This window comes from Trifolium pratense, linkage group LG6 (assembly GCF_020283565.1).
Source record: "Trifolium pratense cultivar HEN17-A07 linkage group LG6, ARS_RC_1.1, whole genome shotgun sequence".
Taxonomy (NCBI): domain Eukaryota; kingdom Viridiplantae; phylum Streptophyta; class Magnoliopsida; order Fabales; family Fabaceae; genus Trifolium; species Trifolium pratense.
Genome location: NC_060064.1, coordinates 38,218,008 through 38,278,955, shown reverse-complemented (window position 1 = coordinate 38,278,955; position 60,948 = coordinate 38,218,008). Strand labels below are relative to the sequence as shown.

The 60,948-nt window shown below is 32.6% G+C and overlaps 5 protein-coding genes across 8 annotated transcripts; 2 read left to right on the top strand and 3 right to left on the bottom strand.

Moving 5' to 3' along the window:
* Window positions 1–6,591: 6,591 nt before the first annotated feature.
* On the bottom strand, window positions 6,592–9,675 carry LOC123889473. 2 transcript variants are annotated; one of them, XM_045938821.1, is made up of 8 exons: window positions 8,423–8,445; window positions 8,200–8,375; window positions 8,013–8,109; window positions 7,755–7,876; window positions 7,556–7,640; window positions 7,158–7,445; window positions 6,840–7,029; window positions 6,592–6,709 (listed from the first exon to the last, which is right to left on the bottom strand). In XM_045938821.1, the coding sequence occupies exons 2-7, from the start codon at window positions 8,309–8,311 to the stop codon at window positions 6,855–6,857; spliced, it is 879 nt and encodes a 292-aa protein (XP_045794777.1). In that variant the 5' UTR covers window positions 8,312–8,375; window positions 8,423–8,445; the 3' UTR covers window positions 6,592–6,709; window positions 6,840–6,854. The 2 variants fall into 2 exon arrangements, with proteins under 2 accessions (XP_045794777.1, XP_045794776.1); XM_045938820.1 differs by lacking the exon at window positions 6,592–6,709 and adding an exon at window positions 8,609–9,675 and having other exon boundaries at window positions 8,200–8,467.
* Window positions 9,676–16,972: 7,297 nt separating this feature from the next.
* On the top strand, window positions 16,973–24,455 carry LOC123889469 (protein NETWORKED 1D-like). Of its 3 annotated transcripts, none has more exons than XM_045938812.1 (5): window positions 16,973–17,302; window positions 17,635–17,702; window positions 17,882–18,133; window positions 18,773–22,716; window positions 23,054–24,455. In XM_045938812.1, the coding sequence occupies exons 3-5, from the start codon at window positions 18,031–18,033 to the stop codon at window positions 24,242–24,244; spliced, it is 5,238 nt and encodes a 1,745-aa protein (XP_045794768.1). In that variant the 5' UTR covers window positions 16,973–17,302; window positions 17,635–17,702; window positions 17,882–18,030; the 3' UTR covers window positions 24,245–24,455. The 3 variants fall into 3 exon arrangements, with proteins under 3 accessions (XP_045794768.1, XP_045794769.1, XP_045794770.1); XM_045938813.1 differs by having other exon boundaries at window positions 17,034–17,302; window positions 17,968–18,133; XM_045938814.1 differs by having other exon boundaries at window positions 17,038–17,302; window positions 17,953–18,133.
* A 184-nt stretch (window positions 24,456–24,639) lies between these two features.
* Window positions 24,640–26,685, bottom strand: LOC123889472 (protein ANTAGONIST OF LIKE HETEROCHROMATIN PROTEIN 1). The gene is made up of 2 exons (XM_045938819.1): window positions 26,400–26,685; window positions 24,640–25,874 (listed from the first exon to the last, which is right to left on the bottom strand). Exons 1-2 carry the CDS (start codon window positions 26,539–26,541, stop codon window positions 24,796–24,798), a joined length of 1,221 nt encoding a protein of 406 aa, XP_045794775.1. The 5' UTR covers window positions 26,542–26,685; the 3' UTR covers window positions 24,640–24,795.
* Window positions 26,686–28,439: 1,754 nt separating this feature from the next.
* LOC123889470 (sulfate transporter 3.1-like) lies at window positions 28,440–36,324 on the bottom strand. Its single transcript, XM_045938815.1, has 12 exons — window positions 35,500–36,324; window positions 34,579–34,786; window positions 33,655–33,826; window positions 32,982–33,047; window positions 31,742–31,855; window positions 30,666–30,782; window positions 30,425–30,551; window positions 29,886–30,172; window positions 29,586–29,776; window positions 29,339–29,424; window positions 28,993–29,069; window positions 28,440–28,872 (listed from the first exon to the last, which is right to left on the bottom strand). The coding sequence occupies exons 1-12, from the start codon at window positions 35,837–35,839 to the stop codon at window positions 28,687–28,689; spliced, it is 1,971 nt and encodes a 656-aa protein (XP_045794771.1). The 5' UTR covers window positions 35,840–36,324; the 3' UTR covers window positions 28,440–28,686.
* Window positions 36,325–45,450: 9,126 nt separating this feature from the next.
* Window positions 45,451–47,801, top strand: LOC123892236. Its single transcript, XM_045942043.1, has 2 exons — window positions 45,451–47,728; window positions 47,797–47,801. Exons 1-2 carry the CDS (start codon window positions 45,451–45,453, stop codon window positions 47,799–47,801), a joined length of 2,283 nt encoding a protein of 760 aa, XP_045797999.1.
* The last annotated feature ends 13,147 nt before the right edge of the window (window positions 47,802–60,948 follow it).

Sequence of the window (60,948 nt, the reverse complement as noted above, 5' to 3'; positions counted from 1 at the left end):
CAGCAGAACTCTTTCATGTACATAACCATAGAGAAAAAACAAAGAGAAACAGGGTAAATCAATTTGTTTTGTTGGAAACAATAAATGAACTCAAGAAAGAAACAAAGACTAATAACAAAAGAGATAAAAGTATTAGTTTGTTTTAGAATTTGCGAAAAAGATGAAAGAAGTTGATAATTATATAAACGAAAAGCAATAAATAGCACAAGGCCAAAATGTAAGTGTAAGACAGCAATACAAAAGTAAACCTGTGCAACTGACACACAGATGAAACTCTTGCACGCAAAAACCTGGCGCAAAAGCATGCCGAGGCCAGCAATACAAAAAACAAAAAGGGAATGGGGTAAAGCTTACAAGCTTTCAATGTAAAAGGAAAGGAAGGAGGACAGAGCCTTAAGGCCACAGAGCGCTTTCAAGGCAGAATTCCGCGTGAAGGCCACGTATATATATATAAAAAAGATATTATCACCAATTAGAAAAAGGAAAGCTTTGTCTTGATAAGAAGCAAGAAAGGTTGAGAAGAGTATAATGTTCATTGGTGGATCAGAAAAGTATAATTGTATGAATTTGATTAAGAAAAGATCAAAATACACGAGAGAGGAGAGTGGTTAAAGATTTAAACGCTCAATCGAAAAGAAAGGAGAAAAAGAAGCATGTCACCTGCATGCCCTATTATCACGTTTGTACAGGAAAGTAAAATGCTAGCAAGTACACAGCTCATCTATAATGTATAAACTAAAATTAAAGTTGTCAAAGCGCCACATTATAATTAAAAGGTGAACAAATCCAACACCACAACACACAAACATAAGGAAAAGATATAACAAACCTTAAGGGCAAGTTCAATTCTTCTGGAAAACCTCTTGATAAACCACATTTTTAATGATATTACAAACTCCACCACTATCATCCAAAGCCAAAATTTTGAGCCCACAATTGCTTTTAACACGTGAAATAGCAACATAAAGTTGTCCATGAGTAAAAACAGGTTTTGGGAGATAAAGACCAACATTAGTTAAAGTCTGACCTTGGCTTTTATTAATGGTCATAGCATAACAAACACTAAAGGGAAACTGCCTTCTTTCAAAAGTAATTGAAACATTTGCATCAGAAGGAACCAAGGTCATACGAGTAATAAACACTCTTTCACCAGCATGCGAACCATTAATAATCGAAGCACCGATAATATCGTTACCTAATTCAGAAACAATCAACCGTGTGCCGTTACACAAACCAGAAGAAACATCAATGTTTCGCAACAACATAATAGGCACACCAACTTTTAAAACCAATTTATGATTAGGCATTCCCGAACACCTAATATCATTTAAAAATTCGGTCGTAACACAATATTGATTTCAATAAACACATAAAACCATTTTATAATACAAATGGTTTCACTTTTTAACTCTCTGAAACCATTTAACCAGCACAATGGTTTCCAGAAAAATTGTAACGAAAATTCACTGTTCATCTTCTCTTACGCGAAACAGTGAAAACGTGATCACTGTTCATCCGCAATCACTGTTCATCTTCTTCACCTTCTCTCACGAACTCCGATTCCAATTCATCTCAGAAATTGCAAAACTCCGATTCCGATTTCGATTCATCTCAGAAATTGCATTTCATTCTCGTTTTCGTTCGATTCAAGAGAATCGATTTGTAAGATTCCGATTGGAAAACGAAGATAGCGAGAGCGAAGAAGATTGAAGAGCTTGCAGCGGTTACAGCGATGATGGTTTGGCATGATTTTAGTTTAAAACTAACTACTAAAATAATTAACCATACATAATACTCTGAAATTTATCCCTAATCAATAAAATAAAATAAAATTCAATCAATCAAAATTAAAAGCGTGATAAAAAAAAATCTGAGGGGTGCGCTAGAAATCTAAAAAAAAAAAAAAAAAAACCTGGGGGGGTGCGCTAGAAATTGGGGGGCTAGAAATTAGGGGGGGGCGCGTAGCAATTTGGGGGCGCGCGTAGCAATATGGGGAGCGCGCTAGAAATTGGGGGCTAGAAAATGGGGGGGGGGGCGCGTAGCAGTTTGGAGGCGCGCGTAGCAATATGGGGGGCGCGCATAGCAATTATGCATGGTGCATAAGCTTGGGCTTATGCACCTTAACCGGACCCGGTCCACACTAGTGTTAGGGTGAGTTGCAAACAATTATATTAAATCACAATACGTATAAGAAATACACATAGTGACACCACAAGGGGCTTAGAAATACACATAGTGTTACTATTAGGGTGAGTGTTGGACATGTAATTGTGTTGTTGGAGTTTGTTTGAAGTCATACATTGCTTAAATTCTCGACTGTTGAGTGTATAAATATTGATGGCAACCTCACGCCATAGGCTAGCTTTTGGGATTGAGATCCAATATTTTTTTTTGTCAGGTAGTCTAGTTGTTAGAAATTACACTCTTAAGATGAATTAATGTGGTGTCCGGGATACGAACCTCGATGTCTACATATAAAATAAGATGTCTCTATCAACTGAGCTAAGCTCACCGGACAAATCCAAGCATATTTAACAAATATTAAGATGAATGTCTTTGTCGAGTAAGGATCCTCTCCATTTCCAAAAGAAATGAAAACTACAGTTACTAAAGTTTTGATATATAAATATTAAAATAATGTCCATAATTTTTGAAAAAAATGTACATTTATATCATTGTTTTATTTCAAAACTACTTCCTCCGGTCTCAAATATAAGCAACAAAACAAAAAAATTGAAAGTATTAAATATAAGCAAAAGTGTATTACAATTATTATATTTTATGACATTATTCCAATTTGAACCAATAAATACAATGGTTTACACTTTCCAAGGTATTTTTTCTCCTCAACCAATGCATTTACTTACTTTCTTAAAGGGTGTGCTTTTTTGAAAATTTGCTTATATATATATGAGACTAGAGGGAGTATAATACTCCCTCCGGTCCTTATTATAAGAAACACTTTGACAAAATCACACAAACCAAGGAAGGTAAATTTTCTCATTAATGATTCTAACATTTTATGTTATATTCCAAAACTAACATTTGACTAGCATGGGAAATAGACTTCTCTAATTAATGCACTAGCATTATAATGAATTATTTGATTGTATTTAATAAGGGTACAAATGAAATTGTGTCAAAGTGTTTCTTATAAAAAGGACCAAATAAAAATTCCAAAGTGTTTCTTATAAAAAGGACCGGAGGGAGTAATAGACAACACACAGTTTCTTTTAGGAAATGAAGATGATCCATAGTGTCTTTGTCAAAAAGAATATCCTTCACACACATGGGTCGGCAAGGCATCAGATAATGAAATGAGGGGCCAGCGTTCCATTTGAATTACCACCAAGTGTTGGATTGGGTTTCATCAATTATCACGGTGGAGTATAAAAATTGCAAACATATTTCTTTTATTAGTAATTTTGTAGGTTAAATTAACCAATAAAATATATATTCAAGAAATAAATAACTATCTAAAAATTATGTTTCATCATTAAAATGACTAATAAAAAAATATTTATAAATATATTTATAATTTTGATATATTTATAGACCGATATGAAAGTGAGTTGCACTTTTAAATTCAAAATGGTATTTTATCCCATAACAAAAGTACAACCCTCTTGCATCTTTCCTTTAGCATTTCAGTTAAAGAGAATAAGGGAAAATTGGATGAATATCAGTTAACATATTTCATGGTATTTAGACAATAAATAACAGGTATGCATAAATCTAGTATCATATCATAATATTGCTTTTTTAAATATCTATATAAAGGTTTATATGATGAAATATAATTAGAATATATTCCAATGTAAAAGCTTCCAGTAAGTTGTTGAGGGTGTTACCGTGCTTCGCACGGGTTGACATAAATCTATAATTAATAAACTTATATAAAGATAAGCAGGGTTAAAATAGGCTAACCCAAATATTTTCCTGCGTGAGGTAGATAGAGCTGTTAAAATAGGCTAACCCATTTGAAACTTAAAATATTAGTCAAATTTTTTTAAAATAAAAAAACTAAATTAAGTATCATATAGTAGGGATGACAATGGGTAGGGTACTATAGTACTCATCCCCATACCCGCAGTTTTAAAAAATACTCGTACTCATTCTCATACCCGCGCGGATAACAACTTTTGTACCCGTGTTCATACCTTATAGGTACCTAAATCCCCATACCCGTACCCGTTACCCGCATTATATAACTTAAAGTGATTAAAAAGACATTGAAAACATTGTATTTTCCCAAGTGGGACACAAGTAGCCCGTTATCAGTTTACTTATGGAAATTAAGACGACAAGACCAAACACTAATAGGAAAAATCAAATTACTTTGCTACATATTTTGAACCCAATTCATGAAGACAAGACCAACAAGTTCAATTTCTCACAAAATGTCTTATCAATCCAACTAAAACTTTTTAATCCAACAAAAACTTTTTCCTATATAGTTAACAATATACTCATATGCCTCTTTCTCATCGGCAACAGATCTGGAAACACTCTTCCTCTCCTTGCATATCTTTGCCCAAAAAATCAACTTATCACAATGCATAGTCCATCTTAAATTCAAAATACTTTATAAGAAGACTTACTTGCAAGACATTATTTGAAGATCTATTTTTTAAAAACTAAATAGTCTTTTCCTTTTATTTACTTTTTTCATCAATTTGACTTATCAATAAAGTAGAAGGGTAATACTCTAACAATAAATGCAACAATTCTTTTATAAGCATTTGGCATATAAACATATACATATAACTATTAATAGAAGTCCAAAAATTCCTACTATAGACTTGTGTTTAGTTTAAAGACTATTCATGTAAATAATTGAACCAAACTCAATAAATAGTGCTGCTACTACATAATCCATTTATAAAATTTAACTGTCATAAAGGGTTTATAGCATAATTCACTTCTTTCTAAAAAAGAAAAAAGAAAAATTGTAACATAAAATCAAGGCTTCCAAACATGATGCATGTTGCTCAGGGACTAATAATAATGGATATAATAACTACAGGACACCTCCTGCAGTCAATACACATCCTTACACGCTCATGTGGCCGTTAAATTAATAAAAATGGTTACTCCACCAGTAGTAGTATCAGTACTTCCTAGTTTACAATCAGATAGACACAATCATATGGTATAACTTATAACTGAAATCCCTCATACTAACTTATTTGCTACAAATACATTCTATATAGCACAACAATTTCATGGATGGCTTGCAAATGTAATCCAGTAAAATTTAATGAATCATGTGAACCAATTGATACACATGAACAGCATATTTGTGGTCATGTAAAAATTAGTGTAAAAAAATAAGACTTCGACAATGCTGTGTTTCTGAAGAAGCTATCCTCTGTGTTTTCTGTTCTGTTTTATCGTCTTTCCCGACTGGTCTCAAAGCAACCTCGTATGTCGAAAGTGAACATAGCAATAGCAATATCAATCATTTGCATGTTGCTCTTAAATGATGGAGTTAAAAAAACAGCAATGATAGATATCAAGCACACTGATTTTTCTTAAAATCTTCTGCTGATAATAAACCATTGATAAGGCGTTTGAGCCTTTCTGCACCAGGGCCAGGTCTAAGTTCAGTGATATTTCTTATGTAAGAATAAGGTTTGGTGATGTTTGAATTTGCTCGACTGAACCACGTGCCAGGCACATAACCATGGACATTTCGTCCCAAGAGTTCGGTATCAATTTTATCTAAGAGAGGCTCGTTCCTGCCAAATTTTCGACCAAAAGGAGCATTGCTTTCCACCATACTCTGGTAGTGTTCAGCTGTAAGGAAGTGCGGATGTTGTTTCGGAGGGTTGTCCCATGATATGAAATGGAGGTCATGGTTCACGGTAGTGTTACGAAATTCCTCGGCGTTGCAGATGACCGTGTGGAAATATCCTTCAGGGGAAGATAGAAAATTGGCATAATACATTAACACTATTCTAGGCAAGTTATCCCATCCCCATAATATATATTCAACAAATTGATGAGAGAGCATCATCCACACAGAACCTGAGCAAATTCAAATAGCAAATCATAAATCATATAGCACAGATGTAGTATACTATAGGACTAACTATTCAAGTTAGTTTCTCCAAACTCTAAGACTTCTAGCCATGTAGCACCGACACTTCACATTGAGGTCGTGTCTGACACATGTCAGTGTCCAACACCGACACACGATTGATGATTAGCTAATGAAAAAGCTTGATTGGTGCGTAGGTTCCGAATCTCACAGATTCAAGTAAAAAGCTAATGAACAGGTGGAAAGATTACTTCTGAGTAATCATACTCAAAGTCAAAGTCACTAACTACTCAACTTATTTTCAAACTACTATCGTTGTTGTCTCTAATTTTTTTCCTTTTCATTATGACTGTTTGACTATAATCCAATTTGTTTTCTTTTACTGCCCTTCCCATATTTCTAATATCATCAACTTATGAATGGGTTAAATGTCTCATACTACCAAAACATTCTACAAATTTGAGATAACAAATAACTTAAGCAGGAATGAAGAAAATAACAAAATATAGACTGAATCAAAATGAGAGGCGTCAGAAACCAGGTTTCTCACCTGTAAACAGCTTATAAGCAGTGGGAACACTTCTTCTCTCTGTCACCCAAAACACATCAGATTTATTGACGCTATAAAGTGCTGGGTCAATTATAACAGGCTTGGCTCTCTGATCTCTATCGAAAAACAAAAACAGTAAAGAAAATATAAATTCGACATTTCACAAAATTGCACATTACATTCATTCGACAAAGAAAATCAAGTAAATCAGATTAAAATAAAGGAGCAAAAGGATTAGCAACATACTCCTTCCAGCCAATATCACTTGTGTGCTCTATCAAAACAAAGACACAACAAAAACAAAGGAGTAAAAATTACAGCTGCACGGGCGACCAAAGTAGCACACTGATCCCCAAGAAGATACTGCATATCACCATCAAACACAACAAAAACGCCATCTCCACCACCATCAGTAACACGGAGCTTAACCCTAAAACTGAAAGATAGCAAACCATAAACAATACCATAGAAGGGATATAGGACGAGAAAACTATCAATAGATAATAAGGAAAGAACCAAAGTGACAGCAACACAAATAACCTAGACCAACAAGAAAGTACAAACCGAGGTATCATCTGGAAGACATGCTTAACACAACGACCACAATAGTAGGCACTAGAGTCAGGGGACACACTCTTGTGACACTTGCAAGCAGGATACCACCAATCCTCATCAGCAACCACACCAATTATAGTGGCAGAAACGACAAAAACCCCATCAGAAGTTAATGAATTCAACCCAGAAATAGTTATAATAGGATAACTATGAAGGAAATCCTCCTCCATAGAAGGCCTAACACGAGGACCAAGAACAACAATGGAAGTAGCAGCATTGATGCCATGAGAAGCAAGCCTATACACAAAGTATAATAAGCTAAAACAAGCAACCTAAAACCACAATAATAAACAAAACAAAAAAACAATAAATTAACCAAACAACACAAAAGTAGAGCGAAAACAAACCTATCCTTAAAACCAACAGCCTCAGCAATGGGAGGGTCAACCAACAACCTAGTGGTATTAATAACATTCTGAATAGACACCTCGTCTATCCATACCAAATAGGGACAAAGAATCACAAAAGAGTAAATAACAAATACAACAAGGCAAATAGAGTGAAAAGAACACAAATGAACAAACCAATAGACACCCAATGACCAACCTCTGAAGAGTTTAACTTTGGCAAACTGAACAATAACAACAGGCATGTAATCAGTTTTCTTCCCAACCATCTCGAGAAACTGGCCAACATAATCACCAAACAAGGCACACTCACACTTTCCACTGAAATAATAACAGGAAAAATAACTCATCAACATACCAGGGATCATCAACAAAAAATTAGAGAAACAAATAACAAATTACTTGACAACCCAAAAATAAAACAATAAGTAGTATTGAACCAACAGAGCAAACTAACGTGTGATCAGTAAGTTCAATAACAATCATCTTGGTAACTCTGCTATCCCTTAAATACTCGCGTTCACGAGATACTCCAGTAAGAAGTCCAACAACATCTGAAACACGGAAAGCAACAAACACAACAAAACTATAAACTAAGAACAAAACAAAAACAATACAAAACAGTGAAAAAAACAAATACATACCAACCAAATGATCATATTCAGCAGGAAGAGCACGGATTTCAGCAATGGTACTCAAAGAGAGACCAAAGCGAGATATTTCAGGACACTCGGACAACTCAACCCTAGTTTTCATCTGAAACACAAGTTTGTAAGGATGCAAAGTAGTCCGATACGCACCAGCGCTGCAAGCAACGGTAAAGAAGGACATGGTATAAACCAACCCCTCGTCCAACTTCCGCTGGAACAAATAGAGCAATTGTTTTCTTACAGTGGCATGGATCTTGGTACCCTAGAAAAAAATCAAGCCAGAACCAATAAGGCGAGGAAACCGCTTACGATCAAAATTCAGATAAAGTACAACCAAACAGGTGCAAAAAACATGAGCTAAAAAACAGTCCATATGAATAAAAAAAGATCCAAGACAACTAACCTTTGAATCAACAAGCACCATTTCAACGGAGTTAACCTGGTTATTTTTGAGATAAGTGGAAACCTCCCAAATTCTGGCAACCCTAACCGTAAACCTCCAAGCTGTTCTTCCGGGAACCACCTCGGACAAGTAATCAATCCTAGGAGCCATTGAAGTGAGCAACAAAAGCAAAAATAAGTAAACAAAGAAATTAAGCAAATAACAAGAAGAAGAATCAAGCGAAAGGAATGAAGAATACAACCCACACCATCAGACTATATATAATCAAAAGCAATAAGGAAGTAAACAAATAAACTAAGTAATACTCGGGACGCGAGGCAAGGAAAGCCTGCGAGAATTTGTCAGAATACAAAAGGCATTAAATGTATCAAAACAAAACAGGAAAAGGAATGAGAAACGCAACAGAACAAAGAAGAAAAAGGGAATCGACAGAACAAAGAAGAAAAAGGGAATCGCAACAGAACAAAGAAGAAAAAGGGAATCGACAGAACAAAGAAGAAAAAGGGAATCGACATGGAAGGGGATTTGGAATGGTGAACAGGAGCAGGGCAACCGAAATTTTGCAATCAACAGTAGCACTTTGGGCGAATCCTATTGTAAGGTTTATTGATATATAGCCCCTCTCCCCTTTGTAAAAGGCATCAATTTAAGCTTGTAACACTTGCATTCATCCAATAAAGTTCTCTTTTTTATTTTCTGTTTTGTTCATAGTTTAGTTTTGTTCATGATGTCAAGGTGTGAGTAGTTCAGCCACGACACCTTGAGGTTATGGAGAGTAACCCATAGTATAGGTTCTTGATCCTTTCCTTATGTATAACTGCTTATTGTGATTACTAGCAACTATATCAAAAGTGTAGATGTTTCCATTGTTTATCTCAAGGTGTCAGGGAAGTACTGATTGGTGAAGTCGGTATCTCGATCCTCTACAATTTATGGCCGGTGTATTGTGATCACCATGCGTTAGGGGGTGTGTGGGTGGTTGATTCCATGGTCACCTAGAGCAATTGACGACTACTGCGAGAAGGGGTGGTTGTGGCAGAGAGACTAACACAACCTATAAGTTGCTTTTAATGAAAAAGGTTTTCACATGTATGTTTGGAAAGGGTTGTGGATTTAAGTTGATTTTGGATTTATTTGAAATTTTACACAAATGATCTATATGATGTAAACTTTCAATCCAACGGTGGATTTTATAAAATTTATATCGGTTAAAACGTTATTGAGAGGTGTAACATTTGGTGTCAAACTAGTTGGTGTCAACGGATCCTGACTCTATATATATATATATATATATATATATATATATATATACTAGTATAACTTATCCGTACTATCGCCCGGGTTAATGTTCTATGAAAAATATAGATCATTTTTTTTCACACATGAAAAATATGGATTATTAAAATTTTAATATTGTGATTTTTTAAATTATTTGTAAAATTAATTTTATATTTAATGTAGTAGTTTATTTAAATATGATAAAAGATCCAAATTTTGGAGATTTTAAGGAGAAATGGCATAATGGAGAGTGATATTCCACTCTTCGTTCCCAACTCACATTTCATATATTTGTTCTTTTATTTTCATAAAAAAAATGTCATTATGCAAAAACTAATCTAACGGTTAATATATTTGTTCTTAATCGTCAGCTCTCTCCTTTAGACATTTGTTTTCTTCAGGAGTATTTTATCTCATGTCCCCGTGTGAAAAAATTTCACATTTGAGAAGCAAAATGAGGCGATTTTAATTTTAATATATCTCATTTGTTAATGTGCAAATTTTAAAAAATGTATCTATTTGTTTTTATTTTTATTTGTTTATTTTACAGTGATGTATGGAAAATAAAAATAAAGTAATACATGATATTATTGCTTTTAATTCTTTTTTTTATATATAAAATCATTGTTATTTTCACTGCTTTCAATTGATATCGTATTTTTTATGTAATAAAATCTACAAATGTATGTTTCACCTTGTGTAAGTTATTTTTTGCTTAATACCTCCATGTAGGTTTTTTTTTTTATCAATACCCCCGTATTTTAATATTTTGTTTGGTACAAATCACTATGTATTTTTTTTATTAGAAAAACCATGTTAAGGTAAACCATAATTAATAGAATAATAAAATGAAATAGAAAAATAATCTATGAAGTCAATTACTTCATTCCTTTTATATTTCAGACAATGACACATTTTTCTCTACTTGATAAGTACGAAGTTTAAGAATAACTTTTTTTAAGCATATCAATTTCTCAATTCCACATTTTTCCAATTCATTCTATAGTATAGTCATTCGAGGAGTTTCTATTATTTTATCAGTGTATTTGTTAAATATCACATGAAAAAATAGACAAATAAAAAAATAATGAGTAAAAAAATAGAGTACAACATTTATTTATAAATAATAGTAAAAAAAACATTTATAAGCATGATTTAAATCCAATAAAAAATAATATGAACAACAATTCTTTTTTAATAAGTAAACATATGATTAAAAAAAATGACAATAAAATATAAAAAATATAAATAAATACTTAAAACTCTAACATCAATTGATAATACTTAATCCTAATTTGAATAACAAACAATGTTGTTCTTCCGTATATGGACCTGCAAATAAATAATTATAACTCAAAATTAGTACAATTTTCTGATTGTAGAATTAAACTTGAATATTTTATCCACTCCTCTGTTCCCAATCCACATGTTATTTATCCCTCGTAGTCATCTTCATCAGTCTTTGCAAGAATCCAAATAGTAAATAAAAGTTACAAAGATATATGAATAATATTTTGGCTTCTTAAAAAGAAGTTTACAATTTCTACCAAAAAAAAAAGTTTACAAAATATTATTGACTTTAGAGAAAAAAATGATTTCTCTTTTTTATGTTGAATCCTCTTATTGTAGCCTAACGCAAGTAAACAAAATACCTGCAAAGAAAAACAAATAAAATTTAGATTTTATTCCACTTGAGAGCAACAAAAATTATATTGAACAAATAAATAAGAAATAACCAACAATAGCAATAGATTTTTTATTTTAAAAAAAAAAACCAACAATAGCAATAGATAGAAAAAAAAGTAGTGATTCTGTCAAAAAAAAAAAAAGTAGTGAAGGTGAGAAGAGAAAATAGATAAGGGGCGCTGAGACACTCAATGACCCTCACTCTTACATGTTGACCCGTATATATAGAAACTATAGTAGATTTTTTGTACTTAATTTTTGAAATTTCCATATATTTCAGCATTGATTTAATTTAATAAATATATATTCCAAAAATAAGTTGTCAATAATCAAAAGTTTCCAGATGTAAAATTTCAATTGTATCAAAATATTAATATATAGACAATTGTTCATAAAACCTGATTGAACAATTTCTATATTTATAATTGAGCAAAATAAATACTATGAGTTGGTTGTATATGAGTAGTCAGTCTCTAATAGGTTGACACATAGGAAACCTATAAACAAAGAGAATTAAAAAAAACTTAAATAGGAGTTTTAAGGAGTTTTAAATGTGATAAGAAGATCAAAAACTACTAAAATTGTGAACATAAAACTCAAAAAGTTGTAAACAAATGACACATATGCAACTGATGCTTGAGAATATGTCATGTAGGATGAAAACAAAGTTGGCTAAGCAAGAGAATGCCACATAGGAAAGTTTTCATGAGAAAAAACTCCTAAACATATAAATAATAGATGGCTTAATTAGTAAAATGGTCTCTTAAAGACATTTTTGGTTTCATATTGATCCTTTAAAGAAAAAAATGATTGAATAGGTCCCTTAAAGAAAAAAAATGTACGAATATGTCCCTTAAAGACATATTCGTTAATCAGTTTGGTCCCTTAAAGACATCTCCGTTAATCAGTTTGGTCCTCGAAAAAATAGACGGAAAGGACCAAATTGATTAACAGAGATGTCTTTAAGGGACATATTCGAACCTTTTTTTCTTCCTTAAGGGACTTATTCGGACCTTTTTTTTCTTTAAGGGACCAATGTGAAACCAAAAATATCTTTAAGAGACTATTTTACTAATTAAACCTATATATATTTAGACCGTGGCTAATCAGCAAATTTGTTGTAGTGTAGGGACATTGCATATATCATGAGCCGAGGTTTACAATAAACTGGGGATTGATCCCAGGATCTATAGCGTACTATACAAACCTCTCACCACTAGACCAAATCTAGTGGTTTGCCAAAGTTCGAACTCTGAACACTTTACTTATTTACCTTTTAAATGAAAAAAAATGGAAGGAAAGAAAATTACAAAAATCAATGAATGAATTTGGACTAAAGTTACTCTAAATTCATTCATTAATTTGCGTAATTTATAACTATTAACCTACTATAAAAATAAAAAATAAAAACTTAATTAATAAATAATTTAAAACACTTATCAGCGTTCTCCTTTTTCTTTTGGTGTTCAAATTATAACCGTTACTTTTTTTAGTGTTGCTTTTCACTTTTCAGTGTTCAAAGCACGACACAAACACCATACTGATACACCATTATTCAGCAACAAGAGTTATCATTGCATGGAAATGGAATAATCAACCCGAAAATCACGACATATATTTCTTGTGTGCAAAATATTAATCACGAGTATATCTTATCCTTTTTTTTTTTTGACTACGTGTATATCTTATACGTAGTAGTAGTACTAATTTTTACTTTTATGAAAGACATATCTTCATAAATCATAATTATTTTCTTGTAATACAAGTTCTCTTATTCAGGGACGAGGGGTGCCTCAGTCCAATCACAAATTTTCTTCATATAATACACGCAACTATATTTCCAAATAAAATAGAAAATGCATGAAATAAGTAAAAAAAAATAATTATTATATTTTGGATTCCGTAAACTCACAAAGATATTTTGAATCGAGTTGTGTGTTATGATAGATTGATGATTTTTTAGTGGATGAGTGTATTTTTTTTTTTAACAAAATTCTCAATTTATTCTACATTAAACAGACCCACAATATCATAGTAGTCCAACTCTGATTTTTGTTAGTCTTCGCTAGAGCTATTAAAATGGACTATCCTGTATAGACCGACTTGCTAAACTCGAATAAATGTAGGATTTGAGCCTTATAATATTAGCCTGGGTTTTTTGGGGCTTCTTAGCCTGGCCCAAAAATCCCGTTTAAAATGTGGGCTAGCCCGCATGGGCCACTGGTAGCCCGTTACTCGTATAAAGCAAAATAAATCTCGAAAAAAATTAAAGTAAAAACTAAACTAATCAAGTATCGTGCAATGACTTAATATAATGGTTTAATTAGTTAACACATTAATTCCCACACTAAAATTATATATGATTGTATTTGATTTTTAAAATATAAATTTTAATCGTTTCATAATTCTTCGTAGAACTTTTACAATTTCTTTTAATTCACATTTAAAATTTTATTCTAAAGTTGTACGTAATATCATCCATTTGCATTTTTCACAATTTATTTTTTTAGTTTTTTCACAATTTATTTTAATCATCCTTCCTCGTGCATTTCTTCTTTCATAGTCTTATAAACCAATTTTAAATTTTATTTTGGTAAACTATCTAACATTTTTTAAAAATGTCAAAAAAAAATTAAAAATTAATATTATTGGTTAGTCAAGCCAGTGGCCCGCCCGTATAGGACCGGGTTCGGAGTAGTGTTTTTAAAGCCCATATTTAAATAGATTTTTTTGTCCGGACTGATAAAACTCAGTCCGTCTAAGCCGGCCCGCTTAAAGTCGAGTAGGCCATTTTGACATATCTATTATCCGTTACCTGTTGCTGACACTTATTATAAAATAAAACTAAAAAATATTACCAATCGTTAATTGGTTCAGTGGTGATTGACGCTGAACTTGGTAGGGAGGACCGCGGTTCGATCCCCGCAACTACAATCGGGAGGGAGCTGGAACCACTTAATGTCAGAACTGACCTCCGAACCAGATTTAATTGGTGGTGAAAACCCCAAAAAAAAAAACCTAAAAAAACACTTGCTAACGTTTACCTATTCCATTTTTTTATTTTTATTTTTTTGGGTCAAGTAGTCTAGTGGCTATAAAATCTACTTTAAAGGTGGATAAGTGAAGTGTCCAAATTCGAATCCCGACTCTGCACATACAATGCAATGTCCCTGCCAATTGAGCTAAGCTCACGGGGACGTTTACCTATTTCATTATTCATAAAGAAAAATAATAAAGTTTATCTTTTTCATAATAATAATTATTGGTCAAAAATTGTTGTCAAAAAAGAAATTATTGGTCAAAAATTAAAATAAGTATTATTATTTGGTTTGACAAAAAGTGCAATGAACCTAAAAAAAAAATAATACATTGAGAATCAAAACTACTATCCTAATTTGATATTTATTTCCATTTACAAACTTACATACACATAACGAAATCTCATCCACGTTCAAAATGAACATAAAGAATGTGATTATATCCAACTCTAAATTATTTTGCTAATATAATAATAAGGTGACTACTTCTCTACCCTCACATAAATTGAGGGTAGTTGCCCTATGCTGATGTGACACCAATAAAATTCATCCACGTGTATTTAAGTCAAACATAATTAATTTTTTACCATAAATTATTTTGACTACTTTTATTTTCAATTAATTATATTTTATGTTACTAGTTTTCTTTAATTATATTTTAGACAATGTGTAAATATAATTAGAATTAATTTGATCATTGAATGTTTGTTTCTAAATATTATATATTGATTCTAAAATATCAATGTTATTAGTAAAAAAAAAAAATCAATGTTATAGGCTCGAAAAAATAAATATATATCAATGTTAGTTTAAATAAAAATAATAAGAGAACAAAAACAACAAAGAAAAAAAAACTAATATCTCTAATTTAAATACACAATTCCACTTGTACATTTATTAAATGAAATCAAATAATGCTTCAAAAAAAATCAAAACAAATAATTTATGCTATTCCGGTGTAAATACTCCCTCCGTTTCAAATTACATGTCGTTTTAGAAAAAAATTTTGTTAACTATCTAAGTCACTCATGTAAATTCCAAATATTTAGTTGTAGCCGAAACCGTAAAAGATTTATATATTTGGAAAATTAAAGTTTGTTTTTTTAAGTTTTCAGAAAAAAAAAATGTTTGTTTTTTTAAAAAAATTGGTACATAACATATTAAATTTATTGGAAAGATAAAATGCATGGAAAAAAACAAATTAAGCTTATTGGTGAATTAAAATAAGGTATAATAAGAAATTAAGTGCAAAATACACTTTCTTAATTTTATTTTTTTTCTAAAACGACAAGTAATTTGAAACAGAGGGAGTATATAGTATTTATTTTTTCAATCTCTTTAAATCATTGCATAGATTAACGTTGGTTGACATGATGTCGATCTTAGAAAAAAGAGGGGAAAAAAATTAGGTTAAGTAATTAGGTTTAGGTTTGCGACAATGGTCCGACCTTTCTTTTAGTTCAGATGAACTATTTATATTTTTACTTGTGATCAATAGTTAAACCCTAAACCCTAAACAAGTTCAAGAGTTAGTTCGTCTTCTTATAATAGTCGAACCTTTTCATTTTTATAGGATAAATTTCAGGTAGACCGCACTTGTGATCGGGCGAGCTCCCGTGTGTATGTTTTCCGAAAATGGTCCGACCTTTCTTTTAGTTCAGATGAACTATTTATATTTTTACTTTTAAACAAGTTCAAGAATTAGTTTGTCTTCCTAATTTTCTCCTAATTTCGTTTTGTCTTCTCTAAACTATTTTGTTTTCAATTTTTTCCCGATATGGACAACCAAAGAAAACAAAAACAAAATGACGATGAATAGGAATCACATTCTATGACATAACAGGAAAAAAAAAAAGGAAAAAAAAAGGAAAAAATACGCTAAAAAACATAACATCTAAGAAATTGAAAATCACAAGTTTTAGAATCTTGAAGAAATCCAGTAGATCGGTGGCGAAGGCTGCAGTAAAGATTGACATCGGATAACACAAAAGCGGAGGAGCCGTAGAATGCTAACATGACGGTGGTGGAGGCTGCGGCAGAGATTGAAAGCATTAAGAAGAATAAGAAAGTTTTTTGACGATAAGAAAAAAGTTTTTTTTTTACGCGAAGAAGAAAGTTGTTTGAGACGTAATACAATTTGAAGAAGAAGCAAACAAATCAAAAGTAATTAGGTCCAAAATATAAATTCATAGAATATAATACATAAAATATAATTAATTGAAAATAAAAGTATTCAAAATAATTTATGGTAAAGAATTAATTATGTTTGACTTAAATAAATGTGGATGAATTTCATTGGTGCCACATCATCATAGGGCACCTACCCTCAATTTATGTGAGGGTTAATTAGAAAAAACCTAATATAATTCCTTTTTACTTTCCTTTTGTTCTATCATCATTCCTTTTTGGTTGGTCTTGTTTCCTTTTTTGCACACTCTGCCAACTTTTTTTATTTTTTGTATTTGTTTTTGCTTTCACTTTACTAAGTTCTGAGATTCCTAGGGACAATACCACCAACCTATACTGTGTTAAAAGCAAAGCATCACAACAAAAGAGAAAAAGAGAGAGAGAGAAAGAAACAAACACAAAGAAACAACATTGTTCACATAACACAGAGAGAGATCTAAAATCAACATGGGATGAACTTTGTTTATAGCTGCTTGTGTTATTTGGAACATAATGGCTTGATCAGGTTTTTATTTTATTTTTTTATTTGAGTAATTGTTTTTATCTGAATTGTGTGTTTTTTTGTTGCTGTAGTTAATTATAACTATTGATCTTAATTTTCAAAAATAAAATAAAATTAAGAGTACTGATCTTGATTGTAAATGGCTGAAATATTTTATTGATTGAATTATATGTTTGGCCATCTCATGATATTCATATAAAAAAGAATGATCACAATAATTTTTTTTTCTTTCTATTTTACATTTTTAAGTTTTTTTTTCTGACAAATGAAAATTTATGTTTTTTTATTATTGGCAAAATCCTGATAACTTTGTTTGGAATTTTGTGTTTGAGCAGACTAATTCCTGTGTCAGTGTCAGATATTTGTTCCTTCATTCTTGGAATTTGAGAGTTTAACTGATCAGGTATTTATTTTATTTTATTATTGTTTTTTATTATTTTATTTTTTTGAGGTATTTGTTTTTTATTATTTACTTTTGATTTGATGAGAAGAGAAAGCTGAAAAAATGCTATGGCTGTGATATGAATGAAACTAAACTTTTTTTTTTGTTTTGGTTTATTTCAAATGACAATGACAATACAGAAGCACCAAGGGACATTGATTGTGTGATTGTGTTGACTGGTTCTGGTTTAATTTTACTGATTTTTTCTCGGATCGAGCTACATCAGAATTCTCGGATCGAGTTACTTTGACATCAGAAGAGACAGTGTTGGTGTTCTAGGCTGGTGGTAATGGCTACTCTGACCCATAGTGATTCTAATAAGAAGTATTCATGGTGGTGGGACAGTCACAATAGTCCCAAGAACTCAAAATGGCTCCAAGAAAACCTCACAGGTAATGCTTACTCTATTTCTGATCTTAGTAGATAGCAATTCTGTTGTTTATGATGTTAACTTGATCACTTACAATTCATGATGCACTCAATTTGGTACTTTATGAAGAGGATGTAAGGAATCATGTAACAAAATTATTTTTTATATATATGTTTCTGAATCTTCTTTGTTGCTGTATGTCTTCTGAATGAAATTATTTGATTTTTCTACAAGTGTTTTATACTATTAGTTATGTCCTGTATGTAGTCTAAACATGATATAATAAACCATATGTACTTTATGTCTATGAAGCACCGACACAGATACCGAACATGACACTGATACGTTGATAACGGTAATAATTTTTTGAGAAAATGAAACATTTGAATGTATTGTAACTACATGTGTCAGTATCGTGTCGGACATTGATACATGTTGAACACCAGACACGCCTTTGATGTGAAGTGTCAGTGCTATATAGTTTTTTGTAGTACATCTTTGATCTTTCCGATCTTTCCTTTCACTTTGTAGCATCTATTTCCATAATCACTCAGAAGAGATGTGGCAATAATTCTTATTGTAAATTTAAAATCTTCTGTTTGCATCTATCTGGCGTTCTTGAACACATTAATTTATCATAATGGTGTCTGATTATGAACAGATATGGATGTCAAGGTGAAGCAAATGATCAAGCTTATCGAAGAAGACGCAGATTCCTTTGCCAGAAGAGCAGAAATGTATTACAAGAAGCGTCCAGAGCTTATGAAATTGGTTGAAGAGTTTTACCGGGCATACCGAGCACTGGCTGAGAGATATGATCATGCAAATGGAGTAATACGACAGGCACATCGTACCATGGCTGAAGCATTTCCTAATCAAGTCCCACCAGTACCAGCAGATGATTTACACACCGTTCCATCCATGGAGAATGAGCAGCCGCATACGCCATATAGTACTCGCCATTCACATGCATTTTCTGACTCCGATGAATTGCAAAAGGGTTTGAAACAGCTCAATGATCTCTTTATGACAGGAGAATCAGCAAGTCATGTAAATTTTGGAGAAGGGCGTGCTAGAAGGGGGCTCAATTTTCTTGACACAGAGGAGACTACAGGACTAAAAAATGTAAGCCATGATACTGAGAATCGTGTCTTATCTGATTCCGAGCGGATGACCAAAACGGAGACAGAAATTTTGGCATTAAAGATAGCCCTTGCTAGATTGGAAAGTGAAAAGGAAGATGGCTTGATTCAGTATCAACAGAGTCTGGAGAGATTATCTAATCTGGAATCAGAAATGTCTCGTGCAAGAGAGAATTCTCAAGGACTTGATGACCGAGCGAGCAAAGCTGAAGCTGAAGTTCAAACCTTGAAGGAAACCCTTGCTGAATTGCACGCTGAAAGAGAAAATAATATTCTTCAGTACCAGCAGTGCTTAGAGAAAATATGTGATCTGGAGAAAAATATTTCTTCTGCTCAAAAGGATATAGGAGAACTTAACGAACGAGCTACCGGAGCTGAAACTGAAGCCGAGTTCTTAAAGGCAGACCTTGTTAGCTTAGATGCTCAAAAGGAAGCTGTCCTTTTTCAGTACAACCAATCCTTGGAGACATTGTCAAAACTGGAGGAGGAATTAGTACAAGCCGAGGAGAATGCAAAGAAAACTAGCGAGCAAGCTAATATAGCTAAAAATGAAATTGAGGACATGAAGTTAAAAATTGTTAAACTTACCAAAGAGAATGAAGATGCGGCTCTTCGTTTTCAGCAATGTTTGGAGATAATTTCTAGTTTGGAGCATAAACTCTCTTGTGCTGAAGAGGAGGTGCGTGAGCTAAATTGCAAGATAAATGATGGGGCTGAAAAGTTAAATATTTCTGAACAAAAGTGTCTTCTCTTGGAAACATCAAATCAGACTCTAGAATCTGAATTGCAGTCTTTGGTACAGAAGATGGGGTCTCAAAGTGAAGAACTTAGCGAGAAGCAGAAGGAATTGGGTAGACTTTGGACTAGCATACAAGAGGAGAGGTTGCGATTCATTGAGGCCGAAACTGCTTTCCAAACTCTTCAGAATTTGCATGCTCAATCTCAGGAAGAACTTAGATCTCTTGCTTCCGAGCATCACAATAAGCTTGAAATTTTGGAGACAATGGAATCACATAAGCAAGCTTTAGAGGATGAAGTACACAAGGCCAAGGAGGAAAACAAAATTCTAAATGATCTCAAACTGTCTTCATCTGTGTCTATAAATAATTTGCAGAGTGAGATGTTAAACCTGAGGGAAACGATAAAGAAACTTGAACTGGAGGTTGGACTGCGAGTAGACGAAAGAAATGCTCTTCAGCAGGAAATTTACTGTCTTAAAGCGGAGCTTCATGATGTCAACAAAAGACACGAATCCACAATAGAGGAGGTCAGATCAACCGGCTTAGACCCACAATGCTTTTCCTTATCTGTGAAGACATTGCAAGATGAAAACTCAAAGCTGAAGGAAACATGCGAAGCTGACAAAGGTGAGAACACGGCTCTCAAGAAAAAACTGGAGATCATGGAGAAGCTTCTAGAGAAAAATGCTGCTTTGGAGAATTCACTTTCAGTTTTGAATGCTGAGCTGGAGAGTGTCAGAGGAAGGGTAAAGGTGTTGGAAGAAACTTGTGAATCCTTGCTTGAGGAGAAATCAACTCTTGCTGCTGAGAAGGCAACCTTGTTTTTTCAGTTGCAAACCACAGCTGAAAAGTTAGAGAAGATCTCAGAAAAAAACCTCCTTTTAGAAAATTCACTATTTGATGTGAATGCCGAGCTAGAAGCATTAAGGGTAAAGTCAAACATTTCTGAAGAGACTTGCCTTTTGCTTGGCCATGAAAAATCTAGTCTCACATCTGAGAATGAAACGTTAGATTCACAATTGAACATGACTCGTCAAACACTGAAAAATCTTGAGAAACAACATAGTGAATTGGAACTGCAACATTTGGAACTAAAAGCAGAAAAGGAGTCTGCACTTCAAAAGGTGGAAGATCTACTGGTTTCATTATACGCTGAGAGGGAAGAGCGTTCCAGAACTGTGCAATTGAATGACGGTCACTTGGTTGAGAAGGAATTTCAAATTCATATTCTACAAGAAGATGCAAGTTACCAGAAAAAGGAATACGAAGAGGAACTAGACAGAGCTGTACATGCTCAAATGCAAATTTTCATCTTGCAGAAATGTATTCGGGATATGGAGCAAAGTAACCTCTCCCTTCTAGTTGAGAGTCAGAGACTCTTGGAGGCATCCAAAACGTCTGATAGAGTGATGTCGAAATTGGAGAATGACAATGTTCAAAAGCAAGTTGATGCAAATTTGTTGTCTGAGAAAATTAACATACTAAGGATTGGGCTGCTTCAGGTGTTAAAAACTCTTGACATTAACAGCAACCATTTGTCTAAAGATAATGTTGAAGAAGACCAGGAGCTTCTGAACCATATACCTGACAAACTTCAAGAAACACAGAATTCTTTTGTCACAGTTTTTCATGAAAACCAGCAAGCAGCCATTGAGAATTCAGTTCTTGTTTCATTCCTTGACCAGTTGAAATTAAAGGCAGAAAATCTTGTAACAGAAAGAGAAGCTCTTGATATGGAATTGAGGACCATGTCTAATCAATACTTGGCACTGCAAGAAGAGGTCCGTATGATGGCAGAGAAGAATCAAGAATTGAAGTTGACAATCAGCAAGGGAGAAGAGAAAATGGAAGCAATGACAACTGAAAAATTGATGGCACTGAATGCGCTAAGCAAAGAAATGGATAAACTTGTTTCAGTAAATGTCGACCTTGAAGAGAGATTGAAAATAGTGATAGGAAAATTAGAAGATGTGCAGATGGAAAACATATATCTTAAGGAGTCATTTGTAGTGTCTAACACTGAACAAAAATTAATTGAATCTGTCAATGACCAATTAAATAGTCAGATTAGGAATGGAAAGGAATTGTTGTCTCAAAAGGAAAGCGAGATCCTGGGAGCAGCAGAGATGTATAGTGCTTTACAGGATGAGAAAAAAGCATTACAAAAATTGGTGGAAGATCTGAAGAGTAAGTATGAAGCGGCGAAGGTGATAATTGAAGACCGAGCTAGTCAAATTTTAGAATTATCATCAAACAATGATCATCAAAATGAGGAGCTTGGATGCCTTCATGAAGTGAATAAGAACTTGGAGGCAGAAATGAGGCACCTGCATCAAGAACTTGGAGAAACTAAACTGAGGGAGAAAAAGCTAAGTTTTGCATTACTCAAGGGAGCGGATGATCTTGAACAATGGGAATCTCAGGCTGCCACATTCTATACTGCAATGCAGATTTCTACTGTCAATGAGACATTCTTTGAAGGAAAGGTCCGTGAGCTAGCCGATGCATGTGAGAATCTTGAATACATAAACAGCTCCAAAGTTATGGAAAGTGAAAAGCTGGAAGAAAGAGTTAACAAGTTGGAAGCTGAAAACAGGAGATTACAGAGTCAGATGGCTTCTTATGTACCAGCCATCAGTGTTTTGAATGATTGTATTACATCCTTGGAGATGCAGACGCATGTTCATGCAAAACCTCATAGTCACGACTACAAAGAATCAAAGGTATTGCTATTTACTACTATTAACATATTATCTCTGGTATGCCACTACCACTACGATTCTTTTTTTGTCGATGTTTAGAGGGATTGGAAGGAAACAAACGTAGTGTTTTGGATCAAATAAACTAGTTGTGTTTTATTTTTTGGGTACCATATTTGAGTATGACAAGTTTTCTTAAGATATCACACAAGAAACTAACTCTCGATATTTCAATACATGAACTTTGTATAAATTAAGATCACTGCTTACTTGTGTGCTAATGGCAGGTCATTTGTAATAGAGTGAAATTGAATTTGGGATCCAGATATATAATGTAATTTGCGCAAATCTTTGTTTCCAGATTAAAAATTTGGCAAATGTCAAATACGCTGATGGTGATCCACGAAAAAGTGAAGACCGAAATGCTACAGAAACAGATGCACTTCCAGACTTCCAAGACATGCAGAAAAGGGTTAATGCAATTGAAATGGCTGTTAAACAGATGAATGAAAATTTCAAACCTAAGGATGAAATGAGAGAGATTCGAGTATTGAAATCTGGAATCAGCTGGCGCCAAGGAAACGCTCAAACAAGCAAGCATTATACTCAAATGGATGAAGTAAAGGAGCATCAATTTGGAGCTGTTTATGGACATAGGACAGGAAAATCATTGCAAGATGTTCCTGTGGCGGAAATTGAAGTTCTGCCAAAAGACATCATGCTTGATCATACACATGGGAGAAGTAGGAGAGGAGCTCGCGGGGGGTCCGATGATCAGATGCTTGAATTGTGGGAAACTGCTGATAAGGATGGCGTTATTGGCCTGAGAGTTGGCAAGGCACAGAAGGACGCTGCACCTACTGGGTACCACCAAAGGAGACATAGCAAGGATTCCAAAAATAAATATCCTTCGATAGATTCCTTGATCGAAAAGGAATTGAGTGTGGACAAATTAGAGATCTCAAGAAGACAGTCGCAAGACTCACAACCACTGCTGAATGAAGGGAATAAGAGGAAGGTTTTAGAAAGACTTGATTCAGATGCTCAAAAGTTGATGAACCTCGAAATCACCGTACAAGATTTGATAAACAAGATGGAAATTATTGAGAAGAACACAATGGGAAAAGGTATTGAGTATAATGCTGTGAAAGGGCAGCTTGAATCTGCTCAGGAAGCCATCACAAAGTTGTTTGATGCCAACCGCAAGTTGATGACGAATGTAGAAGAGGGCACACCATCCTTTTCTGGGAAGTCTGTAACAGTGTCAGATGAGAGTGGAAGTGTCAACAGAAGGAAAGTTTCAGAACAGGCTCGGAGAGGATCTGAAAAAATAGGACGGCTGCAGTTGGAGGTGCAAAGGCTGCAATTTTTACTTCTAAAATTGAATGATGACAAAGACGGAAAAGGAAAAGGAAAAGCAATGATTGATGATCAAAATCCAAGAGTCCTTTTACGAGATTATCTCTATGGTGAGACAAGGACAAGCTACCACAAGAGGAAGAAGAAAACATCCTTTTGTGGATGCATGCAGCCACCCACTAAGGGAGATTAAATCGGCAAAGATTTTTAACATAGCTTAAAATACATGGGACAAATGATGCATTAGCTTTCTCTTTGTAAATTTGCCTCTCTAATCTAGACATGTTTCAAGACCCTGCATTTAGATTCTGTTATACATGTAGTGTACTCTTCACTTGGTAGACGAGGCTAGGATGGAATTTTCACCATCATTTTCTTAAAATTTCCTCCAGCTTATTTCCTTACTGGTTAGATGTGCAGTTATTGTTTATCTAGTAACGTTTTAACTATCGTGGTGCATTGCAATTATCTATTCTATTTGTTTTCGTTCGTCTCTTAGAAGTCATTTGTTAAGCATAACATGCAAAATAAACATGAAGACAGATTCATTTTTGCTCGAATGTTATTGCTCATTGATAACTAAGTCTATATGCACAACAACATTTCTTCCAATAATAACAATAATTAACATTCACTAAAAACAAGCGGATAAGAGAAGCTTTACTTAATCGCAACTCTCAACCAAAAAAAAAAAGAAACTCTCCAAGTTCAACAACAGAATGCCGAGGCCAAAAGTCATATATTCTAAATAAGATGAACAGAGGTAGCAGAAGTACCAAGAGCATCTAATTGCATACCATGTTGTAAATGCTTGGCCAAATTTTCTCGCATGGTCCTTCCTGAAGGATCAACTTGCTTGCAATACAGTTCTCGATATCCTGAATCATGATGATCAGACAATGCAACCTCCGGATCTAAGGTGTCTCCACAGTCAATAATTATATTATGAAGCAAACAACAAGTCAAGATAATGCTGGGCAATTTACTCTTATCAGGTCTCCACATAACCTTACTAAGGATTCTCCAACTCCCCTTCAACAGCGAAAATGCCTTCACTGCAAGTAGTCTTGCAGCTTCATGTTTGTGATTAAAAGTGGACTGTGAATCTGATACGCCGTTAATTTCATAGGGCGTCATAAGCCACGGAAGAAGAGGATAACTGCACCCGCCAACAACATATTCTCTTATCACGTCTCCGCCTAAATTTCTTACATTTCCATTCAAACGCTCCCCATTCTGCGAGAGTTTGAAAAAAGCCGAACATTTCAATAATCTTGAAAATGTCATGCCACCAGGCAAACCTGTGACAATATCAATGAACCTCATTTCATGATCAACAATTCCTTGTATCAACATGCTGTAATTCTTTTCTTGATCACACCAATCATCCGAAGTTTGAACAGCCGGAAGTGTCATCATGACGTGTGTTGCATCAATGGCACCACAACAATTAGGCAAACCATACGCCGCTTCAAAACCAACCTTGATTTCCTGCATTCTATTGGAATCCGGCCAACTGAGATGACACTTGGCACGTTCCTCGAGTGCTTCAATGAATCTCCAAGTCACCTGAGAAACCGTCGACTGACCAACACCAAAAGAAGCTCCAACCGAGACTTGAGATTCACCCGATGCTAACCTTCTAAGAGCAATAGCAACCTGTTTCTCAACACTAAGAAGCCTTCCCTCAATATTGATAAGCCCTGATGGAGGCCTTGAAATGAGATCCTCCCTCACAAGTGAACATATGTATTCAAATGTTGTCTCTGACACCCTAAAGAAATACTTAAACCCTTGTGACTCATCATTAGGTACTGAGTATCCTACACATTTTTGCATCAATCATATCCATATATCAGTAACATATCTCAAAAAAATAAATTTTTTTTAAGAGCTCTCAAAAAATTACTCCCTCAATCTTATTTTAAGTGGCCCAATTTCACCGGGTGCACTATTTACATATTTGGTTTTGACCCTTTTTATCTACTAATAAATAAAAAAATATTAGCATATAAGACGTTAGATTTGTTTCGATGAATATTTTCATAATACTATCAACTTTTTATATTTTTTACTAATATCATTAAAGATATTAATAATCAAAATTATGCATACGTAGCCACTTAATATGGATCAGATGGAGTAATTAATTACATAATGATAATATCATTGCCCATTAATCCCTATTTTGAATTGAATCATATTCATACTGCAGACATTAATAAAGTGAGATAATAATAGTAGAAAGTCAGTAGCATGAAAGGGAAAGGGAATCATTTTGGAACAAGAAATAATGAAAAAGATTGAAAATTTGAAGGAAAATGGAATGAAGAGGAAGGAGAAGGTACCTGGGGCAGTAGAATTTTTGTGCCAGAAAGAGTCCCACCAATCGGTGTCGTTGGTTTTGGGTTCAACAGGGACAACCAAGCTCACTTGTTTGTTTTTATTGGTCTTCTTTGTCTTCTTTAATTTCTTCTGGAGGGGTGCCATTGATTGATTCAGTGTTTCTAATTATGGATTGAGCAGGGTACTAGAGAGTGAAGAAGAAGAAGAGAAACATATAAATACCAGGAGGAGTTAATTTAGTTACCCAAGTTAAGTTGAATTTAATGTTATTATGTAACCAAAAAAAACTAAGTAATGTTGACTATGTTCGGTCGTTTTTAACTTTTGTTGTGTTGTCCATTTTAAGGATTTTAGGGCCGTTTGGTGCGCATGATAACATAGTGATAAGATATGATATAAAATAGGATAAAGATAAGATAAGATAACAGCAGGATAATAGTTATACTCAGTTATCATATCCTGTGTTTGGTGCATACAAGATAACAAATATGATAACTATTATATTTTGTTTTTAATACATACTTGCTCATAATAATATGATAAAATATATAACATATTTAATTGACAAAATTACTCTTTTAAAACAATTGTTATTTTTTTAAAATTATTTTGTAATACTTTAAATTTTATAAATAAAAAATATAAATAAGTAATCAAATAACTTTATATAATAATCATTTTACTTTAAAATAAAAAATATAAATCAGTTTCCTATTTGTCAACTTTTTAATAATCATTTTACTTTAAAATATTGTAATTTTAGTAAAATTTTTATTTTTTAGAATATATAAATTACAAAATTACCCTTGTGAGAAAATCACATATATATTTAAAAATTAATTATTTTATTATTTATATTTTATTAATTTTATTTTATGCATTTTAAAATATATTTTATAAAATAAATCAATAATTTTTTTTCCGTATCTTATCCTGTTGGTAACCCAGCTCAAATTCAGGATAAGAATTATAACTAGAGAGACATGATAGGATAAGTTTCAAGATTAACTTATCGTATCCTGTTGTATCACCAAACACTGGATTGCGGCAGGATATGATACAGTTATTCTATTCTGTCTCTTATCCTGTGCACCAAACAGACCCTTAAAATGTCTCACACATCCCACCCTCGGTTTCTATTCCACTCTATTTTTCTTTTTTTCCCCTTGTATAAAAATTTCGGAACGCGTTTTTTGAAGTTTACTGAAGTTTTTCTAGTTCAGATTCGTAAAATATTTGGAAAACACGTTTATAAGGAAAAAAAAAATCGGAAAACGTGTTCCGAAATATTTATTTAAAGGCAAAAATGGAAATAGGGGGAGTAAAAAAGAAACACAGGTGGTGGGGTGAGAAAATTTAGATATGAGTCCATGTGGATTTAGTTGGGCTTCTCTGCTTATTAGTAATGGAAAGCCCGTTAGTGGTAAGTGTGAGTGCATTTTCAAAATGAAATTTACTTTTGCCACCCTATCGATTACTCTTGCGCTCTATGTGTTTTTCATTTTACCTTTCCGCTACCTAAGTAGCGAACGTTGTAAGAATGAGAAATTTTGAGAAAAAACACCCTACATGAAAATTTATTTTTATAACATCCGCTACTTAAGTAACAGACATTATAAAAATGTGAAGTTTGAGAAAAATAAACACCCCCTAACATGAAATTTTCTCATTTTTATAACATCAGTTACTTAATTAGCGGACAAAATCCGTTACTTAAGTAGAGAACTGGTAAAAATGAGATTTTTGAGAAAAAAACCATTAGGGTTTTCTATTGTGAAATTTTCAAGAGAAGGTATTTTGGTAAATTTGTAAGTGCGCGAGAACGGCAATAAGGTGGCAAAACTAATTTTCTTCAGAATATAGTTTTAGAGATTTGTGTTGATGAATGGTTAAATTTTTTTCGATCATATTAACCGGTGTCTTGAGACTATTAGTTAAAGAAGTTAAAAAAATTAATTCAAAGACTTATTAACCATATTTAATTTTTTAACTAATAATTTAATGGTACTAGTTAGCATTTAAGGACATTTCAAAAGGAACACTTTCCAATTTCATAACTACTATTTTCCATTTGAAATTAGATTTTCAAGATACATAAAACATTCAATAGCCTATGTTGGAAACATTAATTTCTTCCAACTCAAGGTACAAACTAATGAAAATTTATTAATATAAATACCCTTGCACACTCTATATCTTCTGTAGCATGATTCAGAAACTCTCATGCCACATACTAACGGTAGCAATTAGTAGTTAAGAAGAAAAATCAGTACTAAACAATGCTTCTTCTCACACACTGTTCAAACCTTCTGGTTCATCTTTCTTTGGATTAGCCTTGTGTGTACCAAGCATGAAGCTGCATACTCCAACAGCTTCTTCAACTGTCACATAAAGCCATTTGTGTCCTATTTCATCAAGGAACTTTGATTTGTTCAGTTTCTTCGTCACCTCGCTTCCGGGGTTGACCAAAACGAGCTAAGCACATAGGAAAAGAAGAGTACAAAAAAACAATTAATACTCTTATCGATATTCTAAAGTAACAAATAATGCAATATTTTAGTCGATTCACAAAATTGAGACGCGGTGAATAATTACTTGTAGCCCTTTTCTGTCGACCGACTTTTTGAACTCTTCGAGCATGCTTATTCCACTCGTATCTATGTTTGCAACAGCTGCAATAAAATTAAATTGCGAGTTAGACTAGTAATCTTTGAATTAGGTTTCCATGTAGTCATTGATTTTACGCACTCGAAACATTGGTGAGTGTTCGATAAGATCGAACAGTCCAATCAAAATATTAAGCTTGAATCTAAATTGTTCGATCTTGATCGAACGACCACCAATATCCTGACTGTGAATGCAGGAAATATTTGATTACACGGAATTCGAATTTAAAATCTTTAGACCAAATTATATAATTATTTTTTAATTGAGAATTTACCGGTCATATCCACAATAACATACTCCAAACTGGTTTTCCCCGCACCTTCAAGTCTCTCTTCCTCTTCATCAATCCACCTTGTGATCCTATCAACAAAATTTTCTAGTAAGATTCAAAATTTATTGAAGGGAATTGTTTTTTAGATTAAAATTTCATATATCATTAATAAATATAAGATAATTACACAGGAATGAAAGACAAACAATTGTTTTTTTTTTTTTTTGCATACAACTAATTAGTGACTGACCTCTCTCTTAAATAGCTTGCATTAGCAAAGTAAATTGGTGCATCAATTTCAAGAATTAGTATTCCAGGAACATGATGTGCATTTGGATAATGTTCAACATTTCTGTATGCTGAAGAATTTGGAATGTTTCCTAAAACAAATGTTCTAGGCCTTGCAACAAATAAAAGTACTCTAAGCACAGATAATGCAACCTGAACATTCACAAAAAAGCATATGTTAATTTCAATAAAAAAATATATATTAAAACACAAAATTGCTTAATTTAGAAAAAATAAAATGTGAGAGAACAATGATACATACAGCTATTACTAAGCCAATTTCAACACTGCCAAAGACAACCCCAATATATGCACTGAAGCATACTAAAAAATCAAATTTGTCAATTTTCCACAAATGAATTGCTGCTTGATAATCTATGAGTCCAAGCATTGCAGATACAATGATGGCTGCTAGAACTACAAGAGGAGTGTAATGGAACAATGGTGTTAGGAATAATAATGTCAACATCACTGCTATTGACATTACAATGTTTGATGCTGCAGTTTTGCACCCGGCGTTGTAGTTCACGGCCGAACGCGAAAACGGTCCTGAAATAACATTAAATTTTATGTCACATTTGTTGGCTTTTGATGCACAAAATTGGATGATCTATTTATTTATTTTTTGTCAGGTAGTCTAGTGACTAGCTGCAAATAAGTGGAGTGTCCGAGATTCGAATATCGACTTCTACATATAAAATGTGATGTCCCTATCAACTGAGTTAAACTCACAGGGACTGAATGATCTATTTACATATTTGAATGTTTAATACTAATTGATATTAATGCAAAAAAAATTACCTGTTGTGAGGTAACAAGAGGTTAATGAACCCAACATATTCATGGTACCAAAAGCTATCATTTCTTTATTGCCATCAATATGGTAATTTTTAAACATTGCAAAGCTTCTTCCTACTGCTATTCCTTCCTACATAATCATCAAATTAAGTTCTCAAGACTTTGTTGGCATGATTAATTTAGAGCAATAAAATAGATGCACACATAGGAAATGAGATTTGAGTGCCATTTGTATTTTACTCACCGCAAGAGCTATTATACCAATAATGAGTCCAGTTTTGATGGCTGTGCCCATATATGGTGACACAAACACCAAATCTGTTGCTGAAGGTGGATTAAGCCCCTTCTTCAATTCTCCTATCTGAACACACAAAAAATTATAAAACATTAAGGGATTTATTTAGTAAAAAAAATTAATGTATTTATTCAATTTTGGTCTAGACTAAAATCTTTTGAGTTATGCTTTTTTTAAATAAAAAATTATCAGTATTTAATGGATATGCTGAGTAAGTATATACAAGATTAATATTAGCATCCAATAAAAATGCATTATTTTTTGTACTAAAAAAATGGTATTATTTTGTCCTATCAACCCACTTTTATATGAGTAGTTTGAAATTGAAGAAATGACATGGATAAATAAGTCTCTAATTGGATGTTAGTATAAAATTGATTTACGATGACAATGTATATTCAGTAAATTCAAATTATTATTATTATTATTATAATTATTATTAAATAAAATTAATAGGTACATAAAAAAAATTACATTGAAAGTGCTTCATAGAAATTAGATCCTTATAATTTTTTTTGTTAACGATGAAGCTGAGTATCAAACCTACGACATCAACATACTACCCAAATCTCTCACCACTAGACCAAATCTAATGACTTAGATCCATATAAAATTCTTTAACGATATGATAATACACAATCAAACGACAAAAACAAAACACTATCCACAATAAGCGTATGGGGGCCCAACAAGAACTATACTAATGGGCCCAAAATAATGGAGTAATTTGTGGTTAGCCCAATGACAACAACTACCCAAAAAGGCCCTTACAAACATGTGATTGTGAGGTATGGTGCATGTCCTTATTCATATAACGGTAGCACTGTAGAAGCACTAGTGCCATGTTTGGCTAAATCAAATTATTTAAACGCATAAGTATAAAGTATTGATTTTATTTTTGTGTATGTGACTTAATAATTTAGATTTCTGATTGTGACCACAAAAACACTAATGTATCAGAGAGATGCAAGTGAGTTGCGATTAGTGAAAGAAATTGATTATGAAAATCGCGGAAAAAAACTTACCACTTGAACACCGTGCTTCTCAGCGTGAGTGAGATAAACCAGTAGACTTCCCAATATAACCGATGTTAGTGGCGCCATTGCTGACACCCAAAACAACTTTGGTCGTTGTTTGCTCTGTCGTCACAAATAATCACTTGTTTATTTTCATAAACTATTTCAAAATAAATTACAAGAATAATAAACATGAGATATTTTGTGGGATTCATTTTTAGTTCTTAAAAGATTGTATAAATTGAAATTCAAAATTGACAAGTTATTAAATTTGATCTAACATCTACATAAGGACTACAAAAATAGAAGTGTTATAACAATATATTGTTACATGGAATTTAAGAATATTAACACATTTTCACTTTTTTTTTTTTTTTTACTGAAAATTAACAATGATCTTCACTTTGATAATTATCCTTAATTACTTATGGATGTCAATTCACTTATCTTCAATTTTGTGACAAAATTAAGGAGTATTCTTAATTGTTCTTAAACTTCAAGAACAATATGCATGTGTCAAAAAAGAAGAAGCTAAGAACAATTTATTTGAGATATTCTTATTAATATACGTTAAAAATAACATTAATATATGATAAGAGCATCCTTAAAGAAGTTATGTCCATTTCCATCAGGTTCATCATGGAATATTGTTCTAAAGTGGGAATCGAATTTATGTCCACGAGTTTAGCTAATTTGGCAAAATTAGTGTCATCTAATATCTAATATTTTATACGATATAAAAGATACTATATATTTTTTTGTCACCGTGAACATAGTTCAGTTGAGGGATATCACATTTTATATATGAGGATTAAAGTTTGATTTTCGTACACTCTACTTATTTATGTTAAGAGAAAATTCTAGCCACTATACAGTTTACCTGACCTAAAAAAAAACTACTTTTTATACTATGTCTAAGGTGTATAGTATACCAATTTGTCATGGCTGAAGGTGGGAACATCACCAAAAGAGGATCTTTCTAATGTCAATTAACTTGAAAATTCCCTAACTTTATAAAGAAAGTATAGTTTGTTTAACAAGGATTGACAAATAACGTAGTTAATCAAAAGAATAATAAGTAGGTTTTGAAATTCAATTCCCCAAGAAACATGGTGTATTAATTAATTAACTAAGGCAAAAAATACAACATTTGGTTGGTAATTCTTTTTCTTTGTTTAGTTATATACTAGTATATACTTATGTGAAAGTAGAATATAAATAATTAAGGTGTGGGTTAGGTAATACTTACGATGTATCTTGTGACGAGGAGGAAAAAAATAAAGCAACATCCCAACACTGCACTTTCCCACCTCCACTGCAATATATAGGTCTCACTTGAATAGGTAAGAAATTACAAAATTATACTATATCAACCAAACACGAACACCAAACATGACACTGACACTAATATATCAATATCAATAATAATTTAAACAAAATAACATAATTCAATGTATTGGTATCATGTTGGTATCAAACACTGACACGTGTCCGACACCGAAACATAAAGAGTTTCCGTACTTCATAGGTAAGACTTCATTAAACTTAATGTAGTGTAATACAAAAATAATTGAAATATTTATAGAATAGTAATTCAATGTGTCGGTGTTGTGTTGGTATCAAACATTGACACGTGTCCGACACCGGAATAGAGCCTAGTTTAAAGAATCTAAAGAATATCAGTACTACATAGACAATGCTACATTAATACAAAAATAATTGAAATTTTTATAGAATAAAATGAATAATGTTGGAGCTGTGCATGTGTGTGTGTGTGTGGTATGATGAGGGGCACAACACAATAATATAATGTTATGTGCTATGGTTGTATTTTAGTGGATGAAAAATACACATTTTAGTGTCACGGAGTAACAAGACAAAGTAGCTATCTAGCTGTACTAGTGTTTCTCAACAAGTTGTACCTCACGAGTTTGTGTGAAAACAGAACTCATAACTGACACAATATCAGCTTTGTGTGTAAAATGTTCAAGTCCTAAAATTGATTTTAGTTGTTGAAGACAAACCACTGTTGCTGCTCCTCCCATGAATCCTACAATTGCTGCATGTGATAGAAAATCCACAATAAACCCCAACCTGCACCAATCAAATGTTTCGCACCGTTAATTTTGATGCATCATCAGTATTACGAGGTTTATATACCGTCAACACATTAAAATCAATCACATCTATATGATTTTAGAAATTATTAATTTGACAATTATAATTGATTGACGGTAAAAATTGATGATGAAAAATGTTATATGGGTCCCATAAAAGTTACATGGGTCCACGTTTTTTTATGGGACCCATGTGAATTTCAACCAATAAAAGAGAGTGTGTTGGAGTGTGTTTGTTAAAGAGTGTGTTGCTAGCACTCCTCAACTTAATTTGTAACGTTTATGACAAATATAAATAATGTTATGTGAAGGAATAATTATTTAGGACTCCTAACACTACATATGCTATAAAGGTCTATTATTCACACTCACACCATTTAATATTAATTAATTTCAGGTATATACTGGTGATGTGTACATCAATCAATATATAAAACTGAAATAGGCTAATCGCACTTAACATGTTTATTAATTCCAGAATTTAATTAATCTTGTATAATCTCTATATATATGCTATGAAGGTGGAGGGTGAATCTCATAATTGCAAAATACAAAATGTTTTTGACAAGACAAATTAATAAGAGACAAAAATCTCCAGCGCACCTCACAGCTGCTGAAACATCATTAGTGTAATGTAAATTAATAAAGCCTACAATTAAAGTATAGAATAAAGCCTACAATTTATCTACATCTTTACATTTAAAATGTGTGATCCTAGCTAGTACGTACCTAAAGAGACCGAGTGATAATTGTAGAGCTCCAGCAAAGAATGTTGCTGTGAAAGCAAGGTGGAGAAAAAGCTTCGGATTCTCGTTTGGATTAACTTCACGACCCAACATGGAAGCCATTAGAAGTGATCCAACCGCCACAGTTCCCACGGCCAAATCCCTCGAGCTACCCATCATCGCATAAATCAATGGTGGTATAAAGCTTGAATCTGCACTCATTCATATATACCTTTAATAATTTCCTCACTAATCATGTCAAAATCTAAAAGTGGAAAATAAAATTGCCCATTAAATAAGATCGATATTTTAATTGAATAACGGATGTATTTAAAAAATAATATAGATCAGATAGATAAGTTATTCAATATATCAAAAAGTGGTGCTTGTAATAGTGACTAGATATATAAAGAATATACAAAGCCAAAAAATAAAAATAATGTGAACATATATAAACATTTTTTAGATTGTATATATCATCACTACAAAAAAAAAAAACAAACATTAAAATTAGCAACAAAAAGAAAAATGAAATCTCTTCATGTTAAACTTAAAAAGATATATCATATTTTGACTAAATTTCTCTCACTAATTTGTGTTTATTTTATTTTTTCAATGCCTAAAATAAAATCTAGTCATATATTTTCTCTTTTAAAAAATGACATCCTGCACTTTTCAAGGTATAGATGTAGACATCTTATCCTATCCTATTAATCACAAATGAGAGATCAATTATGTCATGCTCAATGCTCAAAATTCAAATGATAGCCGACTAAGTTCTCCGCACATAATTGAGTGCAACACAAATATCACTAACAAATATCAATTTTGTCACGCTGAACTAACCAATATCATATACACTAATTAAGCATGCACTAGCTAAGCTAGTTAAGAGATGATATTTGAGTTCAATCATTATACTTACAAAGTCCAAGAATTGGAGGAAGATTAGCAAGCTTAGCATAACTAATCCCTTGAGGAATAGCTAAACTAGCAATGGTGATTCCAGCAATAAGATCAGATTTCAAGAACTGAATTGTGTATTTTGGGGCCCACTCCAAAATGGGCAAAAAATGTTGAAGAGCAAGCACAAATTTCCTTGAAGCTGATTGGTTCTTGAACTTTCTCAATGGGTCATCTGGAAAAAATGTTTCTTTCATAGAATATTTGAGTGACTTCAGAAATGGTTGTGGTGGTGGTATTGCCACACGGTGCACACTCTCAACATTCATAGTTGAAGGGTAAGCATAATCACCATTAACCATCTTGACACAATACACTATATATGATGTATTTAATTTGGTAGCTAGGGTATACTACTATATATATAAATTAAAATGGGAAGGTTTTTAATTGGTGTGTGTTTTTCTTTTTATGTAAATTAAAATGGGAAGGCTTTTAATTGGTGTGTGTTTTTCTTTTTTTGTTAATAGGCTTTAATTGGTGATAGATAGGAATTGTTATAAGACTATATATTATATATTGCCAAAATAATGGCGGTTGTATATATTTGAAGAAGTGTTTGATTAACTAGAAATTGGTAAATTGGAATGTGAAGGTTGATTTAGAAGAATTGGGAAGTGAGAAGGGATAAGGATGATGAAGGAAGAGGAAGCAAGTTAGACTAATGAGAGTTGTGAATTATGTCATGGCTTTATATAAGAAATTTTTTGACTTTATCATGTGTATTGGTCGGCGAATTAAGATTTTTGTGTTATGAGATATCAATTAATTAATTAATTGATTATTCTTTTGGTAAGCTTAATTTCATTAGTGGTTTTATAAGAATATAGTAGTAGTAAAGTAACTTTTTTTTATATAAAAAGAATATGATAACCATGAAGAAAAAATGTAAGATTTTATGTACAAATGAGATTTTTTTTTTACTTTATTTATATTATTTTCTTTCCAAATTTGAGTGCGGTAGGAGGGACCCAATAGAAGACCATAATGTGCAATATTAGTGGGAGAAGAGGGAGGTGTGTGTGTGACATGCATTTTTTTCATTTATAGCTGGGGAAGGTTACATGCATCCAACTGGTTCTCAATTTCAACACATTTTCCTTGATGAATGGTGAAAAGGAGTCTTGTTGGATGGACACAATGGGTTTGATCATTTTATTTGGTTATACATACATGCTGATAAAAGATACACGAAAAAAAAATTAAATAATATATATTTTTAAAATAATTAAATAATATACATTTTTATGCGAGTTTAACTAAATAGACGGATTAAATATTTGAAATATTTAAATATTGTTCTGGACTGGGCCTAAGGTCCAATAACTGAGGAGATCTTCTTTCTCAACCGACATGCACAATCCAACTGTGGCGCAACCCAAATTAACACTACCAAGGTCAACATACAATATACCCAGCATAATGCTCGACATCAGAATAATGGGTATTCACCGCCTAAGAAGGCTCCTCGGCCATTTTGGGACAAAATTGATGGCATTAACATGCTTATCAATGGTCTTGACCCAATACCGAAGGCTATATATACTTTTCTCATCATCTCATGCAGAGAAGACATATGTACATTATCCTTCCTCTTAAAATATTTACTTCACATTTAGACTAACTTGAGCGTCAGAGCACCTGCAGTTACAGAAGCGCTTCTTCTCATGGGCAGTTGCTCGGCCTCTTGCCATAAATTTTGGAATTTTTAGGGGTTATAGTTTAAGGCAAAATTGAGAATTTTTTGTTCCAACACTAAGATTAACTGAAATTTTGAAGAGTTAATTAGGACAAAATTAAAAAAAACAAAAAAGATTATTAGACTAAAATTTTGCCCCGACTTAATATAATTTCTGACTCCGTCATTATGCACGTATAAAATTCTCCTTCACAAATGGAAAAGGAACACTATTGTTGATTTTTATCGAGGTATGATCAAATATTTTTTTTTGTGAAAAGTATACCGTTTGATCTGCAAAATATAAATACTGGACAGAACAGTACATGACAGTACAAGATAGAACAACACAGGACAAACGTTTAAGGTATTGAACAAACTTTGTGTTGTACGATGTTTGGTGGATAAAAGGTTATTTTTGTATTTTAGACAACTTGTGCTGAGGACAAAAAGTTGTCCCGTGGTTCTGTGGGGGACAAGAATTTCAAGTTTTGTCCTGTCCATTGGCCCCTAGTTTGTCCAGTACCAGGAACAGTTTTAAAATCAAACACAGTACAGCAAAAGTTGTCCTGTCCAATCTCTTATTTTTTAGCAGACCAAACGCATGTGTCGCTAACAGATCGAGTCATCAACGGTATAAGAAAAATGTAAATTACTGGAAAAACATGTTGAGGGATAATTTGACTAGAAAACAAGAGATGTAACAGATAATTTGACTATAAATTAGCAGAGAGCATGCCTCTTATGTTGGGATTGACGGATTTAGAACATAAGTGACTATTTAATAAAATCGAATATTGTAAATTAAAGTTTGATTGTTAGAGTCATCGACTCATATAATAGATAAAAAAAAAAACTCAATGTACGTAGTTTTTACACTGGATTTTGTCAAAAAAATGAATGTTAAAATTGGTGCAAAATCAATTTATAACTGTCCAAAAAAATTAATTACACCGATTTAAAATTGACATTAAATATCAATAGTTAATTGTTTAGTGGTGATTGACACTGAATATGATAGGAATGATCACAATTCAATTCCCATAACTGTGATTGAAATGAAATTAAAATTACTTGATATCAGAACTGACCTCCGATTAGGCGGTTCATTGAACAAAAATTAAATTGGTATCAAATTGATTTATTATACCGGTTTTAAGACCGGCGTCGAATATAATATTTTTAATACCGGATGATAACACCAACACCAATAGAAAATAATAAAACGGTGTTAAATCTTCAATCTACACTAAGTAGTGTGGAACTACAATGAATTAATATAGGTTCCAGAGAAAGAATAGGCTATTGTTGCATTAGTTATTTTAAGGTGATGAATTATGTTTTTTAGGAGGATTTAAGTTTTGTTTGATAAAAAATAGTGGATGATTGATAAGTTAGTTTATAGCGGATAGTTTATAAACTAGTTTTTAGCTTATAGCGAATAAGTTAGCTAATTAAATTTGTAGTGTTTAGTAAAATTAGCGGTTAAACTCCTTATAAGCATGAAATGACATAAAAAACATATGTTTAATTAATATTTCATTTTTTCAAGTAAGATGATAGAGTAAAATTGAAAGAAAAATGACAAGTTATAAGCTCATAAGCTACCTGAAATAGCGTTTGAAAATTAAGATGATAGGGTATTTCATTTATTATTTTTTTATTAGTTTTTTAAAATATAATAACTACCCACTAACCATGTACTTTTATGTCATTTTGTACTTACAACAGATAAATTTGCCAAACACTTTAATTTTATTCTACTAATTTTTTAACTATAAGTTATCAGCCATCAGCTATCAGCTATAAGTCAATTTTTCAACTATAACCTAACTTATCACTTATTTTACTGAGCATAATCTCATAGACAATATAACTCATGGTCTCATGCTCCATATGCATTACGTCATCAAGGTCTAGATTCACTAGTCATACAACAACTCTCTCCATGCTTTGCTTTCGATACAAGTTGAGGAATTTATGTGATCATATTCATCTAGACCAACTTTTCTTCTATTTGTCAAGAGAAATCTTACTAAAAGCATCAATGCCATCAAGGGATTATTTAGACATAAAGAATATTTTCTATCAAACAATCATAACTATTGTAAAAGCTAAAATTTAAGTTTTTGATAAATTAACTGTACACTTTACAAAGTAATTTTTTCATATTTTTAAAGCACGTAGTATAATTTTTTGATAATTGACAATAATTTGATTAAGGTGAATCTATTATTAACAACAGAAAATAATTTTATACAACGTCTGTTGTCAAAATTTATGTGTCAAAATAATATGCGTATGATGAATCTATTATTGTTGGAGCTGCTAATTAACATTGTGCTTTGTGCTTGTAATTTTGGTGCCCGGTGGAAGCAAAATCCAGGAAGCTTGCTCGCTCACTCACACACATTTTCGTATGTACTCTCTCCGACTTTATTTATAAGCAAAATTTATTTTTTAGATTCATTAAAAAATCAATGTATCTAGCCTATATCTAAGCTAGATACATTGATTTTTCAATAAATCTAAAAAATAATTTTTGTTTATAAATAAGGCCGAAATAAGTATGTATTTTCTCCAAAATTATTATATGTTAAAAAGACTTTTTAGGTTCACTATAGTTTAGTTGACAGAGACATTACATGCAATATATAGGGGTTGAGGTTCGGACTCCGGTACTCACACTTATTCACATTAAAATGTAAAATTCTAATTACTATGTTACTTGATAAAAATAAAAATTAAAAATTGGTGTATATGATCTATAATATAAATCAAATTCATCACCTTCCAAATAACTTTAAAAATGATTTTTTAAATATAACAGTGATGAGAGAAAGAATGGTATAGCAAATGGTTTCACTTCACCACTCTCCTACTCAGCTTTCATATATTAATGTACCGACTCTGCCATATCTACTAATATATCTGATCATTTCCCTTCAGTGTGTCATCTGTCACATATGTCTTCTTACCAAAATTTAAATGTTTTTGACGGTAGGTTCAACTTGGATAGACTTTTTTGGCTTTTATATTGGTAAGTAAAAAATATAGAAAATTGTCAATAAAACAAAAAGTATGTATACAAAATTGAATAAACAAAGTATTGCCTAATTAATGTTCGTTTCAGTTTTTTTTTACTCATTTGATATTTGTTTGGCGGCAGGGACTAAATAAAAAAAAAACTTATCAATCAATAGTTATTTATCACTTATTAATCACATTCATGATCACTAGTTCAAGTGTTCAAACTTGTGTTCATTGCAGGAACACTACTCCCCCTTATAAGTGAAATGGAAATACCAGTCACAAGATAGAGAGTACATATATTCCGTTCCGCCCTCACGTGTAACATACCACGTTTTAAAGTATTGTTTGCTTTGGGTTATGTGTGATCTTTCACGATTTTGTCTTTTGTATATAAATTACACTTAGCCTCAATTCCTAAGCAATGTGAGACTTTTAGGTGTATCAGAACATTTATCCTCCAGTCGAGGCTAAAGGCCATGTGGCGTCTGCCCCCTTCCTTCTACTACCAATGTTCTGTGCCACCCTCAAGTGCACCACACCACGTTTGTGGGGTTTAAGAGGAACATGGGGGGCGAAAAAAGTAATTTTCTAAGCCATATGCTTCTTGCTTCTATTTTTTTCCATCAATTGACCCAGCCCACCTATACGATCTAACGAAAAAAGAAGTTGTAATCAAGTGTGACCGAACTAACATGAGTGTGCAGAATCAAACAACTTGAACAGCAGGTACACTATATTAAATCTCAGTCATCTAAATAAAATAATACTATATCAAGGGTTACTAATAACATTGGTCCAAGTTTGACCAATCTTTTGATAGGTGCATATTATACTGAACCTATCTCGTTGATAATCATGTAATCATAGGGATGGAGATCATACTCATAAGCAAGATAGAGAGCATAAGAGTATTCATGATGAAGATACTCATAGAAATTCATATTGAATGAATATAGATTGATAAAAGAATGAGTAAAATGTACAATGAGTAAGAATGAGTAACTAACTCTCTAACTAACTTTCTAACCTCCTAACCAACTCAGTAACCTATTAACTAACTATCTATATTCTTAATAGTCTCCCTCAAACTCAACATTCGGAAATTTACCAATTTGAGTTTGGAATACAATGAAAATACAAATTTGTAGAACACCAAAATCACACAATGTACTATAGTAAAGAACTAAACACCTAGACAAATCATAACAGTAACATTGTTGGCACAATGTCAGCATAATAGGCCCAGTAGCAACCGATCTTGGCTTTAAGGACAAGATACCAAAGATTCAAAACAGTAGGGTTCGGATACTTCCACCTTTAATTCTGCTTCGATCACTTCGATCCAAGACCAACTTTACTCGAATGAATCCTTAAGGACCTTGACAGTGTAGTTTGTGCACACGAGACCAAGTTCAATGACAAGCAATCCACTCCTTCAACAATTGACAAAACTTTTGTGAGAATCTTGTCATTAAGGTATCTCCATTTGAACCAATATGCAGTAAAGTGAAGTGAGGACTTGATCTGATGTATCTTTGAGTAATTTAGGAACATATTCATCCAACTTGGTGAATCGCCCTTCATATACGGAACAAAAGATACCAATCTTGACTACAACTGTAACAAGTAAGATTAAAACCAATCTGATCCAAGGGAGAAATAGCAGTGAAGTCCAAACTTAATAACAATGCAAATATCTTCCACAGTTGTAACAACAATAGAAGCAATCACAACATTCCAATCGAATTGAGAGAACAAATCACATAAGAATACTTCCAAAGGTATTGAAGTCATAACTACCATCAATCAATCTTGGACAATGTTGTTGCAGAACTGACCCCTATATTGTGATAGCCTCCCTCAAACTCATAGTAAGAGAATACTTAGTATGAGTTTGGAAAACAGAAACCAAACAGAAAACAAAGACGAATTCAACATAGGAAAGTTCCGCCGAGATTGAAGGGAAAGAGTGAAATTGAATCGAAAAATAACATGATAGAGAGCATAGTAGCAGAACTGGAAATATAGCAAAGTAATTTCCAAATCCAATTCCTTATTTTGTGGTTATCTAACTTTCAGCATGTTGCAATGAGGCCATAAGCAACCAACAACCAAACAAACTAGAAACAATGAAAGAATCAATGAAACCTATCTTCATGACAACTTCTAACAAACATGCAGAAAACTGATAACTAAGTCCAGCAGCGATTTCCGCCGGGATCGAAGACAAAAACACGCAGTAAAATACATCGAAATGAGCTTTGACAGAAATATCAGCATAACAACGGGACTGTAAATCACTGATATAATTCCACTGGGATAAAAAATTGTGATGTCTAAAGCTCGATGGTGAGAAATGAAAGTGATGCTCTCCGACAAACACAGTAGAAAATCAGAAAGCGTCTCACCTTTCTTGTTGTTCTGATCTTGATCTTGCGAGAATCGGACGTTGCCATCGTGTTGACGCTCGAATTTGATCGGAGAAGAGAACGATTGAACACCAGATTGATTCTTCGATTTTTGGCTGACTGCAGAAAGCACAAACTCAGTTGCAAAATTCTTCGATTGCTTGTGTTCTTCCGAAGCAGTGATCGCGAAATCTACATCGTTGCAGCAAGAATCACCAAGAAAACAAGTAATAGCCCCAATCTTGATGAAGAAACCATAAAAATCTGATGCAATCGAAGGAATAGAAACTGAAATGATTGGACTTGCGAAGCTGCAAAAAAGGATTGAATCTTGCGAAGTTGAAAATTCCAGGTCTTGAGTAGAAGTGCTGAGAATTGCAACATCGACGGATTCATCTTCTTCACAAATTTCAGAATCGTAAGCGGAAGCACAATCTTCATCTTCATCCCTCGGGTATCGCTCTGATACCATGTTGATAATCATGGAATCATAGGGATGGAGATCATACTCATAAGCAAGATAGAGAGCATAAGAGTATTCATGAGGAAGATACTCATAGAAATTCATATTGAATGAATATAGATTGATAAAAGAATGAGTAAAATGTACAATGAAGTAGTTTATTTATAGGACTATTTGGAGTAACTAACTCTGTAACTAACTTTCTAACCTCCTAACCAACTCAGTAACCTATTAACTAACTATCTATATTCTTAATATATCTTCAATTTTGTTCCCTCCAATTTGGAGGATAAAAGATGAAATATAAAATTTGTTCCTCGATCTCCATCATAAAAATCCAAACAATGGAATGACAAATTTATACTATTTCACTCTATTTGTTTCATTCCATTATATTTCATCAACCCAAATAGAGCTTTAACGAAACATTCAATTATTGACAATACTACTTACATAAAGTAAGAGCGTACATCATAAGCTATAGACTATAGTTACACAAACACATATTAGCTCAATCTAGAGGTATTTACAAATTGTTATATTTGCGGGAAAGCAAAAGAAAATGAAAATTGGTGAAACTTGTGACACGGTTTTTTAAAAAAAATTGGTATCCTGTCTTAGGACCGACAACTTGTGACACGAGTTAGAGCTCAACTTGCTTCTAAAACTTTAGTGGAGCTATGATTTTTGAGATAATTTAGTCCCTGATTCTTTTAAAAAAGCTTAAATGATCAATTCGTCCCTGGAAGTTCAGGAGTTTTTGGTTTTCATCCCTGTATCTTTTTTTTGTTTTAAAATAATCTCTGAATGTGCAAATCCATTTGATTTTAGTCCTTAACGTTAAGTGTCGTTACAAAAATGATGACATGACAAACAAAGGCTGACATGACAATGTGTGACGTGGCAAATGATGACATTCAGTCATTTGAGTATTTTTAATTATTATTTTACATTATTTTAGTTAGTTTTGGAAGTATTACATGATCACAAAGAAGAATTTACGAAGAAATTGACATTTAAAAGAGTTTGAAGACTAAAGATGAAAGGAGATAAAACTTAGAAAAAAAATCCAAGTTTTAGAAGTAAGTCTCGCATGAGTTCTCTGTTTTTCTCGCATCGCGACAAGTTTTCAATAGGGATGCGATTTCATGTTCCCACAAGCACATGACGTCAGCCACGCGTCACCTAGGGAGACAACTTGCAACAGCATGACAGGATTTGACTACTTATGAATGACGTGTCGTCAAATCTCCTATTTGTGGGATGTGATCTAAATTTATATGGCACAATTTTAACACGTTAGGCAGCCTATATATAGGCCTTTGGATCATAGAAAAAGGATGACTTCCGGAGAGAGAGAAAAATCACGTCGCAGCAAAAGAGAAGAAGACAATTCTAGGGTTTCGCCGTCGCGGTCTTCATCGGTTATTCATGTATAATTTTCTTAACTCTTTTGTTATGTCAATTATTATTATGAGTAACTAATCTCATTAGATTAGGAATTATAGATGATTCTCTTTGAAACTATCTGAGCCATGTAACTACGTGTTCTAGTTTATTCAATGAAAACTTATAATTATTCAGTTAATCTTGTGTTTATTGCTTTTCGTTAATTGATCACTTTCGAATTGATTTTAAGTTATAAATCACTATTGACCCTAGGGTTTATACTGGAACTAGATTAATTGTTTGTCAATCGTAATTGCTATAGGAATATAGAATTAATTGACATGATTGTTAATATAACGTTCGTTAAAGCTTTTGATAATATTAGTTTCGCCTAAGGAATTAGGGTACTTTATTAGATAAACGGGATTGATGAGCCAAGGAATTGGACTCGGTCTATTTTGTTATATTGTCGTAATTATAAGAATTTCATTGTTGAGGGCTAGAACCTAGAGTACCAGATAGGGACAAAGAGAGGATTCAAAATAATTCCTAATCGTCTTTCTCTCATAAAAGTTTACGTTTCAACCTTCTTTCAATTTTAATTATTGTCATTGTTACTACAAATCAATCTAAAAACCCCCCTTTGCAATTTATTAATTAATCCTAAATTCATTGAATTGTTTCGTTGAAATAAGAACAATCCCTGTGGATACGAATCTTATAAATTTTATTACTTAACGACGAATTTAGTACACTTGCTAAAATTGTCATCAAGTTTTTGGCGCCGTTGCCGGGGATTGTTGATTAATTTCAACAAGGCAATTTCGTTTTATTTAGGATTTACTTATTTTTCGTTTTTTTAAAAAAAAAATAAAAAATTTAAAAAACCATACTTTATTTATTCATATTGAACAGTGCTATTGAGGTATTTTCTTGTTGTTTATGCGAGGTAAAAAAGTTGCAACAGAGCTTCTTTTTGATTCTGAAATCGAGAAGACTGCAAAGGCGAACAGGAAAGCAGCACGGTTAGCTGAGCAAGAGCTGGCTGAAGTATCAAAAGGAATTCCATCAGACACAGGTTCTCAGTTTGAAGAAGAAGACACGATGGCCGATGACCCACCACCGCCGCCTAGGCGTACCATGGGAGACTATTGTCGCAGAACAGATGCAGGACAAATTTCTATGGGGTTCCAACCGGCGAATCCTGTGACATTTGACATCAAGAATATAGTTCTCACCGGGCTAAGGGATAAACAATTTGATGGAAGTGCAACCAGAGATCCATGGGAGCATCTGGAACGCTTTTATGAGACATGTACTATGTGTCGTCCTGAAGGTTACACTGATAGTCAAATTAAACTCAGGTTGTTTGGGTTTACTTTGATGGGAAGAGCAAAAGACTGGTTGCAGTGTATTCCGAGTGGTACCATAAACACTTGGAAAGAGCTCGAAGATAAATTTTTGGAGCGTTATTTTACTAATGATATGTTTTTGGCAAGAAGGGCTGATATTACTGATTTTGAACAGGGCGAGTCAGAGTCTCTATATGAAGCCTACGAGCATTTCAAATTGTTATTGAGGAAATGTCCGAATCACTCTTTGGACAACATGGAACAAATGCAGATATTTATCAGAGGTCTGAGAATGCAATCCAGAATGCTTATAGATGCCTCAGCTGGAGGTACAATTAGAAATAAAAATGAGGATGAAGTCAGACAATTGGTGGAGAACATGTGCATGAATGAGTATCGTTCCAAAAGTGACAGGAAGAGAGGTGTGATCGCAGTTGACACAAACACAACTCTACTAGCCCAGATCGAGATATTAAACAAAAAGTTAGCTGCAAAGTCTTTAGCAGAGGCGAATGCTAGTCAGGTTCAAGAAGTCAAATGTGATTTTTGCCACGGGCCACACGCTAATGGAATGTGTTCACCTGAAGCTGGAGAAGTTAATTATGCCGGAGGATATCAGAAAAATAACCCTTATTCCAACACATATAACCCAGGTTGGAAAGATCACCCTGATCTGCAGTGGGGTAATCAAGGTAATTCTTCTCAAGGGAACTCTCAAAATCCACCATCTAGAAAATCATCTCCCTTGGAAGAAACAATTAATAAGTTCATGCAGATGACTCAGAGTAACTTCGAAGCCATGAGAGCCAGTCAAGAAACATCCAACAGAAATCATGAAGCTTCCATCCGAAATCTTGAAATACAAATTGGGCAAATATCAAAACAGGTGGCTGCTCAGTCTAATGGGGGTTTTGCTGGAAACACGTTGGATAATCCAAGGAATGAGAGTTGTAATGCCATTGGGTTGAGAAGTAGAGTTGTACCATCGGTAGTAAGTAAAAAGAGTGAGAAAATAAAAGAGTCTGAAGTAGAGAAAAAGAGTGAAACTGAGGGAGAAGTAGAAAATGAGCGGTTGATTGTAAATGAGGGAGAAGTAGAAAAAGAGGGTGGAGTCGAAAAAAATGAGAGACTAGAGGAAGAAAAAAATGAGAATGAGAATAAGGGAAACACTGAGGGAGAAGTCGAAAAGATAGAAAAATTAATTGATGCAGATTCGATGCTCAGAAAAACCAAAGCCCAACTTCTCAAGGAACATGGGAAAGAGCAGGTAATTCCTTCTTATGTGAAGCTTCCATATCCTCACCTTAAGAAAAAGAAAGAAAAGGAAGAAGGGCAATTCAAAAGGTTCGTAGAGGTGTTCAAAAATTTGCAAATTAATGTTTCCTTCAGTGAAGCTTTGGAGCAGATGCCGATATATGCCAAGTTTATGAAAGATCTCTTGTCAGGTAAGAGGAAACTTAGGGGTGACGAGAATGTTACCTTGTCTGAGGAGTGTAGTGCAATTTTGCAAAGGAAGCTTCCCCCGAAGTTGAAAGACCCTGGGAGTTTCACTATTCCGTGTTCAATTGGTAAGGTAAAAGTTGAAAGAGCTCTTTGTGATTTAGGCGCTAGTATTAATTTGATGCCGCTATCCATGGTAAGGAAGCTTGATTGTGGGGAACCTAAGCCAACAAAAATGACTCTGACATTGGCTGATCGCTCCATCACGTATCCCTATGGAGTTCTTGAAGACGTGTTGGTAAAAGTTAATGATTTATTTTTTCCAGTCGATTTTGTTATACTTGATATGAATGAAGACTCAGAAGTCCCCTTATTGTTGGGAAGACCATTCTTGGCTACCGGTAGAGCGTTGATAGATGTGGAGTTAGGTGAGCTAATGTTGAGGTTTCAAAATGAACAAGTGACTTTTAATGTATTTGACTCTATGCGTCATCAGAATGAAAACCCTCAATGTTACCAGGTTGGTGTAGTTGAAGAGTTAGAGGAGGAAGTTGCTCAAGATGAGCCACCAATTAGATCAATCGAGCAAGTTAATGTTCTTGTTGAAGAAAACAAAAAGAATGGAGGAAGCATGAAACATATGAAAGCTCCTATGGAAACTCCAAAAACACCTCTGAAAAAGAAAAGAAAAAAATGGAGGAACAAGTGGGAGAGGTTTAGGAAGCTGACACTTGAAAATTTGGTCTTTGTTTCTAAAAAGGATGATATATGCCCCAAGAAGGAAGAAACCAAGGTTGAAATAACTATCAAGTATCCACCCTAACATTGGTGGGTAGATCGTCAAGCTCATGACGGTAAAGAAGCGCTTGATGGGAGGCAACCCATCCGGTATTTTTTATTTCAGTCTTTATTTTTAGTCAAAAAAAAAACACAAAAAGAAAAAAGAAAAAGAACAAAAAAAAAAAAGAGAGACTATCAATGATGTCATCTGCTGACAATCCCGTATGTTGCATCCTTATGTCTTGTTTATTATCAAGTTTAAAGTTTTTATGTCTTTTCAGAATTGTCAGTGTGTTAATAACTGAATTTGCATGATGAAAATCTCTTAAACTTGCACATAAAAGAATAATTGCAGTGTGATTGCTCATAAAGTGCAATGGTTCAAGAGACAAAGAGACGAATTGGAAAGATGGAGTTTTGCACGGTGTATTAGTTCAATCTTCAGATACCTCAGCTAGTGAGCATATCGAGCCAAATAAAGTCCACGGTATACTTTTTCTTTCACATCTTATGAGTGTATCCATGCTTTGTATATTTTCTAGAACTTGCAACTATTCTCTACTGTTGATTGGTTTTGCATTTACACACATAGAGGCACATTTGTTTGGTACTCTGAGCCTTTTCAAGCTACCCTGTTTATTATTTATCCGTTGCTAAACCATTTTGAGCCTAAAAAAAAAAAAAAAAAAAACCCTTTTCTTTCGGTGACATACCAAATTATAAGCCTTTTAGACCTGAATTTTTTTATCTGTTTGCCCTCCTTGGAGTTAGGTAGAAGCTTTAAATTTTCTTGTCATGGCAAAATTTTAAGTTTGGGGTTGCTTTTGAAATTAGCAACATTTTAAGTTTGGGGTAGGGGTACTAGAGAACTTAAAAAAAATAAAAAAAAATGATAATAATAACAAGAGACTCACAAAAATAATTGAGTTTTCTTCAAAAAAATAAAGAGCCATTAATCAGGAAAAATAGTGGCATCTTCAAAAAAAAAAGAGAAAAAAAAAAAAGAGCCATTAATCAGGAAAAATAGTGGCATCTTCAAAAAAAAAAAGAGAAAAAAAAATTGAAAGATATGTTCTCTAAGTACCTTATTAACAATGAATTGAGCCCCGATAATGGTAATGCTTCAACAAGGAATAGTAGTGGATATCTAACTCCAATTTAGCCTACTTTTTCCAAAATTATCCCACCGTTTGCCCAAGCCAAGTTATAACCCTTAAGACCTCAAAAATGTGTGCAATGTATTTACTTTGATTGACATTTAGAATTTTTTCAAGCTTATGGTAAAATAACATTTGCATGTTGATGGAGTGAATACCCTGTCAAAAATATAGTGAATTAGTGAGTGAGAGATAAGGTTGAACTTTGTACATTGTGTGGAACGGTCATTGGACCAAATTTGATTCAAGTCTGGGAAGCCAAAGTGTTGATTGTGCAGGATCACTGAAGTTAACACCGGTGGTTCTATTGCCGGTTGAAGAGAAAAGGTTTATGAGATTTTTATCATTCAAATTAATTTGTTAATTCCCTGATAGTTTTGTTTTGACAGGCATGCCACTTGAGGACAAGTAACAGTTCAAGTTTGGGGTTGTGATGACATTCAGTCATTTGAGTATTTTTAATTATTATTTTACATTATTTTAGTTAGTTTTGGAAGTATTACATGATCACAAAGAAGAATTTACGAAGAAATTGACATTTAAAAGAGTTTGAAGACTAAAGATGAAAGGAGATAAAACTTAGAAAAAAAATCCAAGTTTTAGAAGTAAGTCTCGCATGAGTTCTCTGTTTTTCTCGCATCGCGACAAGTTTTCAATAGGGATGCGATTTCATGTTCCCACAAGCACATGACGTCAGCCACGCGTCACCTAGGGAGACAACTTGCAACAGCATGACAGGATTTGACTACTTATGAATGACGTGTCGTCAAATCTCCTATTTGTGGGATGTGATCTAAATTTATATGGCACAATTTTAACACGTTAGGCAGCCTATATATAGGCCTTTGGATCATAGAAAAAGGATGACTTCCGGAGAGAGAGAAAAATCACGTCGCAGCAAAAGAGAAGAAGACAATTCTAGGGTTTCGCCGTCGCGGTCTTCATCGGTTATTCATGTATAATTTTCTTAACTCTTTTGTTATGTCAATTATTATTATGAGTAACTAATCTCATTAGATTAGGAATTATAGATGATTCTCTTTGAAACTATCTGAGCCATGTAACTACGTGTTCTAGTTTATTCAATGAAAACTTATAATTATTCAGTTAATCTTGTGTTTATTGCTTTTCGTTAATTGATCACTTTCGAATTGATTTTAAGTTATAAATCACTATTGACCCTAGGGTTTATACTGGAACTAGATTAATTGTTTGTCAATCGTAATTGCTATAGGAATATAGAATTAATTGACATGATTGTTAATATAACGTTCGTTAAAGCTTTTGATAATATTAGTTTCGCCTAAGGAATTAGGGTACTTTATTAGATAAACGGGATTGATGAGCCAAGGAATTGGACTCGGTCTATTTTGTTATATTGTCGTAATTATAAGAATTTCATTGTTGAGGGCTAGAACCTAGAGTACCAGATAGGGACAAAGAGAGGATTCAAAATAATTCCTAATCGTCTTTCTCTCATAAAAGTTTACGTTTCAACCTTCTTTCAATTTTAATTATTGTCATTGTTACTACAAATCAATCTAAAAACCCCCCTTTGCAATTTATTAATTAATCCTAAATTCATTGAATTGTTTCGTTGAAATAAGAACAATCCCTGTGGATACGAATCTTATAAATTTTATTACTTAACGACGAATTTAGTACACTTGCTAAAATTGTCATCAGCAAACGAGAATGTGTCAATAATGATGCATAGTAATCCACTTAGAGAGACCAAATCCAAAAATAAAATTGCAGACCAAAACTTGCAAAAAATGAAATTAAACCCAAAAACATATTTTTCTTCTTTTTTCTCTAAACCCAAAAATGGACTCATATTTCTCCAAATCCAGAAATTTGTGTTGAATGTACTAGAACGATATTTTCTTCTTCTTTCTTCTCCCCAACCTAAAATTCCATAAAACTCTTTAACCAACAAAAAATTGAGTTTCCTGATACACCATTTATTTTGATTTAATCAAAAGACCGTATTAATTTACTAATCACCATCTTCAAAATTTGACATGAATTTTTAATCAAACAACTTTATATATTGTAAAATTTGAGTTTCATTATATCCTCAAATGTCAACCAAAAAATTCACAAACTTTTAAGATAAAATGACTCGTTTTTATTTCTTTTTTTTCTTTTGAATCTCTCAAATCGCATCCATTAAAACATGTTTTGCAATTTATGGGTTCAGAAAAATATGAGTCAATTTCTAAGTTTAGAGGAAGAAGAAGAAAAATATGTTTTTGGGTTTAATTTCATTTTTTTGGTTTTGGTCCCTTTATGCAATTTTATTTTTGGATGTGGTCCCTCTAAGTGGATGATTGGGCATCACCATTGACACATCATCCTCGTTTGCCACATCACACGTTACCACGTCAGCCTTCGCTTGCCACATCATCATTTTTGAAACGACACTTAATATTAGGGACTAAAACCAAAATGATTTACACATTCGTGGACTATTTTAAAACAAAAAAAAGATGCAGGGACGAAAACCAAAAACTTGTGAAATTACATGGACGAATTGATCATTTAAGCCTTTAAAAAAATATACTGGTGAAGCTATAATTTTTTCTTTGAGAGGATTGTGTTTGGAAAAAATATTGATCGAATGTCATATTTGTAATATAAATATATATTTTTTACTATAACATATCATTCATCAGTGTAATAATTTATAAATTTTAATTTTTCTCTTAAAATGAGGGTTTAAATCTCACATTTTGCAATATATTGTATTATATTATATTTTTGTTGTTGTTAAACATAGGGTCAAAAAACTAAAATATTATGCAAAAGGATCAACTCACATCATCCATGTAGAAGACAAGCTTCTGTATCACTAGACCACATCATAATTGATCTAAATATGCAATGCATTATATATATAACATTTGGTTAAACTGTTTTTGTCAAAAGAAATAAAGGAAAAAAAAAAAAAGAAGACATATTCTTAAACTAATATGTATAAATACTTGAAAAAATGAAAAATTTGAAACCTAGGCCAGCCATGGCCCCTGCCCAGTCCATGAGGGGCTCTGCCCCTGAAAAAAAACATCCAATAAATTTCGAATATTGCTCATTCTTATTTAATATGTACTTTTTTCTTTGATCATGAAAGGATCAATTTTGTTAAAATTTAGGTGACCAAATTAATACTTTCTAATATTGTTGAACTCGAGTTTGTTAGCCACAAAAGTTCGCCACAAAATATAGAAGTACCAACTTGACTCCTTTGAGTTCAAAATACTTATCATTTCATGATTGAAGAAAATGCAAATTAAATTAAAGAAGAATGAGCAATATTTAAAATTTATTAATTTTTGGATTTTTAAATTTTGCCGTGACCAAATTGTCCCAAAAAATGTTGTAGGGACCAAAATGTCCTCTTATTTTGTTTAAAATACACGAGTAACATTTATTGACATCTGATTTGGATTGTTAAATAATGTAGTTGACTTTCAAAAAAGAGAACAAAATTCCATTAAACAAAAAGTTGATGAGAAGACTAAATTGTCCAGTTTACTTTTGCAAGAGACTAAACATGGTCATTTTTTATCAGGATTTTCCTTTTGTATTTTTTCTAAAAGATCAAAATGAATACCTCTATACTCAACATGATATTATGGAAGTCTCTTTGAGTGAAGGCAAAGTACATTGACAAATCTATTACTAATTGTGCTGGATTAATTTGTTAGAATATTGAATACCTATATTGAATAATGCTAGGGTCACATCCTTTAGCACACTCTTCTAATACACTCCAATCATAATTAGCCACATCATCTATTTTTTTTTTACATTTTGACTTGCTACCTATTCCAACTTGTTTGAGTTTTTTTTTTCTTTTCAAAACTTGTTTGAGTATTATTATAAAAAAAAAAAACTTTTCATCTTTCTCTGCACTTCATCCTACCAAGTACCATCGTCTTCCCAATCCCACCCACCATCGTCCTTCAAGATTCAACAATGGAAGAGTTCCGATATGAGTACCCTTGTTTAAATTTGCACATGGGTTTTGGCGAAGTTTGAATCTCAATTTTGCCTCTCGTCGTCCTCACCATAAGAGAAAAAGACACGACAGTGATGTCGCTCCCGTTCATGCAAAGCCAACCGCCACCGTAAAATGTCGTCCCTCAAGCACCGCCGGTTGCACCTCATGTCCCGTCCATGCCGATCGAACATTATAATCCCTTCACTGTTCTTCTCTTCCAAACAAATTAAAGTGGATTTGGGTTATGCCTCTCAAAAATTGAAACAAACCCCGTTTAATTGTACAAACCCCATGTTTATCCCACTTGTTCAATCTGTTGGCTATGGTTTTGATTGAGAATTTGATGGGTAGTGGTAGTGGGGAAGACGATGATAAAGGGTCAACAATTGTAAAATAAAATTAGAAGAAAAATAAAATAAGTCAGTAACCTGTTTAACTAGTTAACAAGTAAGGTATTGAAAAAAATAAATGATGTGGACCAATCAAGAAGAGTGTGTCTAAGGGTGTGTTCTTAGCACTGCTTTCTAATATTTTGTGGGCTGCAATCAATTGTGAGTTTTGGTTTTAATAAAAATGGGTTGAAAGATTTGTTGTGATCCATTTGATGATGCTTAAGCCCGATAATTGTGATCGGGAATAATGAGCTTTGGACACTAATTCTGATTTGTGTAGAAACAAAATGTAAGCCCATCCTCTAGTGTACATGATGGGGTAGTATGACTAGGGTTGTTATCTTATAAATAGATAGGCTAGGTCCCCTTTGCCGTCATGTTATCAGCATCACGCCGAAATAAGTTTGTCTGAGGTTTGCCCCATTGATAACCTCAGAAACTGTAGCATGTGATCAGGCAAAGGAAGATCTTGTCTAATATATCGGTGGTTTCGATATCGGCTCTTCGGTAAACACAATCGTTGATTATCAAGTAAGTGTGTTCTAATTTTATATAATATATCGATCCCTAATTATTAATTCTTACACCAACTAGTGTGTGTCTCTTCTTATTTTTACTCATTTGCTAGCGGATGAGTAAAAATAGGAAATTTGAGGAAAAAAAAAAGTTATCTTTTACTTAGATAGCGGATGATATTTAAAAAAATAATAAGGCGGCAAAAAAACTTACATTCTTTTTTACTCTTCCAACTATAGTGCCGCTGTACTGTGACTCCAAAACAACTTTTAATTTTTTTTGGTAGGAAAACAACTTTTGAATTTTTTTTATAGAAGGAAAACAACTTTTAAATTGAAACACTAGTTTTTCTTTTCTTCCTAAAAAATGCTAATAAGTACCTCTAAACACCTTAAATAGTGAGTTTTTATAAAAATTTTATGACAATGTATAAGGTAATGTTGGAAATTTTATTGGCCCGCATTTCTCAATACTTTTATGCTATGTTTTTCTAAATTTTTGGAAAGTGTACGTTTGAAGTAATGGATATTTTTATTTATTTTATAAAAATTCTGATTTTCTTTTAATATATAATTACCACTCAAAGAATATAATGCAGTGTCAAACTAGAAGAAAAAGTGCATGACACGTGGTTGTGTATGGGTTTTTGATTGATTTAATGTGATACATATGTATAATTGTTATGCAAGTATGACCTTACATAGTGTTGTTGCATGCATCTTTTACCAACTGTTTGAAAAAATATCGATCTCATCATGCATTTCTACATGTATAGTAAAAGTGTTTTAACTCATTCTTTTTGCCGCAAACTCATTCTTAATTTGCCGTCAAAAAAAAAAAAAAAAACTCATTATTCTTCATATTGTTTTCTTATATATGCAATTTACTCATACTTCATTTCCAGTTCATTATTTTTTATTCTCATATACGTGTCACACTTTACTTTCAAATTTCTTCATTTTTTGAAGAATTATTTGTTAGCAAACTAATCAAGGACAACAAATATAATGAAAGATATATATTTAGAAAAAGGTGTTAAAAAGTTGAACAAATATATTGTTGACTTAATCATTACCAATTTGCTATTTTCTTATTGCATTATTGTTTGACTTTTTGATGTACATTATATCCATCGAATTGGAATAACTAGATGAATTATATACATAGCACAATAACATAAATTTAGGAGCAACTGAATTAGACATCGAAATTGACCAGCAATCCAAATGATGCCACAAATATTTTCTAAAAGAATATGGCTCTTATGTGTAGTACTGCAGCATGGGGTGTCTTACATTATGGATTAAATCCATTTTAAGGAAAATAATTGAGTCATGGTATGATGAGTTGAAGCACTAGTAAAGCAACCCATCCACTAAAATAATTCTTACATGGTGAAACTATGCTATGCATCACCAATAGTAACACACACATACCATAACTATTAAATAACTAATAAATATTTATTTAGATATAATTTGATGTTTTCCCTATTCCATAGTTGAATATATATAGTTATTTATTATGTTGATCATTAATGTTATATTTCAAAAGTTAAAAAAAAAATGGATATATCAACGATAGAATTTATAAAAAGAGTATGAGTTTGATTACTATAGAGTCGTCAATTTAAGAGATAATTTAACTCAAATAAAGAAAAAAATAGTCGCTTTAAGGATTTGTTTCATAACAAACTTAAAAAGCCCAAGTTATGTTAATACATTGGAGTGCTATTGGGAATTAAAGATTCTAATAACGGTAGGTTAGAAGAAGAAAAAATTGAAATTAAACATTTTCTATTATTATATAAAGTTAAATATATTTTTGTCCGTACAAAATAGAGATTTATAAGTTTATTTCTTACTTAATTTTTTTAAAATTTAAAATACTTCAATAAAATTAATTTTAACAATTATTAAAACTGTGCACAATTTTACTTTGTATGAACTAAAAAAAAAAGTAATAACTAATTTTAATAATCTCCATTTTATATGAGCAAAAATATACTATATTTTTTTTAATCAATATTTTTTTTCTTTTAACCCTCTAGTTCTCAGAAAAGGGGACTTGATAATATAATCCAGAGTTCCACCAAAAATTTAACTCGGGTTTCAAAAATTCATCCTAAAAATAATTTATTAACTACTTTAAGTCTAATATTTTGATTACCAAAAATATATTTAATGTTATAATTAAACGTGTGTCAATTTTGATATATTTTGTTGAAAATTTGCATATTCGATCTTTGTTAGTCAAAAGATAAAGTTTAGAATATAATTATCCGGTAAAATAGGAGTCAATTGATGCTTTTTGCCTCTGAAAATAGAATGGGTTTTGGCATATGTTTTAGAGACAATATTGGAGGTGACTTTGTACCGAAAATGTTTACCCTCTATTTCAAGTTTTCAACAATTATACCGTTGTTAAAAATAAAATAAAAAAAACACTTTTACAGTAAAAAATTAAATTCAAAATTAAACGAGTCTATATCTGGACACTTTTAAATAGATTTTTAATTTTATCATTAATATTTTAAAAAGATTTTTGATTCTGTCAATTTTTATTCGTACTAATCCTTTTGAGAATATGCTAAGGACTAAACCGATAATAAATAAATAAAATTATAGACAATTTTTTTTTTTTTTGGTAAGGAAATTAGAGACTAAATTGACAGTAAGTTATTTTAAAAAAAATGATTTAATTGATAATAAGTGGCTAATTACAAGAACTAACTTGACATATTAATAAATTCTAAAATCTTTTTAAAATCAAGAATTTATTTAAGAGTGTTTTACAAAATTAGGGACCAATTTACTGACTTACCTCACACTTATCTCTTTGCCCTAAACATCATAAAAATATCAATTTTATCTTTCTTGTTATTTAAAATAAAATATATAACTCGACAAAAATAAATAAAACCAGGATAGGAATTTTAAGCCCATTTCTCAATCTGAATTTTTAGTTCCTTATTGAAACCCGAACTCTGTTAGTCCAACTGGCCACAATAGCATACTTATTCTTTGACTTTTTTTTTCTCGCCTCCAGAAATTTCAAAAATACACCTCGCTACTTAAGTAGCGGATTCATCATGGGGCCCACAATTTGGGAAAAAACAGTTCACAGCGTAGAATGCAAACTCAATTCGCATTCTAGAATGCAAACATTATAAAATAGGGGGTGAATGAAGGGGGATACAAAAATATTAGATTTTATAAGGTTCGCGTTGTAGAATGTGAACTGAGTTCGCATCATTCTAGGATGCAAACTGTTTTTTACCCAATTTTTGTTATTTACACACTTACATCATACGTTGTAAATAAACCACCGAAAAATAAACATCTAAACTTAAATAAGGTACTCAATCATCATAGCTACCTCTAAATTTAGACAAGATTCATTTTATGTTCAAAAAGCTCATTTTACACATCCACATTTTAACATCCTGAAATTTTATTTTTCCACAAAAAAGATTGAAACCATATATAAAGTGCATTTTATTTAAAAATCTAGATGTGTAATATTTGATTTTTTTGCCATCCAAATTTTAAAATTTAAAAGAGGTAAAAATGAATTTGTGGGGCGCACGAGAACCGTGAAATTGGAAAAGAAAAATCACTAATTTTTTTATATGTTAAGAAATAAAAAATGCTACTAGTTACACCCCACATATATACTCAGACCAAAAATCAAAAGAAAAACAAAACCCACATACATTACAACCCAAAGTTCACGTACCCATATTCCTTCCAAAGAGCCATATTGGATATACCCAAAAGAACAAAGAGAAAAAAAAAAAAAAAAAAGCAATAAAACAGCCTGAAAAATAAAAAAGGAAACGTGAAGGCCACAACGTGTCATATACTTTGGCAGTGGAGGAATCGTGAGGTACATGATGAGAATTTCATTCTGCTTAGGCAGATTTGAATTCACATTTCTAAGCTTACTAATGAGTATCAGCACGCCACTTTCCTTCTGAGACGAGTTTAGTACCTCTTGTACTGATTCCATTTTTTTATTATAATATACTATACTTGTTGTTCAAAAAAAAAAAATATCAGCAAGCCACAAGTGCTTTTGACATAAGAACAAGTTGTAAGTGTTGATTATTACTTCGGAAGCCTCTGGCCTGACCTAATGGTTGGATGAGATTAAATACGGAGAATTGAATGGCCGGAGCTGGTTGTGGTTGCGTTATATTTGTTTGGAGGGTTCTTAAATATTTGTGGTAGTTGTAGTACCTATATCGCGGAGCAGTGAGATGTACTAGAAGATACTAATTTGGCCATGAATCGTGGTTTAAAGTTGTGGAGTTGCATATTGATTCTTTTGCATGAGCACCGAGCACGGGAGTGCTACGGTTGATAGGCTAAATTGTGTCATCTTATGTGACTATGGTTTGGCTAATAAATGGTGTGTGAAAGAGGTAATACTTTGGTGATTTATGAGCATGTCCCAAGTCAAATTATTTATTATTTCTTAGACTAAAACCAATGTTTATAAAACCGGACCGGACCGGCCGGTCCAACCGGTTCGACCGAGAACCGGACCTAGCACCGGTCCGGCTAGCCTTCCAGAACCGGCAGTCTGCAAAACCGCTCAAAAAACCGTAAAAACCGGTGCGAACCGGTAAAAACCGGATGAACCAGTGAACCGGTGCCGGTTTTGTCTAACCGGCCGGTCCAATTTATTTAATAAAAAAACAGAATTTTTTTTTTTTTCGATTTCCAGTACAGACAATAGTTAAAAAATTGCGATTTTTTTTTTTTTTTAAAAAAAAAAGCTTGCACTTTTAATCCTCAAATCCTCCTTCTCTATCATGATGATATAGATCCATCAGTTTAAGACCAACACAGTTCTTTATCTTTACACCATTTAAGAAGAGGTAGAGTTTGAGAAGTTTTTCGGGTTGGATAATACATATGGTTCTGCATAATCTCTTTGCAATTGTTTCTTGTTTCTATTTCTGTGTAACATTGTTGCTGAAACAACAATTATTAATTTAAGTATCAACCTTTAAGGCAAAAAAAAAAAAGAGTTTGAGAAGAAGAAGAAGAAAAGGTAGGTATAGAATTTGAGATGCAGAAAGTGGAAAAACATAGAGTAAAAATAGGGAGAGGAAAGTGATGTTGCGGCTGTGAACTGTCTTTGGCTAATTAGGTTTAGTTAAAAGTACTCCTATATACTAGAACATCGACCCATGCGGTGCACGGGTCTGATTAGCTGTAAGATATATAATGATTAAATAAGATAAGATAATTTCAGTAATGTAAGGTATATAAAAAAAGTTGAGTAACATTAAACGATAGTTCAACAATAATTTTGGATAAATATTCATACAAAGAAAATTATGTTATATTACGGAAAACTTCCTTATACACCACATTCAAAGTCTTAGTCGTATCTTCACCGTCGTCATCGATGATCAATATTTTTAATCCTTTTCTAGAAGTAACTTTTGAAATTGCAAGATACAACTAACCATGTGAAAACACTGACGACAGAAGATATATCCCAACATGCTTTAAAGATTGTCTCTGACTCTTATTAATAGTTCTCAAAATAAATCATTATAGGAAATTGTCTCCGTTGAAATTTAAAAGGAATTCTCACGTCAGATGGTGGAGAGAAAATCTAGGTATGAAAACTTGATCACCAATATTACATCCTGAAATAATTTTTCCTTCAAGAGCACATTTTCCCAATCTCGTAATAGTAAGTCTAGTTCCATTGCATAATCCTAATTTTTTATTCAAATTCCTTAATAGCATAACTGGAACTCCAACTTTAAGTCTCAACTTGTGATTTGACAGTCACGACGTAGAAATCGTGTTCAAAAATTCAGGAGTATGAACATCATCCACTTTTTGACCGTCTACATTTTGTGTGAGCGGAGTATCATAACTCAAATATGTTTTTTCTTCACCAGGTATTAAATCCAACATATAATCATTTATTGCGTCGACTATTGAATTTTTAGGAGCTAGTATAGCTCTATTTTTGAAATACGTTATATCGTTCATGTTTTGTAAAAGTTTGGGATAGGTGCTTTCAACGATAGCAGCAAGAGGATCACCTGAATTTGGAACCAATAAATCTGATGGGATGTCAAGTTCTAAATCATCATCGCCAACACCCAAAACCCATTTAGAAAATAATCTTCTTTGATCCTGAAAGGTTATGATACATTGTTAGCAAAAGAAACAAATGTGAATCAGTGATTTTTTTTGGTAATTAATAATATAGTCATGTTGATATATACCTGGAGTCAACTACTATTTGTATAAATATCACCTTGATATATATATTTGCAGTAATACGATCAATCATACTCCTCAACATGAACAAACTTTTAAGTTCATAAAGACATAAAATAAAGTAATTTTTTCTTAGCTTGTTTAGTTAAAAAAAGTAACTTTTAAGTCCAATGATTTTTTTTCTTTTAAAAATCTTTTAAAGCATACCAGCAATGCATTAAATAAATATTATTGTTAATTTTTTCGACTAATAATTCAAATTGATTCGCGAACGGATCTAACAAAGTTGCGAAACGATAAATTTCGTGTTAAAAAGCAGCATAAAACATCTTCGGAAGCATCACTGCACCCTATAAAATCAATGAACAGTAGAAATGTTAGGAAAAAAGAAATTTGAGTTTTTTTCATTTATCAATATTCTATGAAATGATGAATACTGCATATTATTTATTCCTTGTTAAGTATCAATCTAAATCTAAATATAATAGAAATCACTCACTACATGCAAAATTGTGTCGTGTGTGAAAATCCTAATATCAA

Excerpts from the sequence above, each read along its gene's own strand:
- LOC123889472 (XM_045938819.1), bottom strand. The coding sequence starts at position 26,541 with ATGGCACCCCTCCAGAAGAAATTAAAGAAGACAAAGAAGACCAATAAA. Across the intron at positions 25,875-26,399 it reads CAAAAATTCTACTGCCCCAG|GATACTCAGTACCTAATGAT; the intron begins GTACCTTCTCCT and ends AAAAATGTGTAG.
- LOC123889473 (XM_045938820.1), bottom strand. The coding sequence starts at position 8,758 with ATGGCTCCTAGGATTGATTACTTGTCCGAGGTGGTTCCCGGAAGAACA. Across the intron at positions 7,641-7,754 it reads CAAAGTTAAACTCTTCAGAG|ACGAGGTGTCTATTCAGAAT; the intron begins GTTGGTCATTGG and ends TGGTATGGATAG. Across the intron at positions 7,446-7,555 it reads GCTGTTGGTTTTAAGGATAG|GCTTGCTTCTCATGGCATCA; the intron begins GTTTGTTTTCGC and ends CTTTGTGTATAG.
- LOC123892236 (XM_045942043.1), top strand. The coding sequence starts at position 45,451 with ATGCGAGGTAAAAAAGTTGCAACAGAGCTTCTTTTTGATTCTGAAATC.
- LOC123889470 (XM_045938815.1), bottom strand. The coding sequence starts at position 35,839 with ATGGTTAATGGTGATTATGCTTACCCTTCAACTATGAATGTTGAGAGT. Across the intron at positions 34,787-35,499 it reads TCCTCCAATTCTTGGACTTT|ATTCAAGCTTTATACCACCA; the intron begins GTAAGTATAATG and ends GAATGAGTGCAG. Across the intron at positions 31,856-32,981 it reads TCCTCGTCACAAGATACATC|AGCAAACAACGACCAAAGTT; the intron begins GTAAGTATTACC and ends TTGTGACGACAG.
- LOC123889469 (XM_045938812.1), top strand. The coding sequence starts at position 18,031 with ATGGCTACTCTGACCCATAGTGATTCTAATAAGAAGTATTCATGGTGG. Across the intron at positions 18,134-18,772 it reads GCTCCAAGAAAACCTCACAG|ATATGGATGTCAAGGTGAAG; the intron begins GTAATGCTTACT and ends GATTATGAACAG. Across the intron at positions 22,717-23,053 it reads ACGACTACAAAGAATCAAAG|ATTAAAAATTTGGCAAATGT; the intron begins GTATTGCTATTT and ends CTTTGTTTCCAG.